At 37.7% G+C, this 72,089-nt stretch overlaps 1 long non-coding RNA gene and 1 pseudogene across 1 annotated transcript; both read left to right on the top strand.

Moving 5' to 3' along the window:
* The first annotated feature begins 14,700 nt into the window (after positions 1–14,700).
* LOC138839104 (uncharacterized) lies at positions 14,701–57,434 on the top strand. Its single transcript, XR_011375844.1, has 3 exons — positions 14,701–14,814; positions 56,451–56,721; positions 57,371–57,434. It is a non-coding gene; the product is annotated as an uncharacterized lncRNA (long non-coding RNA).
* Positions 32,157–32,256, top strand: LOC138839118 (U6 spliceosomal RNA; annotated as a pseudogene).
* Positions 57,435–72,089: the final 14,655 nt, after the last annotated feature.

The raw sequence follows: 72,089 nt of genomic DNA on the forward strand, positions 1-72,089 counted from the left end.
ATCCTTTGTGACATCACATTGCCATTGTGACATCATTAACCTGCTGTGCCATCACAAACCAGTCCTGTCCTTATAAGTTTTGTGACATTGTCATATGTTAGACCCTTTGTGAGCTCATAATCTGTTTTCAATCTCATATTTCTGATATGACATGTGATATCAGAAATCCCCTGTGACATCATACTGGCAGACATCATGACCATTGTGTCACATTGTGACATTACAAACCTGTGAGAATGGCATCATATTTGTGACAACACATGCCTTTGGAGGCATTACAGTCCCTTCTTGAACTTATATATTCATTTCCAATTAATGACCATTGAAATCTGCCATCTGACATCATGAACCCATTGTGACATCACAAATTTATTGTGACCTCATCACGAGAATGGCATCAAGAAATAATTCTAGTATCAAAGCATTATTTTGACATGATATTGTGGTATTGCCGTTGTGATATCACTGTCCCATTGTGTTTTTACAAACCTATATGGCCACATCACATCTTAGAAAATTCGTGGCCTTTGAGACTTCAAGCTCTTTCTGTGAACTCATGTACTTATAACCTCTAAGACAAGGAGACAAACCATGTAGTCACATTTAATATAATAAAACAATTTACAATAGCAAGAGGACTGAGATTACCTTATGCTGGCCTGGATTGCCAGGTCCAAAAGCAGCCTTGAACACCAAACCTGAGACCTCCAATGGGCAGCCCAATCCTTTCTTAATTGGTCTGCAAACCACCGGCCAAAAAATTATGATCTCCGAATCTCCAACCTCAATGGGCAAGGCTTTTTTACTTTTTCATTCCTCCCTCCTTCACTACAGACCTGTCCTTCCTTCCTGGTCATTCCCTTTTTCCCTTCCACCATTTCCTTATTCTCTTCAGGTGTCTCCCGTCTCCACAGGCCTGCTCTACTCTGACCCAGTGACCACTTGCCAAACTTCTGCTCTCTTTCATCTTCCTCTCTTCTCAGGTTTTTTCCTTCCTGTTGTCTCATCACTTTCTACCATCCAGGTAGCTCCCATTTTTATCCCCACTTCCAATGCTCTGAAAATGCAACCTATATATAGGTTGTACCCCTCCTCTAACGGCTCTCCTGCCTAACAATTTTTAATCGTCTCTTCCTAATCTGCCCAATGCTCAATCACTTCTTGACAGCTCACCATGTGAGGCCTGACACCTCCACCTTTGGCGGCATTCCCCACATTCTCCTGTGGGCCAGGCCAAGAATTTACAATGATTATATGCTCCTACAGATAATTCTGGCAACACTGGTTATTACAGTATCCTAATAATGAATTAGAAGAAATTGAAGTTGTATATATCATTGTTATATTAAAACTTGATGAGATATCACTAATGCATTGTGACCTCATCACAGCGGTGACATCACAAACTCATTGTGATATCACATTGCCATTGTGCCACCATGATCATATTGTGACATCCCAATCCTATTATGACCTCAGAAGCTTTGAAAGCATGGCTTTTGTTTCATCACAGGCCCTTTGTGTACCCATATCCTCATTTTGAGCTGAGATCAGACATGCCATTTTAACATCGCAAAACTTTTGTGACATCATCACCAGTGTAACATTACATTGTTATTATGACACCATCAGACCATTGTGACATCATAAAACAACAATGACTTCATAGCATTATGACATCACATACCCATTGTGATGTCACAGATACATTGGAATGCCTATTCTGTGATTTAATTCTATTTCAAATGTGGCAGGTGGGTTGATATCAGAAATAGATTGTGACAACCTAACCATTATGACATCACAATACCTTGATGACACCACATTGCCATTATGATATCACTAACCCACTGTGACATCACAAAACTGTCCTATCCTCATAAATGTTTTGACATGCTGCCAGTGTGATCTCTGGCCTCCCTGAGCTAATAATTGTTTAATTCATAATACATCAGGTATGACATGTGATATCAGAAATCCAGTGTGACATCACAACTACTGTGACAACACATTGCCAGATGTCATGAACATTGAGTCACATTGTGACATCACAAACCTGTTGAGACTCATTATACTTGTGCCAAAATATGCCTTCGGATACATTATCCCTTGTGAACTTATATATTCATTGTCAATTAGAGACCTAGCATGAGATTGTAACATCACTATCCCATTGTGAAATCACAAATCTATATGACCTCATCACCTATATGGCATTACCAACTATTTGTGACTTCAAAATAATACTATCTCATGTAATGGTAACTTTATATTGCCAATGGGATATCTCTGTCGCATCGCTTTTCCACCAATCTCCTATGTACTCATAATATTTTACAAAATTCATGGCCTTTCTGACTTCTAGCTCCTTATGTGAACAACTATCTTCATTGTGATCTAGTAATATCACCATTATGGTGATATAACAAATTCATAGTGACATCACTATCGAAGTGTGACCTTATCCCCACTGTGACATCACAAACCCTTTGTGACATCATAGTTCCACAGTGATATCCCAATCACCTTGTGATATACCAAACCTGTTGTGATCTCTTAGCACCTTTGAAAAAGCACATAGTGTTTGTGACATCACAGTCCCTTTGGGTAATTATATCCTCATTGTGAGCAAAGGACAACTGATATCAGACAGGCCGTTTTACCATTACAAATGCTTTGTGACATCATCTCCAGAGTGAGATCACATTGTTTTTAGGATAACATCAGCCCATTGTGACATCCCAAAATGACAATGACATCATAGCATTATGACATCACATTTTCATTGTGAGGTCATAGAGACAATGTGCTTGCCTATTCTGTGATTTCATTCTATCTCAAATGTGTCATATAGTTTGATTTCAGAAACCCATTGCGACCACATCACCATTGTGACAATACAATCCCTTTGCGACCTCATATGGACATTGTGATATCATTAATGCAATGTAACATCACAAACCTGCCTTGTCCTCATAAATTTTGTAACAAGCGACTACCTTGACTTGGGCTGGATGCCCAGAGCTAAATTCAGCCACAACCATGAACCCTCAGAACTCCAAACAGAAGCCCAGCCATTTGTTAACTAGTCTGCAAACAACCATCCCCCAAAATAATGATCTCCAAAACTCCACACTTCAAAGGACAAGGCTTTTGCCATGCTCTTCATCCTCCTTCTCTCCAGACTTGTCCTACATTTCAGGTCTTTTCATTTTTTCCTTCCACCATTCCCTTCTTCTCTTCAGGCTGCTCTACGATTGACAGTCCTGCCCTGCCATATCCAGGTGGCCAGCTGCCATCCTTCACCTCCTGCTCTCCCTCAATTTCCTCTCCTCCCAGGTCTTTACCTTCCTACATGCTCATCACTTCTTTCCTTCCAGGCCTTTCCTCTTTTTCTCTCCCTTTCTGTTGCTCTGAAACTGCAGCCTATATATAGGCTGGGCCCTTCCACCACTGCGATGTTTTCTGCATAACAGTTTTCAATCATTACTTCCCAAATGTTCATGCCCAATGACTTCTTGGTAGCTCACCATGTGGCGCTTGACATCCTATCTCCTTTAGCAGCATGCCCTGCCCCCTCCAGTGGCATTCAGCCACCCTCTCTGGTGGTCGAGACCAAGAGGCCATGATGAATGTCTGTTCCCGTGGATTATAAGGGAACTGCTGGTTTTTACCGTGTCCTCATGGTGCTCTAGTAGCAATTGAAATTGGACAAATAATTGTGATATTAAAAGTCGTGGCATAACTAATCCATTATGATCTCATCACCAGTGAGACATCACAAACACATTGTGACATCACATTGCTGGTTTGACACCAGGATCACATTGTGTCATCTCAAATCTATTATGACCTCTTATATCCTTTGATAAAATACATAGCTTTGTGAAATCACATTCCCTTTGTGTACTCAAATCCCCACTGAAATATTGACAATTGAGAATCAGACAAGACATTTTAACATCAAAAACAGTTTGTGAGTTCATCACAATTGTGACATCACTTTGTCATTTTGACAACATCTGCTCATTGGGAAATCACAAAACTAAAATGATATGATAGATTTAGATCTTCACATTGTCCTTGTGACATCATAGACACATTATGAATGCCTTTTCTGTGATTTCTTTCTATTTAAAATACGGCCTATAAGTTGATATCATAAAGAAATAGTGAACTCATAACCATTGTTACATTACAATCCCTTTTTACATCAGGTTGCCACTGTAATATCACAATAACCACATATCACAATATCACATAACACCCCGTGACATCACAAACCTATCCAGTCATCATAAATTTTGTGATATGCTGCAATTGTAATTCTAAGGCCTTTTTGTCCTCATAATCTCTTGTTGACCTCATTAAATTTCACATATGACATTTTTAAAAATTAATTTTAATTTTTATTTTTTGTGAACATATTGTACAGAGGGGTAAGATACATGGGCAAGATAATGAGTACATTTTGTATCAAGCATTGCAGCCTCCTCCTTCGTTTACCCTTCACATCCCAGCCTCTCCCCACACCCCACCCAACCCGGCCTCCCCCCCAGCCCCCGCACAAAATTTGTAAAGTTCGTTTATGACATGACAACTTGTAATTCTAATAGTTGCATCAGGCCCACCTAAATACTTAACCGACTTGTTTTTCCCCATCTCCTCCACAAATTATACCGACATCAAAAATAGTGAAAGCAGGGGTTGTACTGTGGTGGAGGGACATACAAAGCTACCAGGAAATAATCTTATGAATGAGTTAGAAACAAATGCATGAAAGGAAAAAAAAAATTTAAATACTTATCTAAGGGTTCATTTTCCTAACATCACATTATCTGACCATTTCTGCTTGCCTGGGCTGGGAAGTTGGCTCAGTGGTAGAGCTCTTGCCTTGAATGCTTGAGGCCCTGAGTTCGATTCCTCAGCACCACATAAGCAAAAAGGAAAAAGCTGGAAATGGCACTGTGGCTCAAGTGGTAGAGCGTTAGCCTTGAGCTGAAGAGCTGAGGGACAGCGCCCAGGCCCAGAGTTCAGGCCCCACAACCGGACCGCCCCCCAAAAATATAAATAAGGGAAATATTGCAAATAAGGGAAACCATGGACCTTTGTTTCTTTAGGCTTAGCTTACTTCATTCAATATAATTTTTTCCAAGCCTTTCCATTTCCTAACAAATGGGGAAATGTCATTCTTTCTGATGGAGGCATAGAATTCCATTGTGTATATATACCACATTTTCTTGATCCATTCATATAATGAGGGGCATCAGGGTTGGTTCCAGATCTTAGCTATGGAAATAATGCTGCAATAAACATATTTGTGCTGGTAGCTTTAGTGTGGTCTTGTTTGAAAACATTTGGGTAAATGCCCAAAAGTGGGATTGCTGGGTCATAGGGGAGCTCTATGTGAAGTTTTTTCAGGAAACTCCATACTGCTTTCCAAAGTGGTTGAACAAGTTTACACTCCCACCAACAATGAAGTAAGGTTCCCTTCTGTCCACATCACCTCCAGCATCTGTTGTTAGAGTTCTTGATTATAGACATTCTAGCTAGGGTGAGGTGGTACCTCAATGTTGTTTTGATTTGTATTTCTTTTATGGCTAGCGAGGCTGAGCAATTCTTCATGTGTCTGTTGGATATCCTTCTTTCTTCTTCACAGAAGTTTCTCTTCAAGACTTTAGCCCACTTATTTATTGGGCAGTTGTTTCTTTGAGGATTTGTTGTTGGGGGATTTAATTGTTTGAGCTCCAAGTATATTTTAGATATGAGACCCTTGTCCATTGTATGGCAGGTGAAGATATTTTCCCAATCTGTGGGCTTTCTCTTGATCTTGCTAGCTATGTCCTTTGCCATGCAGAAGCTCTGCAACTTCATGCAATCCCATGTGTCCAACCTTTCTTTGATTGGCTGTGTTTCTGGGTCTCTATTAAGAAAATTTCATCCTCAGCAAACGAGGCCTATGGTTTCTCCTATTCCATCCTGTAAAGTTTTCAGAGTGTCTGCTTTGACTCCAAGTTCTTTGATCCTTTTGGAGTTAATTCTGGTGCTGGGTGATATATAAGGATCTAGTTTTAGTATTCTACAAATAGTTAAGCAATTTTGCCAGCACCATTTACTGAAAAGGCTGTCTTTCTTCCATTCTATTATTTTCGCTACCTTATCGAAGATTAGTTGGCTATAGGTCTGTAGGTTCATTTCGGAGATTTCAATTCTATTCCATTGGTCCTGAGGTCTGTTCTTGTGCCAGTACCAAGCTGTTTTGATTACTATGGCTTTATAGTAGAGTTTGAAATTCGGTATTGATATTCCTCCAGCAGTGTTCTTTCCGTTGAGGAGCCTTTTTGCTATCCGGGGTCTTTTATTGTTCCATATGATTTTTTGGATTGCCTCTTCTATTTCCTTGAAGAATGAGGGTGGAATTTTGATAGGTTTCACGTTGAATTTGTAGATAGCCTTGGGAAGTATTGCCATTTTCACAATGTTAATCTTTCCAATCCAGGTGCATGGGAGGTTTTGCCATTTTCTAAGTTCTGTTTTGATTTCCTTTTTCAAGATTTTAAAGTTTTCATCATAGAGATTCCTCACTTCTTTGGTTAAGTTAATTCCTAGGTATTTTATTTTTTGAGGGGCTATTACAAATGGAGTTACTTTCCTAATTTCAGCCACACTTTTCTCATTGTTGGCATACAGAAAATCATTGATTTTTGAGGGTTAATTTTATACCCTACTACTTTGACAAAGTTTTGAATCATCTTGAGTATTTTGGCAATGGAATCCATGGGATTTTTAAATACAAGATCATTTCATCCGCAAAGAGAGAGAGCTTTATTTCTTCTTTCCCTATTTGGATCCCCTTTTAGTTTGCATCTTGTCTTATTGCTGTAGCACGGCATTCTAATTCTAGATTGAAGAGAAGTGGAGAGAGTGGACATCCTTGTTTTGTTCCTGAGATTAGAAGATATGGCTTTACTTTTTCCCCATTAAGTATAATGCTGGCTGTAGGTTTGTCATATACAGCCTTTATTGTTTTGAGAAATGTTCCATGGATTCCTAATTTTTCCAAAACCTTCATCATAAAGGTGTGTTGGATCTTGTCGAGTGCTTTTTCTGCGTCTATTGAAATAACCATGTGGTTCTTATTCTTGCTCCCGTTGATGTGATGAATAATATTAATTGATTCGCATATATTGGACCAGCTTTGCATCCCAGAAATGAATCCTGTTTGATTGTGGTGTATGATTTTTTGGATCAATTGTTGAAGTCGATTGGCCAAAATTTTGTTGAGAATTTTTGCATCAGTGTTCATCAAAGAAATAGGTCTATAGTTCTCTTTCTTTCACGAGTCCCTGCCTCGTTTTGGGATGAGGGTTATGATGTCTTCATAGAATGTGTTCGGTAGTGAACTTTCTCTTTCAATTTCATTGAAGAGTTGGAGGAGTATTGCTGTGAGCTCTGCTTTGATGGCCTTGTAAAATTCCGGTGTAAAACCATCTGGTCTTGGACTTTTCTTAGCTGGGAGGCCTCTTATTGCTTTTTCTATTTCAATGCTTGATATGGGCCTGTTAAGATGGTTTAACTTATCTTGGTTTAGTTTTGGCATGTCAATATTTGCTAGGAAAAGGTCCATTTCTGTCAAGTTCTCAAACTTATTAGCATAAAGTTTTGAGAAGTATCCCTTATAATGTTCTGAATCTTGGTTGTTTCCATGGTGATGTTTCCATTCTCATCTCTGAGTTTAGTTATTTGGATGTGTTCTCTTCTTTTTCTGGTAAGATTTGCTAGGGGTCTGTCAATTTTGTTAATTTTTTCGAAGAACCAACTCTTTTTTTTGTTGATTCTTTGTATAGGTTTTTTGGATTCTAATTCATTTAATTCTGATTTAATTTTAATTATTTCTTTCCATCTACTGGATTGAAGTTTATCTTACTGCTCTTTTTCAAGGAGGTTTAGATGTGTCATTAAATTGTTGGTTTCAGATATCTCCAATTTGTTGATGTAGGAGCTCAGAGGTATAAACTTGTCTCTGAATACTGCCTTTACTATGTCCCAGAAGAGCTGGTAATTTGTGTGTTCATTTTTGTTGAATAGTATGAGCATTTGAATTTCCTTTCTAATATCTTCCATGACCCACTCGTGATTCAGCAGTGTGTTGTTCATCCTCCATATGTTACCGGACTTTCTTTGGTGGCTTTTGGTGTTGAGTTCTAATTTTATTCCCTTGTGTTCAGAGAGAATGCAAGGTATAACTTCAATGTTTCTGAATTTAGACAAGTTTTATTTTGTGGCCTAAAATGTGGTCAATTTTTAGAAAATGTTCCATGTGGTGCTGGGAAAAACGTGTATTCTGATGCTGCTGGGTGAAATGTTCGGTAGATGTCTGTTAAATCTAGTTGATCTATGCAGCTGTTTAGATCTGCGGTTTCTCTATTGAGTTTTTGCCAAGTTCATGTATCTAGTGGGGAGAGTGGTGTGTCAAAATCCCCAACAATTAATGTCTTTGGATCTATGTGGACATTGAGAGAAAGTAGTGTTTCTTGGATAAATTTGAGTTCTCCATTGTTTGGTGAATAGATATTTAGAATTGTAATATCGTCCTGAAGGAGAGATCCATTAATTAGTATGTAGCGACCATCCTTATCTCTTCTCACGAATTTTAATTTGAAGTCTATTTTATGTGATATTAGGATTGCAACTCCCTCCTGTTTATGGGGGCTGTTTGCTTGGTAGATTTTGCTCCACCCTTTAACATTGAAAATGTGTTTGTTTTTATGGGCAAGATGTGATTCCTGATAGCAGCAGATTGAAGGAACTTCTTTTTTAAACCAACTAGACAGTCTATGTTCCTTAATTGGAAAGTTATGTCCGTTAACGTTAATAGATAGGACTGAGAGGTATTTGGGAGTTACTGCCATGTTATCCACCTTCTTGGGGGTTGCGAAAACTGTGTTCTTCCTATGGTTCTTGGATTCTCAGTTTGGGTGCAGGTTCTTGGCCTTTATTGTGGTCTTGTTGGCTTTCTTTGTGTAGGACATCTTTAAGAATCTTTTGTAGGGCTGATTTGGTGGAGATGTATTGTTTCAATTTTTCTTTGCTATCGAAGGTTTTTATTTGGCCTTCAGTTATGAAGGAGAGTTTAGCTGGGTACAGTATTCTTTGTTGATAATTGTTTGGTTTTAGGGCATGGCATACATCATTCCAGGCTCTTCTTGCTTTGATTGTCTCTGCTGAGAAATCTGAGGTGATTCTAATTGATTTCCCTTTATTGGTGATTAATCTTTTCTCCTTGACAGCTTTAAGGATCCTTTCCTTGGTCTGAGTTGATCTTGTGTGGATTATAATGTGACCGTGGAATGTCCTATTCTGGTCTGGTCTATTTGGGGTTCTAAAAGCTTCTTGTATCTGAATAGGCCTATCTTTTTGCATGTTTGGGAAGTTCTCTGCTAGGATCCTGTTAAACAAATTTCCTAGACCATTAACTTCTGTTTCTAGGTGCTCCTCTACAACCATTATCCTTAGATTAGGTCTTCTGATGGTTTCTTCAAGTGTTGGATAGATCTATCATATTTCTGGGACTTGTCTTGGATGGTTGTATGTTCTTTCTCTGTAATATCTAGGCTGTCTTCAATCCCTGAGATTCAGTCTTCTGCATGGTCTAACCTGCTGTCAAGACTTTCTACTTTGTTTTTTATCTCTTTTCCTTCTAATTGGTCAGGTTTCATTGCTTCAAATTCTTTGTTAAAGCTTTGTTTTAGATCTTGCATGAACTTCTTTACTTCCTTAATTTGGTGTTCAGTGCTTATTCTCAAATCACTTAGTCGTTTGGTTATGGTTTCCTTGGACTCCAATTCTTTCTGTTGGTTTCCGTTCAGCATTCCCTTTGTGGTCTCCCTGTCTTCCTTCAGCTCTTTGATAATGGATTCCATGAATGCCTTTAGTGATCTTTTTTTATTCTTTTCCTGCTCTCTCAATTCCTGTATTACTCTTTGATTAGCTTCCTCCCGTTCATGGTATTCCTGTAGTTTTCTTTGAGTGTTCTCAGCCTGCTCACGCCATTCCTCCCTTTGTGTTTGAGTATTCTCAAGCTGCTCACGCAAATCCTGTATGTTTTTGAGTAGCTTCCTCACACTTATGATATTCCTGTATAAACTTTTCGATTGCCTCCTCTCTCTCCTTATCATGCTCATACAGAGTCCTTTGTAAGTTTTCAATCTTTTCATTTATCATGTTTGCCAACAGTGTTTGTAGAGCTATTTGGGAACTCTCCTCTGGATTATTCATTATCTGTTCTGTCCCATGATTATCAAGATTGAGAATTGAGATACCCGGACTTGCCATTTTTCTTGCGTTTTTCCAGCTTACTCTGCCCATTTGAGATGAAAATAGCACCAGTTTTTTGCTAGAACAATATCCTAAGGCAAGCATCCACCAAAGTCTGAATTTGCACAGTCAATAGTCTACAGATACAATCTAGTTCAACAGATACATCTATTCAATATCAAACAACTATATGTTAATGGGCTACGAACCGCAAAGAAGAATTTGGAAAACCAGAAATTATTAGGGTTAGGGAGCAATATGTGTAAAAAATAGGAATAGATTGATGTGGGAAGTCACAGGGAGTGTTAACTAAATCCTAATCTCAAAGCAGGAAATAGGTTGGGTAGGATGAAAGTAGAAAGAGAGAGAAAAAATGAAGAAAGGGAAATGGAAAAGAAAAGAGACCAGAAAAAATAGAAAAATAAAAATTAATAATATTAAGCCAGAATTCGACAAGAATCTATTTAGAGAAGAATGTGAATATAATGAGAGAAGGGGAGGGATATAAAGGAGATGTGAAAACTTAAAAATAAAATGCTTAAAATATTATGTAGGTATAATGAAGTGTTACTGCTATTAAGGAATTTAAGTCTCAGAGGCATTGAATTGAGTAATAAATTTGTGGATTAAGTGTGTACACAATGGAAGATATTGTCTAATAGTCATCTACAGGTTTATCTGAGGATGTGCAGGACAAGAATTAAGTCATATAAAGAAGAACAAAAGAGAGGAAAAGGTGAAAAGGATAAGAAATGAAGAAAAAAAGATCAGAAGTTCAGTAGAGCTAAACAAAAACCAAAAAGATAATTAAAAAAGAAAAAAAAAAGAGAAAGAAATCAAAAAAGAAGAAAAAATGCACACACGTCTCCCTAAAATAAAAATTGTAAGAAGGAAAAAAATATTGTGGAAAACATTTTTTTTTCAATCAAGGCAAAAATTAATGATTAAAAAAAGTTTTAGAAATGAAATTTTTTTAAGATAAGGTACCAAAAAAAAAAAGAAAGTAAAAAAAAAAAGTTCTTTGATTTTTGGGGGAGGGGTGGGAAAAATCCTATATCTCCCTTTTGTCCATAACCAGCCTCTTGTTGGAGTCTTTTGTCTGCTTTTGGTCCTTTGGCTTGGTTGGTTACTTAAGTCAGTTTATTCGAACAGGCAGAAAAATGCTCTGGTTTACCCAGGATTTTGTGATCCTCCTCCCAGGCTAGTTCAATGGGAGTCAGATCTGCTTTGAGTATCACAAAAGAGGGAGATGCAATGATGAGGCTAGGTTCTGGGTAGAGTTGAGGCCTTTCAACAAACAGTAGATTTTCCTGGTGGCTAGTTTGTGAAAGATTCACAGAGCCCAGCCTGGAGCCATTCTCAGGGTTTCTGTTTACTGGATTTCAATTGATTGTCGAGGCTGCTAAAGGGAGGGGCAGCCTCTGGCTCTGATTACCCAGTGAAGAATGCCATTACTAGGGCTGGCACCCAAGCTGAGTGACTTTTCCCTGGGTTTAGCTGAGTCTGGCAGGTCACGCCTCCGTTAAGTTCTTGTGACCTGCTAAATGATTCATTTTATTCCAAGGCTTGAGTTGGAGCTCTTTGTCAGTATCCAAGATGGAGGTCTCCAGTACGGGATGGGAGGGGTGGCATTCCTTCCTCTTTTCCCTGAGAAGGAGTGAGGACATCAGGCTTCTACTCATGCCGAGTCTTGGTTCCTGGATCGTCTCTGGTCTGTGAACTGCAGGATGAATATGTCTGCTCCTTGTCGGTTCTTGCTGGTTTTGAGTAGAATCCGTTCACCCGCTGCGTCTGGCTCCTTCGTCCCGGACTCTCTGTTGCTCGGGTATGGCGCCTGTGGTTGCAGCTGCCACCGCTGCCGCCACTGCGGCGGCTGCTGGCAAGAGCTGAGATCTGTCTCCTTGCCTGGATTTTCCTGCTCTGGCCTGACTCTCTGTCCTGTGATGGCACACTTGGTGTGATTCTCTGGCTTAGGACTGTTCACTGGAACTCTAAAACTTCTTTCTATGGGAGAGCTTGTTTAGACTCCAGCTTCTCCGCCATCTTCCCAGGTCTGACTTTCTTATCTTCATGTACAGTGATCTTCTCCTTCATCAATATTGCTGCAGATTTACCCAGATCCTGAATTCAAATTTAAAGCCTGGAAGATTAAACATCACGAATTGCAAGCCAGGGAGCTAATTTTTTTTTTTACTTTTCTCAGTATGTGCTTGAAGTCAGATTGTGGCAACTCTGCCTCAAATTGGATCACCCTATGCTGGGGCACAGCCACTAGACCTACAACTGCTTCTGGGATCCTAGACCCTCAGGTCTTGCAGGGAAAGCAATGCACAGAAAAACTGTGGCATTTTTATGTTTTCTTCCTTTGCACGGTGACCCTCATGGGTCTGAATGACACTGTTGCAAAGGGTACTTCACCTTGCATTGCTGAAAGCTGCCCACGTGGCAACATAGGCCCTGATTTCAAATCCCCCTCCTAACACCAACCAATGGCAGGAGATACTAAGAAAATTGTTCCCAACCATAGGAAGAACAATGGAATTTTATCAATGTCAATGTTCAATGAGTTGATCATGAATGATGCTACTATAAATTTAGGCAGCATAATTTCAAGAGGCTAATTGATTTTTATTTAATATTTTGAAGCATAAAAAGAATATTATTACTTACAGGAATGCAATAATTTCAGGACACTGATTGATTTCATTAATAGTATAAGGATGAAAACAATAATATTAATTACATGGACACATGATTAATACCCAGGAATTGGTAGGAATGTAGTCTATATAACTGAATAATATATAGACATCTTTAACACTCTATATAAATACATATTTATTAGCATACTTCCATCTGCAGGTCAATCTGTACTTATTTTGCTAACACCTGGGGCTTGATCTCAGGCCCTAAGAATAGCCTTTCAGCTCAATTTGCCCCAGGATGGCGTGCTGACACTCACCCATTCATGAATTGGGCCTTGTAGGCTTGTAGGCCATGAGTTCAGTTGCCAGCACTCCCCAAAAAGGAATTGTTGGATTAAGAAGTCCTGAATGTCAGGTATGAAGTGGAACACATATGCAGACCTATATCTTATGTAATCAATGTTTTATGTGCCATAATAGTCAAAATAAATCGTCAATACATGAATAAAACAAATAAAATAACTGCACTGAATGCAATATGGAGTCAACATATGTATGTAAATATGAATCATATATGTAAATTGTACATGAATAGGATGTTTTCTAGTGGTGGGGATCTATTTCAGGCCTAAAGAACCGACTTGAATTTCTTGACTTCAAGGAGGCCAGCTTCCCCTTCCCACACATTGCAACAGAGTTACCAAGATCATAGGTTCCAATCCCGACAGTCCTGACAGAAAAATGCCACCTTTATATTATGTAATAGTATCGTAATTCTTAGGTATTTCATGATTCCTCCATTTTATGAATGTGATTGTTTAAATGCTTCATAAAGCATTAACTAACATCGATCAGTTTCCTATTAAATAATTCTTTATAATTTTATCCTAGAATCATTCAAGAACTGCTCTTTCAATCATGACATACATCATATTCTATTGGTAATCATATGGAGAGGAATAAGTTTCTTAGGATCTCTTTCTATTTTGAGGTGGCTGGACCAGGATTCCAACTGTGGGCTATAGCTCCCACCACTTAAACCCGAGGATAGGGAACTCATCAGTCTGTCCAAGAACACCAGTAAGACAAATGATTAGGCTGGCACCAGTGGCCCTCAGCAGTCTTCCTTGATACTTACAAGGCTGTGATGAGAGGATCATGGTCGAAGTCACCCTAGGCAGGAAAGTCCAACTTCAGTGCCAACAAAGCCAGAATCCCTGTGGTTCCAGTGTGGAAGGCCAGCCTTGAGCAAAAGCAGCTCACAGACTGTGCCCATATCCTCAGTTCATGGTCTGGGACTGGGAACAAACAGCCATACACAATGATCTGTGCAGCCATGCGGCTAAAGCAGGTCACCCTCTTGTCTCCAACTGAATTGGACATTGTTCCCTGGGAAAAGGGCTGGGGGAGCTGCTATCTTCTTGACTCTGCCCATGCTGTTTGCATCACAGGATTCTGGCCACACCCCCATTCTTTCATTGTTCTTTCTGACCAATGAGATACAAGAATGGTGGCCATGCCCACATTGAATGCTGCCTGGTAGCACCAGGATTCCCTCTGTTAGTTTACACCACTACCAGCAGTTGAGGAAGGTATAGATGGCTGAGTGGTGAGAAGAGGCATTAGGCGACTGGAATATAGAAGGAAATTGAGATGCCTGCCTAGTCCCCAGCCCCCTCCCGCCTTCCCAAGGTTCAGAAATTCAAACCAGGCAATGGCACACTGCCAGGCTGTGTAAAGCCCCAAATTGGTCAATGGCCTTGGTTCTCTGAGGCCATGTGTCTGCAATGCCGCTGCCATTCCTGCTTGCCCCACCTGGAGCAGCCTCAAGCAACTTCTCCCAGGAGCACATGTGAGTGGCTGCCCCAAAACCACCCCTACCCTGGGTCAGACACCCCTCTGAGGGCACCAAGACCCGCTACTTGTTTCCTCTCCCTGGCTCTGAGGAGCCACCTTTCTGTTTTGGGCATTTCTGAAACAGAGCCTCTATATGCTCTGGCTGGGCTGGATTGATGTCCTCCTATCTGTGACAGGTATGCTCCACTGGGCCTGGTCATCTGCAGTTGGGGTGGTAGACATGTAGCAACATGCACAGTCATCGATTTAGATGGATTATCTCAAAAATTTAGTCCACAGCAGCCTATTCTTTTTTTTTAATTGTGAAAATACTGTCCAGAGGGGTTAAAATTACATGGGCAAGATATGAGTACATATCTTATCAAGCATTATAGCCTCCTCTTTTGTTTCCCCTTGCCATCCCATCCTCCCCCCCCAATCGACCCTCCCCATCCCCCTACCAGAGTTGTCAAGTTCATTTTCGACATACCACTTCTACGTCTCATTGTTATAATGGGTCCAAATTTAATCCCTATTTCAACGATTTGTTTTTTCCCTTCCCCTCCATAAATTATAACAACATCAAATACAGTCAAAGAAGGGATTATACCGTGGGGGAGAGATATAAAAAGCAACAAATAAATAATCTTATGAATGTACTAGAAACAATCGTATGAAAGAAAAAAATTGAATAGATATCTTAGGGTTCTTTTCACTAACATGAATTTATCTGAACTTTTATGCTTGACTCAGATATATACTAGTTATTGCAGATAAGGGAAAACATGGGACCTATGTTTCGTTGGTTCTGGCTTACTTCACTTAATATAATTTTTTCCAAGTCTTTCCATTTCCTAACAAATAGAGCAATGTCATTCATTCTGATGCAGGCATAGAATTCAATTGAGTATATATAACCCATTTTTTTGATCCATTCATCTACCGAAGGGCATCTGGGTTGCTTCCATATCTTAGCTATGATAAAAAAGGCTGCAATAAACATAGTTGTGCTGGTAGCTTTAGTGTGGTCTTCTTTGTAAACATTTGGGTAAGTGCCCAAAAGTGCGATTGTTGGATCAAAGGGGAACTCTATGTTGAGTGCTTTGAGGAACCTCCATAAAGCTTTCAAAAGTGGTTGAACAAATTTACACTCCCACCAACAATGAAGTAAAGTTCCCTTCTGTCCACATCCCCTCCAGAATCTGTTATCAGACTTCTTCAGTATAGCCATTCTAACTGGGGTGAGGTGGTATCTCAATGTTGATTTGATTTGCATTTCTTTTATGGCTAGAGAGTTTGAGCATTTCTTCATTTGTCTATTGGCCATCCTTCTTTCTTCTTCAGTGAAGTTTCTCTTTAAGGCTTTAGCCTTATTTATTGGGCAGTTTCTTTGAGGATTTGTTGTTGGGGGATTTAATTTTTTGTTTTCCAAGTATATTTTAGATATGAGACCCTTGTCTCTAGTATGGCTAGTGAAGATTTTCTCCCAATCCGTGGGCTTTCTATTGATCTTGCTAGCTATGTCCTTTGCCATGCAGAAGCTCTGCAACTTCGTGGAATCCCATTTGTCCAAACTTTCTTTGATTTCTTGTGTTTCTGGGTCTCTATTAAAAAAAATTCAACCTGTGCCAAGGAGACCAGGGGTTTCTCCTATTCCATCCTGTAATGTTTTCAGAGTGTCTGCTTTGACTCCGAGGTCTTTGATCCATTTGGAGTTGATTCTGGTGCAGGGTGATATATAAGGATCTAGCTTTAGTTTTCTACAAGTAGTTAAGCAATTTTGCCAGCACCATTTACTGAAGAGGCTGTCTTTCTTCCATTCTATTATTTTAGCTCCCTTATCGAAGAGTAGTTGGCTATATGTCTGTAGGTTCATTTCTGGGTTTTCAATTCTATTCCATTGGTCCTGAAGTCTATTCTTATGCCAGTACTAAGCTGTTTTGATTACAATTGCTTTGTAGTAGAGTTTGAAATTTTGGTATGATATTCCTCCAGCACAGTTTTTTTCTGTTGAGGATCGTTTTGCTATTCGGGGTCTTTTATTGTCCTCTATGAATTATTGGTTTGCCTCTTCTATTTCCTTGAAAAATGAGGTTGGAATATTGATAGGTATCACACTGAATTTGTAGAGAGCCTTGTGAAGGATTGCAATTTTCACGATGTTGGTCTTTCCAATCCATGAGCATGGGAGTTTTTGGCACTTTCTAAGATCTCTTTTGATTTCCTTTTTCAGGTTTTTAAAATTTTCATCATAGAGTTCCTTCACTTCTTTGGTTAAGTTATTTCCTAGGTATTTTATTTTTTGTGGGGCTATTACGAATGGAGATGCTTTCCTAATTTCAGCCACACTTTTCTCATTGTTGGTATATAGAAAATCCATTGATTTTGAGGGGTTAATTTTATACCCTACTACTTTGACAAAGTTTTGAATCAGCTTGAGTAATTTGGGAGTGGAGTCTATTGGATTCCTTAAATACAAGATCATGACATCTGCAAAGACGTAGAGTTTTACTTCTTCTTTCCCTATTTGGATCCCCTTTACGTTTGCATCTTGTCTTATTCCTGTAGCTAGGCATTCTAATACTAAATTGAAGAGAAGAGGAGAGAGTGGACCTTCTTGTCTCGTTCCTGAGTTAAGAGGAAATGGCTTTACTTTTTCACCATTAAGTATAATGCTGGCTGTAGGTTTGTCATATATAGTCTTTATTGTATTGAGCAAAGTTCCATGGATTCCTAATTTTTCCAGAACCATCATCATAAAGGGGCGTTGGATCTTGTCAAATGCTTTTTCTGCATCTATTGAGATAACCAGGTGTTTCTTATCTTTGCTCCTGTTGATGTGATGAATTATATTAATTGATTTGCGTATATTGACCCAGCTTTGCATCCCTGAAATGAATCCTGTTTGATCATGGTCTAGAATTTTTTGGATGAATTGTTGAATTTGATTGGCCAACATTTTGTTGAGAAGTTTTGCATCAATGTTCATCAAATAAATGGGTCTATAGTTATTTTTCTGTGATGTGTCCCTGCCTGGTTTGGGCATGAGGGTTATTATGGCTTCATAGAATGAGTTCAGTAGTGAACTTTCTCTTTCAATTTCATTGAAGATTTGGAGGAGTATTGGTGTGAGCTGTGTTTTTAAGGGCTTATAGAATTATGCTGTAAAACCATCTGGTCCTGGGCTTTTCTTAGATGGGAGGTGTGTTATTGATGTTTCTATTTCAATGCTTGATATGGGCCTGTTAAGATGGTATAACTCATCTTGGTTTAGTTTTGGCATGTCAATATTTGCTAGGAAAAGGTCCATTTTTGCCAAGTTCTCAAACTTATTAGCATAAAGTTTTGCGAAGTATTCCCTTATAATGTTCTAAATCTTGGTTGTTTCTGTGGTGATGTTTCCATTCTCATCTCTGAGTTTATTTATTTGGGTGTGTTCTTTTCTTTTTCTTATAAGATTTGCTAAGAGTCTTTCAATTTTGTTAATATTTTGGAAGTAACAAATCTTTGTTTTGTTGATTCTTTCTATGATTTTTTTTGGATTCTAATTCATTTAATTATGATTTAATTTTAATTATTTCTTACCATCTACTGGATTGGGGATCATCTTGCTGCTCTTTTTCAAGGAGACTCAGATGTCTCATTAAATGGTTGGTTTCAGATTTCTCCAATTTGTTGATGTATGAACTCAGAGCTGTAAACTTTCCTGTGAGTACTGCCTGTGCTGTGTCCCAAAGGAGCTGGTAATTTGTGTGTTTATCAGCATTTGAATTTCTTTTCTAATCTTTTCCATGACCCACTCGTGATTCAGCAGTGTGTTGTTCCAGTGTGTTACAGGATTTTCTCTGGTGGCTTTTCCTGTTGAGTTTTAATTTTTTACCCTTGTGGCCTGAGAGAATGCAAGGTATTACTTCAATGTTTCTGAAAAGAGATAAATAAGTACCCACACATATACCCCTAAAATAAAAATTATGAGAGGAAGAAAAAAATTAAAGTAAAAAATTAAAAATTAAAAAACAACTTTTAGAAAAAAATTATAAAAGGTACAAAAAAAGAGTTCTTTGATTTTTTTGTGGGGGATGCGAAGATCCTGTATCTTCCTTGTGTTCTTAACCTGTCTCTTGTTGGAGACTCTAGTCTACTTGTGTTTGATTTTCCTGTGGCTTGAATGGTTTCTTAAGTCAGTTTGAGCAGGCAGAAAAATCACAGGAGACGATTCTTGACCACAGGTGAAGCTCTGGGTAGGTTCGTAACAATCAGACCTCATTCTCCTCACAGGACAATTGTGAGGAAACAAGGGATTTATACAGAGGGATCTCTGGAGCATGGCTAGGAACAGAGGGAGTAGTCTTCAGATAAGGTTCTCGGCAATTCTGTGAGGAAATGACAGGAAGATAGCAGGAAAGGGCTCAGGCGGGGCCTGTTATTAATTGTGCAACAGATGTGGGATTATGAAACAAACATGGCTCTCTCTCATCATTACCCTATCCCCATGAGGAAGCGGATCATTCACTGTGTTGAGTTTTGCAGCTGGAGATTCCAAGGCAGAGAGAAGCCAGGTGACCTACTTATGACTTCAACTTCAAAGGAAGCTCTGCCTGACTTTGCTACCATGCTCCGTAGGACAATGGGTGCTATTCAGTCTGCTTCTTGTGGTAGGAAGTCCACTTCTTGTCAGTCGTGGAGCTAGAACTTTAGGCATGGGCGATGTTCCCAAAAGCCTCAGCCAAAGGCTAGTGTTCTACCACTTGAACCCACAACACTACTTTTGATTTTCTGGTGGTTCTTTGGAGATAAGATTCTCACAGACGTTCCTGCCTGGGCTGGTTATGAACCATGATCCTCATATCTCAGGTTCCTGTGTAGTTAGGATTAGAATTCTGAGCCACTGGCACCAGACTTAATTGTAATTCTGACTTTTCTCTCTCTCTCTTTCACAAGAACTGGTCACATGGGTGCTGGAGGAGGGGGCCCAGCATCCCCATGTGGCTGGAACCCAAGGTTGGTCCTCTCATTCTGGAGGTTGGCTGTGGGTCAGGAGCTCTCGCCTCAGCTTGTTGAAACAGCTCCATGAGATATGCCCTTCTGTTATCTGGCTAGACCGTAACAGTTATTCATTGTCCATCCAGCCTTACTAGACTTATTGTATTGTATTGCTTTCTACATCATTTTCTAGCACCTGGCCAAAATTATGATACGTAGTTACAGAATGAAAATGTAATGCAATCTTAAGAAAGTTATTTAGGGCTCTGTTAATGTGGCTTCATGGTACGGTGATTTCCTAGCATCCATGAAACCCTGGGTTCAATTCCTTAGTTACACACACACACACACAAAACCACTGGAAGTGGTGTTGTGCCTCAAATGATAGAGAGCTAGCATTGAGCAAGAAAAAAAAAAGCTCAGGAATATTCCCTACCCCTGAGTTTATGCCCCTCGACTGGCAAAAAGAACAAAAACAAATCAAATCAAAACAAAACAAAAACATTCAGTTAGTAAATGCAAAATAAATAAACCACACTTGGAATATATAATTGCTCCTTCCATACTGACACCTGACAACAGTTCCTAATTCATGTACTTTACTTATATTAGGATACTGTGTTGAAAAAAGTCTTGTTCATTAAGTCACAGCAATTAATGCCAGGGATGTGCTTAGATGTCAGGTAACGTTTAATTCTGGAAATTCAACCATTCCTGGATTTGTGTCGTCACTGCTAATCACAAAGAGAATGGTAGGCTATGTGTGATTTTGAAATCTTTTTGGTCAATTATGGCACCAAAAATGCAGAGGCTAATTAATAGTTGTGAAAGAAAATAAGGAATATATAACTCCAGATAGAAGGAATAAATGATAGTAATTAAGGTATACCAGAAACTGTTCTTGAGAACCATTTTTGGTTATTGTAGAACTAGTTGTCAGCTAGGCTGTTCCTCATTGCCTTTAGCATTCTAAATCTCTTAGGCTAGCTCTTAATCTCTGTGTGATAAATGTATCTCCTTCTATGCTATTCTTTCATACCTTATCTCCTTTGCTTTCTAAAAATCTTATTCTTTCTATATTTCTCTATGAACATTTCCTGATACTAAATACACCTATACAGATGGCAGAGGATGCTAATGAAAGGGTCCCAAAAATCATCAGTCATTAACGTAACAAAATGGAAAAGAGGACATATTTATTGCTACTTCAATTTTTCTGAAATGCTGCAATATCATTTGGTTAAAATTTCCATTCTTTGTCTACACAGTGTCATTCAGTACACATAAATGCAAATATGAGCAGGAGTTGGTTTACTCCTGTAATCCTAGCTACTCAGGAGGTTGAGACCAGAAGATTGTGGTTCAAAGCCAGCCTGGTCAGGAAAGTCCACGAGACTCTAACCTTCAATTAACCACCAGAAACCCGGAGGTGGTGCTCTAGCTTAGCACCCAGGATCCGAGTTCAAGCCCCACAACCAACAAAAAAGGTGAAATATAACTTTAAGTTTCCCCAAAAGGAATGACAAGTTCAATAATCTTCCCAAACAAAAAAATTCCAAAATGATTCAGTGCACCTACTTTTGCTGAGTTATGTTTTGGATTCTTTTCTGGACATATGCTCTAAAAACAAATCATTTAACTAGAGATACAGGTGGACCCATTTCAACAATGAGATGTACAAGTCGTTATGTTGAAAAACGAACTTTACAACGTTGGTGGGCGGGAGGATCGGGTATGGGGAGGGGGGAATATGGGAAGGGATGGGAAGGGGAAACAAAGAGGAGGCAACAATGATTGATAAGAAATGTACTCGTTATCTTGCCCATGTAATTGTAACTCCTCTGTACGGTATGCTCACAATAATAAAGAAAAAAATTGTAAAATATTAGCTTTACAATAAACATCTAATATTTCTCATTTGAAAAGAGAAGTCTATACAGTTGATGTCACTTGGCTTTCTTACTACCTTAGTTTAAAGCCAAACCAGGTAGGAGATTCTGTCAAACTCTTATTTGTAATTACACAGCAAAAAAGCCAGAAGTGGAATTTTGGTTCAAGCAGTAGAGTACTAGCTTTGGGGGTAGGTGAGCAGGAAAGAAAACTGTTCAGGGACAGGGTTCAGCCTCTAGGTTCAAGCCCCAGAACCAACACAAGCTAAACACAAAAGCAAACAAAAAAACAGATATTTCATTGGGACCCTCCTTAAAGGAGTATTGGTCTGAGAAGTGGCTCCTTTTGCTGATCATATACACTGGATGCTTTTTTTGGAATCCTTACTGCTCTGGAGAACTCAGGACTAAACTAAAGTAATTCATAACTGACTTCTGCAACAAAAGAATCATCTCAGGGGTGAAATATCCATGCAAAAAACACTATAGCAGTAGAATTTTTTGGGGGTCCAGTCTTGGGCCTGAACTCTGGGCCTGGGCGCTTTACCTCAGCTCTTCAACTCAAGGCTAGCGCTCTACCACTTGAGCCACAGCACCACTTCTGGCTTATTTTTGCTTATGTGGTGCTGAGGAACCTAACCCAGGGCCTCAGGCATGCAAGGCAAGTGCTCTACCACAGAGCCAACTTCCCAGCCCCAGCAGAAGAACATATTTAAAACAACGTTATTTCTTTTTGTTCTATGCTGGCCATCAAATGGCACATTTTATCTTTTTGTAATACTCTCAACTACAAGTTTACAGAAAAATTATATATAAGTAAAAACACACTAGAAAAAGTCAGGGACAGAGTTTCCTTCAAGCCTCGGATTCTCTTCTTTTACAGTAAAAAGGAAAGCACAAGTTAACTTGAACTTTGTCAATCCTCTATGTTCCATTCCTCTACTGGGATCAGTTTCCATATCCAGTAACAGTTACTTCCAGGAACAATCTATGGTGCTGCTTGAGGTATAATGAATGATTTCTGGCTTCACCGAAATAACACAAGAACACATTTGGACCTGATGTAACACGTGTTTCAGAGACAACTTAGTAAAGAGAAAATATAAAATTTATATTTTTTATAAATACATTATGCATGAGTATATTGAATTCAAACTTTGTAAATTCTCTGTAAATTGAGGCGAATTTTAAAGAGGAAGAAGGTTCCTAGATCATTTTTTGTGAGTATATGTGCTGCACATTATTTCCCAAGTGTACATGAATTTGTTAACTCGTGTTAACTATAGCAATAATAAGAGAAAGAGAAATTCTGTGTTTAAGTATAAAGGTTCAATACACTATAGAAGACTCTACAAATAAGACCACAATGAAACAATAAAGCCAAGTCCAGTATGTAGATTTATGAGAGTGATATAGAGAAAGCATTACTCCTACGTGGAACCCGAAGTATGAGGCCACTCCCTTCCTAATCACGCTTGCTAATGACACAACTTTGTAGAAATTAGAATGGAAGAATAATTCTGTTTCCAATGCAAGTCAGATATAAGAGCATGGATTTAATAAGGAAAAAATTCCATCTTGAGAGAGTAGGGATTATACTAGCCATCAACTGGTGGATAAGATCACATTTTTTTCTTTCCTTTACTTATATATTTTTTGTTGGTGGTGGTCTTGGCACTTGAATTCTGGGCCTGGGCACTGTCCCTCTGCTATTCCGCTCAAGGCTAATGCTCTACCACTATAGCCACAGTGAGGCTTCCAGTTTTCTTGCAGTAAATTGGAGAAAAGAGTCTCCTGGACTTTCCTACCTGGGCTGGATTTGAACCCCAATACTCAGATCTCACCACCACCCAGCTTAGGATCACATTTCTAACAGTGTACATTCAGCATATGTATTGTGTATATTCATCTATCTTTATATGAATTCTTGAGTTAAAAATCTGGGCTACAGCTTAGACTTTACACTCACAAAAATGTTTGTAGTTTAAAAGTTGTTTCTACTGGATAAATGAAACCTAAGTATGTAAAGGAGTCTGGGAAGTTCAAATTGCATCCAGCCTGGGCAGAACAGTGTTTGAGACACTATCTATAATTAACCAGCCAAAAGCTAGATTGGAAGAATGGCTCAGGTGATGGAATAACAGTCATGAGCAAGAATGATGAATAAGAGCTTGAGGCTTTTGCATACATACATATAAACATACACATACACACAGAGGCACTTATATGTGCACACACACATACACAAATGAAGCAACTCTCAGAATACGTAGAAAAGTTAGAAAACAATAGAAAGTATGTCCTGAGTGAGACTAGAATCAAGTGATAATTTTTAAAATTAGAAAATCCTAAAGTGAACTTTCTTCAAAAAAGTTTGAGAATATTACATAAGTAGGGACCAGAGATAGTAAGAGAGTCAAGTAATCAATATTAAAGGGATAGGATCCATGGAGGAATGAATCAGAGACCCGGCAGGTGCATTTGAAAATGTTCATACCCTGTGTCAAATGTTAGAACATCTTTGAAAATAGTGCATGAACAGTCTGAAAAGTCTAGTGGATAATATCACTGGTGAAGTTCAGAATTGATAGTCTGTATCTAGATTAAATAAACCAAGAAGGGGCTGGGAAGGTGGCTCAGTGGTAGAGTGCTTGCCTCGCATGCATGAAGCCCTGGGTTTGATTCCTCAGCACCACATAAGCAAAAAGAAAAAAGCCAGAAGTGGCTCTGTGGCTCAAGTGGTAGAGCACTAGCCTTGAGCTGAAGAGCTGAGGGACAGCATCAAGGCCCAAATTTCAGGCCCCATTACCGGACCCAAAAATAAATAAACAAACAAACAGATAAATAAATAAACCAAGAAACTATGGTGGGGCAATGTGATACAAGCCTTGAATTCTAGCACTCAAACTGACAGGAGATTAGAGACTGGAATTACTACTGATACCTTCCCTGGACCAGGTAGTATAATTTTGTCTTAATAAAACAAACCAAACAAGAATGGAATACACAGTTGGAAATTTGGACTAATTTTTTCATTATGTTTTGAAAAGCCAAGTTTTCTATTGAAATACAACTGGTATAGAATCCCCAATTGTGTTTTATTTTTTTTAACTCTTTAAAAAAAATTTTTTTTTGGTTCCGGTTGTGGGGCCTGAACTCTGGGCCTGGGCACTGTGCCTCATCTCTTCAGCTCAAGGCTAGCGCTCTACCACTTGAGCAACAGCGCCACTTCCAGCATTTTTTCTTTTTGCTTATGTTGTGCTGAGGAATTGAACCCAGGGCCTCATGCATTCGAGGCAAGTGCTCTACCACTAAGCCACCTTCCCAGCCCCTCCTCAGTTGTGTTTTAAATGCGCTCTTCATTACAGAACATTCCTAGATGCAAATTGGTTCATGATTCCCATCCAAAATTTGCAAAAGTAAGTAATCATCATTCTGTTAGATTCCAAGGAAAGGATGAAGGATTACAAAAGCTTAAGCCTGGAGCAATAGCAAAGATCACCTAATGTAGGTCTTTATAGATCTTGCTAAATTGGAGTTTAGACTTCAAAAAATATTTTGGTTTCGTTTGTAATTTCATATTCTATAGGATACTACAAAATTCTTTTTAGGTAGAGGGTTTAATTGACAAATTTACAGATGTTTCTTTCATTCTATTTACCTAGCATATTGTTTCAAGTGAGTTATAAGGAGAAGTCAGTTAATAAATAATTCTAACTGTTCATGTAGAAAATGATAATGTGAATAATTTAGACCGAGTTGCCAAGAAATTGATGATATTAATTTATAAATTTAGAAAAAGCAATTTTTGAGGCTTTAATATAACATAGTATGAAGAGAATAATTGTGTGACATCTTCTTTCTTCTACCTGTATGTAACACAGGAAGCAATTTCCTTAATTACGTGCCTCTGTATACAGTGAGAAAAATGCTAGGATTTGGGTTTGTTTTTATTTTTTTTTGTTTTATTGCTTTGTCATAGGGCTTGAACTCTGGACCTGGACACTGTCTCTGAGCCTGTTAAGCTCAAGGCTTGTGCCTTACCACTTCAACCTCAGTACCACTTGTGTCTGGCTTTTGCTGAGAAGTTTATTGGAGATAAGAATCTAGGGATCCTTCCTGCCTGGTTGGGCTTTGAACTGTAATCTTCCAATCTTAGCATCCTGAATATCTATGATAGTAAAAAAGTATAAATATAAATAATATTTGCAAGAATACCAGTGGAGGAAAAATGATGCAACCCAGTATGTTGTGGTGTTCTTTCCAGAACACGGAGGGCATCACATTAGCAAGGTGTAATATTTTCCCCAATAAAGATAAGCGATTTGTGATGTGAATTAAGGGAATTTTGAGGTTCACCCTACAAGTTGGAAACTGTTGGTCTAGGATGACTTTATGGCATAAATTTGGGATTGATGGTCATAGAAATAATAGCTTAATCTGATAAATTGCTTACTCTTGAAGAATTAATTATAACCGATGCTTTATAGTTTTATCCTATACCAGAATGTGGCTATTTTTCTGTTCACTTCTCAATCTGTAACACCCCATTGGAAAATGCATCTATTGCAGAATTACATAACATGCAAACAGGTACTATTTTGAATCTCTCAGGTATGGAATGTTGAGAATTTGAAAGTGAGTAGTTATTAGTCATAGGAATTTTGAAGAACACACATATTTTGTCCTCTTAACAACTAATTTACTTTTAAAAGTTATGGGTTTCTATAGAATTAAATGGTTTTCGGTTTTAGTATGAGAAAGTACTAATTTATTCTTTTTTGAAAATATTGGCAAGTATATTGTGAAAAGATTATCTAGTTGGTTAACATTCAAGTTGATGGCCCTCTGATAAAGAAGGGGTAATTAATTCAAATTATATGCCAAATAGTACTGAATTTTTAAAAAGTTACTACATAAAGAATAATATTTACTATACCAATACAATGAAATTTTATTTCATACAGCTTATTTTTTAAATTTAATTTTAATGTGAAAGTGATGTGCAGTGGGTTAGCAATTGTAAGGCAGTGAATGCATAACTTTTCAAACTTGTTATGCCCTCTCTCATTTTTTCTCACATTTTTCCTTCACACCCAAACCCCTCACAAGTTGTAATGTACATTTCCAACATATTGTCTTCTGAGTATTTCTAATGCATTTGTTTGCTTTTTGTCCTTTATCTTGCCATTTTGTTGTTTCTCTTCCCTTCCCTAATTAAGGTAAATGTATACACAAAATGTACCAAAATCAAACACAGTAGGAGTTATACCATAGGGGAAAAACCCAAGGAAAATAGAAATCACATAGTACATTAAAAACAACAACTGCAAATAAATATCTCTTTCCATATCTTGGAGTTCATTTTGCTCAGCATCAGCTTATATGTTCATATATATGCATAACAAAGCCACTGGAAAATAATGGTTTTATGGATACTATATCTTGAAAACAACATGTTAACTGTTTTTGATGGTAAACGTGGAATTAGGATTGGTAAATTTGCGATTCTGATAAAAGAATTTCAAAAGTGTTTTAAAATTAAGACAGGTAAATTTTAATTTTTCTAACTTTTAACTTAGCCTATTAAGAAATTTTAAAATTGCCTGGGAAAATAGGCTTTCATGCAAAGAAATCCATGGAGACTTAGCTGAGAGGGAGCAATGTGGGTAAGGTGGCTCATTTTCACAGTAAACAAACAAACCTCACAAACCTTGCTGTAAATCCTGTAGGTTCCCATGAGAATTGTCCTTACCCAGGAAATATACACTTACTGTGTGAAACAAGGTTGTAGTGGAATTTAAATTCAAAGTTTTTTTTTAAAATATAAGACATCAAAATTTGTGAATTGACCTTTAATTACTAAACAGTAATTCTCTTAAAAAGATTATTTGGGTCAAAATATTTAGGGAGAAAGTGTCCTCCACAATGAAAGAACGTATTGAGTTTACACTTCTCTGTTTTAATACTTTCCACAATGTCTGCATGTGAAGCACTGAAACACAGAAAAAAATCTGATTGGATACTTCAAACCAGTGATTTCACATTTCTAAGTAGCTCAAAAATATAATATCCTTATTAACATGAGATAGTGAATACTTCTTTTATTACATAAGCCAAAAAGTTTGGGGATCAGAAAAGAATTGAGCAAATAGAAAAGGTAAGAAAACACGTTATTAGAAGCCCTAGCTAAGCGTTTTGGTTTCAGCAGTGGAGGGGGCCAAAACTTTTTTATATAGTGATATAGATTGTGTTAATGTTTTTGCTACCTAACGTGATTTTACTGAGCTTATTTGGCTGAGTATAATGCAGAACAAATTGAATGAAGACATGAAAATAAATTCCACCTCCAAATAAAAGAGTTTTCAAAGAGAAACCATGAAGATGTAGCATTGGGGACGCATTATAGTGCTTCAGCTTCACTAGAATTGAAGCCAGGAACGTGTGATTAATTAGAAATCAGGCAAGAGCTAAGAAGAGGACATAGAAGTAGGACATAGAAGTATTGTCCTTTGTAACAGACAATATCATCCAAGGAATTGGTGATTTAACTCTCTTCTTCTCCATACATCTTGTTGAGCAAATACAAGACCAAGAGGAAAATAACCTATTGAAATAATTTTGCAAAGAATAACTTCATTGTTCCTGATATTGTATCTAAGGAGATTCTTAAGAGAGAAGATAAAAGTTTTATGAGAGAAGATAAAAGTGGAGTATTCTTAGGTTTCCAAGCATCTTGTTAGCAAAATATCTTTGAGGTTACAAGTGATTGAACCAAAATGTGTTGGAATATTTATTTTTGTCGGCACTTTAGACACAAGAAGATTTCAAGGTAAAAGGAAAAAGAAAAAATTATAGCTAAATATTTGTGATTATAGGTTCTTTGAATGGATTTTTGGAGACAAAGTTTTGCATTAGCGTTGGTCCTCATTAACATAGTTGTTGGATTTTCGTGGTAACCAAATGAAAAGGGGAAGTTTAATGGACTCGCTTGAATAAGTAAACAGCATGATAGAAAATAATGGCAAATAATATTTAATGAATTATTTTGAACAATTACTTTGTGAGAACAAAGAAGGAAAGATATAATTCAAAATCACTTGACGTTATTAAAAGTATGAAAATGGAGTAGTGAGGAGATTGAGAGAAAACAGAGAGGACTGTTTTCTCTCCAGTGGAGGAATAGGTTTTTGATCTTGTTTCTTCCATTCTGTCTTCACAAGCTATCAAGTGTGACTCAGGACTGGAGTATCCAGTTCAGACAAAGAGCACTCGCAGAAGAAAATATTTGCAGAAGATATAGGTGATTTATAACCTTAGACAATCTTTTTAAATCTAGTCAAAATCCTTCCCTACCCCAAACTGCCCTCTTTGAACAGTTTGTTTGCTTTTCCAAAGACTGCCCTTCATTAACTGCTTAAAATTTTGAGAGGTCATATTCATACTCTCTAGAGATTGCTGTTTGGTTGTCATTTTTGTGTGTTTTTGTTTGTTGTTTTTTTTAACTGAATTTCAAAAGGTTGTGCAAGTGTTTTACAATTAAATATGTCCATCAAATTGTCTAATGCTCCTGGATCAGAATCACTCCTTCTATCAATGTCAACCAACTCTTTCTCCAAGATTGAGTTCAGGTTTAGCACTTCCTTCATTACATATGTACATTGAGTATACTAGCTGTACTTGCCCCTTGTTCCATTTTTCATTCATTCTATTTTTTTACTATTGTTCCTCTCTGGTTTCAATTTCCTGATAGTCATTCTGTTAAAGTGCCTGTTAATACTTTGAAAAGTTTATATACATTCCATGGAGTTTCACTCCCACATATACTTGAACTGATGTCAGCTTATATTTCCATAATTCATTCATCTGCAATAGCAATTTGCAGACTGGAGATGTGAAGCACTTAGACATGATTTTATTCGCGTTCATTTGGAAGATTAATCTTTAGTCAACAAGAAAATTTAAAAATGGCTTAGAATTTATTTCTACCAGTTATTATAAATGGCTTTGTACAATGGTGTATGATTATTTTATTTTACATAGGATAATTTCTTCTACTACCTATAAGTTTTGGAAAAAGAAGAAAACTAAAATTTACTACTTAGAGGAATATGACAGAAATAAAAGACAGATTTTATTTTTGTCACATCTCTCATCAGTACCCATATTCAAAACTTAAAGTCATATTTCTTACTATGTTAGACAGATAGGGAAAATATAAAACAACACATGATAAGGCAACTATTAGTCACTTTTTAAAATGTACTTTCTTATGTGATAAAAATTTACTTTATTAGCTAATATTTGGGTTTGAAATATGGGAGGCTGATCTATTTAACACATTTCTGGAAGGCACCTACTGAACAACACAAATGGTGGGGAGTACTATTTCTACATTTTGATGAATGGTTGAACTTGTTTGCTATTGGTGCTGGGTACGTAAATCAACTCTATTGTAACTAGCTCCCTACACTTGAAAACCTTGTAATGTCACTATCATCTACTTGTAAAGTGTTATTTTGGCAAATGTGATTTTAAATAGTTTATTTGAAAATGAATATACTTTCAGGAGATTAAATATAGGTTATCTTTGGTTTGAGAATGACAACATTTTTTTATACTACAGAACCTAGTTTTACTGAAGTACCAGTGTTTTGAAGCACTAAGGATATTATCAATTAATGTTTTTCTAAATTATATTTGACCTCTAAATCAAGTATTCCTAGTTTGGTAGGCCACTTATGGATCTAACATTACAGAAACTATTTTTTGGCTGCACTGAAATCTTTCATTAATCATTAGGAGAGGGGTATTAAAAATAATCTTGTTCATTTGTAATTTTGTTCACTCATATGGGCTGGTCATCTGTAAATTGAAAGTTTGAATTACAGTACTTTCTCTCTGATTTTGTGGTCTCATCTTTCATTTTAACTTGCCTTCCATTTCACAATTAAATTCTGCTACTTCTTGTAAGGAATTGGGGTCCTGAAATATTATAGGAAATGAGAAATTGAGATGTCTTCAATTATTTTCTGTTGGCATGTTGCATGGGCCTATGTGAGAAGTCTTGCCCTTGTTTTCTGATGATACAGATAACTGGGAACTGGTATCCTCGGATCCGTGGGTCCTTCAAAAGAATAATAGCTTTTAGACATCATATCAGCAAAATTTGGGTATAATCAGTAAGAACGTTTCAGAAATATGGAGAAAAACACTTTGGGACCAGCGAGTTAAAACAATAAACAGATCATCAGAGTAAAATCCGTTATAGATTAGCAGAAAACAATACTGTTATTTTACCATGTGAATTCAGAAGATCACGAACACTTAGAACGTATCACAAGTTTATACCGAAGATATTGCATTAATACTTTTTATATTCTAATATATATCCTAAATCTAATTATTTATATTCCATTCTATTTATTGGAATAAATGTCAATATATTTGTCAAATTATCAATTCTAGTAAGATTCACTGTGTGAAATTTAAAATCAGCACATATTTTATATTTATAAATATAAAATATATAAGTATATATAATATAAAAATTGTTTTGCATTGTTGTGTTGTGGTTAGGGAATCAAAGGCAACTCTGTTTTAAAGTATTATTCCATTATCTCTACCTCAGTGTTTGGTAGAGTTAGACTTCAAGCTTTACCATTTGTAGATTTACAGCCTAGAGGCAAGAGGAAACACTGTGATTAAAACATTACCAATTTAAGGCCTAATATCGAGGAGAAACATATGGACTTTTCCAGGAGCTATGGAAATATTTGGTGATAGAGAGTCAGTAGTGTAAGTTCCTGCTTGGTTGGATGATAGACAGGCCAGGACAGTAGGTAATCATGCGTATGAAAATTTTTTCACCTTCTTGGCTTTAGCTACTTTTGAAATGATAGGTATAATAAACAATTATATTTTGATAAAATACCTTCCATTCTGAACAATTTGGTCTGAACTGTTAATCTCTCTATGATCCCTTGTAACTAAGATTAGTTTTGTTCCAGTAAGACAATCTATGCTGTCAGGGTAAGATATTCTGGTTGGTCTGTTCCTACAAGGAAGAAGGGTAAAGGTTCAGGTAGACATTTGTCCCAGCAAGACCTCATTTGGGAAAGTTTAAGCTGCGGAAGTTTAGAAGTAGCTCTCAAGCAAGGCTTAGTTTGAACCCATTAGCTCTACAAAGCTAACTCAGTTGATAAATAAGTACTTGAAAAGCCATCACCTTTGGTCTTAGCTTTAAAGGCTTCAAAGTATGATCAAATTTAAAATGAAAACGACAAAATAGTCATTGACAAAAAAATTGTAAATATGAGCAATCGACCAAATGATATAAGCTTTTCCACTATACACAGAATTTTAGAGAAACAAGATCAATCGCATTTTAAGGAACAATAAGGGTTCCTTGTTACAAATAGGCAACCATGGATATATGCCTGTATAAAGATTGCATCATTAAGTACTTAAATTTAGAGGGTACTACATGCTTCAGCAGCAGGTCTACCCAAATTACAATACCACAGAGATTAACATGGCACTTGCACAAGGATGATATGAAAATTTGTGAAGTATTCCATATTTTTCATTCTTCTGATGCAAGAAATATAAAAACAGTTATTAAAAAGTTGATTACAAAAATACAAGTGTAACAATACATGCAATTCATAGAATTAAAGGTTAGTTTGACATCAGTGTATTAAATCTTCACCTTAGAAAGGCCTTTACATAGCATAATCTTTACAAAACTTGAAATTAGATAACATTGTCATGTTATCCCAAAGAAATAAAATAATATAAGGACCTAGGAAAAAAGGAATCTTAAACTTCTTCTATATGGAATGCAATCTGAAAGGACACATTTATTAATGAAACTATACATTATATAAAAATGTAGAATTCAAAGTATTATATATAGGGGCGAATGAAATAGATTATGGATATTGTACAAACATAGATATACTTTTTTCCTAAGAGCACCAGGAACATCTTTAGTTCCTATACTATTCATTTCAACAGATAAGTTAAAATTATTTCTGATTAAAAAATCACAAACTCTGCAGAAATCATTATAGATGTATACAAAAAATTCTTGAATATATTTTGACATCAGAGTCAGGCAATTCACTTGGAAGAATACCATGGAATCCATGAATTTTTAAAGTAAGATATTGCTGTTGCTTTGTATTGTGAAAAAAATGGTAGGGCCACAAAGGATGGACTGGCATTTTTGAAATTTAATAAACTTAACCAAAACATTAGGACTTATGAAAACAATTTGTACAGCCTTCCACAACTTCAAAGAGGTAGTGATACATACTTATCCTTTTGGCAATATTAAATGCAGTTTCTTCCAAGCTGTTCTTCAAACTTGGTTTGATATAATGGTTCAACAGAGTACCTATTCGATTTCTATTCCCAGCAGCAACATGCAAGGCGGACAAGAGGCCTTTAGTTTGGGGATTGGTATCTGCCACTCTGGTATTATTCCACATATAAGCGCTGTGCAGGGGTGTCAGCCATTTAGAGTTATTGCATGAATATCTGCCTTGAGCTACCAACTCATGGACAATGTCTAAATGTCCACTCTAGGCTTCCATATGAAGAGGGGTATACTCATACTCATCCCTAGTATTCATTTGGGTGGCCTTTTTGGAAAGTAGTCTTCACACCATAGTAAGCGGATTAATTTTGGCATCCCAAAGAAGAAATTTGCTTGGATCCTACTCCATTTTTTTCTTGAAATTGATACAATTCCTCACTCTTTCATATTGTTCCTTGTCTGAACATGAGGACCTTTGGTGTCTTCATGTGCAGCTTATTCTAGGAATGAGAAAATAGGAAACAATGCCTTCTTTGTAAATGATTTGAGAAATATCATGTTATAGTGTAAGAGAACTCACTATTCAACATATGGGCTTTAAGAGTTTTCTAGTAGCTTTCTAATGTTGGTATCCAACATTAGAAAAAATGTATAATGCAGTAGTAAAATAGAAGTCCTTGGTATGACTACCTAAATTCTTGTTTTTTTAAAGACACTTGTTTTCATCTAAAAATAGGCCTGTCTATTTCCTTCAAGTGATTTTGATGATTGAAGATGCTTAATGAGAAGTCAAAATGTATTAGTAGTCCTTTACTATCAATGAAATTTCACTTTTTCTTCTTGGAAAATATAATGATCAAAGCAATAGTTCAGAATCAGCAAGCAATAGTTCAGAATCATGCTTCAAGTGCAAGTGAATCACCAGTAAGTAATCCTTGATTCCATTTTCCACAAAGTTTTGTCACAGATACAATCTCCCTGCCTTCTGTAGCTGCTTTCCTAGCCTGGACCTATTCCTTCATTGTACAGGAAAATTTTGGATACTGGTGGAGATGCCACTATTATTTCCCAAAAATATTGGCCACCAAGTTGGCCCCTTACCTCGTCCCTAACTGACCTTAAAGGCATAGGGCAGTCAAAAAACCCTTTGGTAAGCTCCAGGGTTCTTAATTGGACTGACAAAGAGGGCAATAAGGGAACTGTTACTCCTTTTGTTGTTCCTGACCTCCCTGTTAACCTATGGGGCCGGGATATCTTGACCCAGATGAAAGTTATCCTTGCTAGTCCCAATTCTGTGGTTACACATCAAATGCTCCGTATGGAATTTGTCCCTGGTACGGGTCTTGGAAAATCAGGAGAAGGAATCGTTGAGCCCATCCAAGCTACCCAAAAAACAGATAAACATGGGCTTGGGTATTCGGATTTTTAGTATCGGCCCCTGACCCTCCTGTGCCCCATGCAGATAAAATCATTTGGGTGGATCAGTGGCCCTTTACCCAAGAAAAATTGGAGGCAGCCTCCATGTTAGTACAGGAACAGTTGGTGGCAGGCCATATAGAGCCATCTACTTCACCATGGAATACTCCTATTTTTGTTATAAAGAAAAAATCAGGCAAATGGCGCCTTTTACAAGATCTACGCGCCGTTAATAAAGCTATGCGTCCAATGGGAGCACTACAGCCAGGCATTCCCACACCGGTGGCTATTTCTAGGGACTATTACAAAATGGTTATTGATTTAAAAGATTGTTTTTTTTTAACCATTCCCCTACATCCTGAGGACATACCCTATTTTGCCTTTAGCCTTCCTCGCATTAACTTTCAAGGCCCCATGCAAAGATTTCAATGGAAGGTACTTCCCCAATAGCCCTAGCCTTTGTCAAAAATATGTTGCCCAGGCAGTGGACCCTGTGAGAAAACGATGGCAGCGCGTCTATATATTACATTATATGGATGACATGTTGCTTGCTGCACCTGACACCCACGAACTTAGAAACTGCTATTTAGACCTTTATAAAGCCCTTACTGCCCTGGGACTACAGGTTGCCCCCGATAAAGTTCAAACACAGGATCCCTATACTTATTTGGGTCTAGAACTGCAAAATAATCAAATTCGGGTTCCTCAAATTCAACTTCGTTTAGACCATCTTCACACCCTTAATGATCTTCAAAAGTTGCTTGGAGATATTCAATGGCTTAGGCCATACCTAAGGTTGCCCACCAGCGTGCTTTTGCCTCTTAATGAGATTTTAAAAGGGGATTCTGACCCCTCCTCTCCTCTCAAGCTTACTCCCAATGCACGAAATGCCTTAAGCCAAGTTACTGAGGCCATCGCCCAGCATTTTGTTACACAGATTTCCTATAATCTTCCTCTGGTCTTAATTATTTTACATACCCCTCATACACCCACAGGATTGTTTTGGCAACAGATTCCCCACTCCAATAATAAGGCCAGCCCCCTGCTTTTGGTCCATTTACCCACCACATCCCCCAAGGTTATTGCTGTTTACCCTGCCCAGGTAGCCTCTATCATTATCAAAGTTCACTTGCTCTCTCGACAATATGTCGGCAAGGACCCTGATACAATTTTAATTCCATACACCAAAGACCAGAGTCAATTTTTACTTCAGACTGGGGATGAATGGGGCATCGCCCTGTCAGGATTTTTAGGACTAATTGACAATCATCTCCCCAATGATCCCCTTTTACACTTCGCCCAGCTATATCCATTTGTTTTTCCCAATGTTACTCAAAAGACTCCCATTCCTCAAGCCCTCACTGTCTTTACAGATGGCTCAAGCAATGGCCGTGCAGCCTTCATTGTTAACAACCATACCACCACCTTTGATGCCCCTTACCAATCAGCCTAGCTTGTGGAGTTATTCGCTATAACACAGGTTTTTATGACGTTTTTTGATAAGCCTATTAATATTTATACAGATAGTGCTTACATTGCTCATTCTGTTCTCTTGCTAGAAATTTTACCCGCTATTAAAGTTTCCTCCAATGCAGCATTTTTATTTACTCAGCTTCAACAGCTAATTCAGGCCAGGAGACATCCATTTTTTCTGGGACACATTAGGGCACATTCTGATCTCCCTGGCCCTCTTACACAGGGTAACGCTCAAGCTGATGCGGCCACTCATTCCATTTTTCCCATTTTTGTTGAGCCTGTACAAAAGGCTACAGAATTACATAATCTTCACCATCTAAATTCCCAGAGTCTTCGATTGCTTTGTAAAATTACTAGAGAGCAAGCACGGGAGATAGTAAAGGCATGCCCTGCCTGTGTTGTCTCCCTTCCTGTACAACATCTGGGTGTTAACCCCCGTGGACTGCTACCTAATCAAATCTGGCAAATGGATGTTACCCATTTTCCTGAATTTGGAAAAACAAGATATATACATGTCTCCATAGACACATTTAGCGGGTTTGTTTTTGCTTCACCACACTCAGGAGAAACTGCCAAAAATGTTCTCTCTCACCTTGTTTTAGCCTTTTCTGTAATGGGAAAACCAGCCCACATAAAGACAGACAATGGCCCTGCCTATACCAGTGCCAAGTTTAAACAGTTTTGTGCTATTTTTCAGATTTATCATACTACTGGGATTCACTATAACCCCCAAGGTCGGGGCATCATAGAACGAGCCCACCACACCCTAACAACCTGGCTTACTCACCTCAAAGCCTCTGCCTTTTCATTTTCCACTCCTAGGGATCGCCTTAGTCACACATTGTTCTCCCTTAATTTTCTAACTCTGGACAATGAAGGCCACTCGGCAGCTGACAGGCATTGGCACCCATCTTCCAGTTCTGCCTGCCCATCTGTCATGTGGCGAGACCCCCTTACAGGCAAATGGAAGGGCCCAGATCCTGTTCTTATCTGGGGGTGAGGTTCACCCTGTATTTTAGATCAAGAACAAGCAGCCCCAAGGTGGCTGCCAGAACGCTTGATAAAACAGGTTAATGGCTTACCACAACCCAGGGGAAACCTTCCCCCTGAGGATGATGCCTTTTCTCTTGCAGATGCAGCTAGAACTCCAGACATGGACCATCCTGTTTAAATTTATTAAATAATAGATTAATCTCTTGGTTTCTAAGCCCATACAGGTTCATCACCATCGCCTTGATATGGCAGACGCAGCATTGAGATCTAGAAATTAGTGTTTTTGCCATGAGCTTGTTCCAGTGGGAAACAGCCCCCCTTCTTTTTCTTATTTAGAAAACTCTTCTTATTCATAACTCCTGACCATTCAACAGGCAAGGCCTATTGCCATAAATAGGTTCGCCCCTCCTCCTATAGGCCCCTCCACTTGGGGGAGGATGCACCTATGGGAGGAAGAAAAAATGCTCTAATCAAGGGTGCAGGTAAGACTGCAGGGGGATGGATCCGCAAGATCCCAAAACCAAGACCCCTGAGTGGCAAGCTCTGGTGCATGATGGTTGGCATGCATACCCACAAGCCATCTCCTCAAAAAACATGCCAAGGCCTGTAAAATTCCCCTCCCCGAGTGAGGACGCTTGCTCAGAGCAGAGAAAAACCCTGCCCCTTAGAGGAACAGAGCCTCTGTCACCCCCTCAAAAAGAGCACCAACAATTGATGGTCAATTTTCTAAATAAGAAAGGGGGAGATGTTGTGAGCCCTGCAGGGAGTCTATTTGCATGATAGGCTTGACTATCTCACTGGAACATCAGGAGGCTGTTCACAGAATCTGGTCTTTTCATCCTGCCCCATACAAATACCAGTAGCTGCTTACAACCACCTTTTCACCCCCCTGTAGCTGCTAACGACCACCTTTTCACTGCCCTAAGCAAGCATCCTGCAGCTGCTATGCCCAATGAAAAAGCTTCCTTATTCTAAGCATATAAATACCCCTATGTAAAAAATAAAATTTGGCAGCTTGATCAGAATCCTTGTCTTGCTGTCCTTCGTGTCTCTTGTCCCTTCATTCCTTCTCCCTTAGGTTCACCGCCCTCGTTGAAGTCCTGCGGGTCGGGACAATTCATCTTCCATTCAACAAGTAGTAATGTGTAACAATTCCCTTTGTTTTGCTCCTTATTAAATTTGTTTCCATTTTATTTCATAAGGAAGGATGATTTCATAAATCTATTGTAGATGCAAAAATATGTCAATTTATTTCTAACTGTATGCAATGATTTATACATACACATATATTACACAGGTTACAATGATAATTTATAAGTTCTGTTACTATACAATTTACTGAATTATTAAAAACGTCGAAGGCTCATGCCTGGAATCCTGGTTACTCAGGAGGATAAGATCTGACGATCATGTTTTGAAGCCATCCTGCGCAGGAAAGTCCATGCGCCTCTTATCTCCAAACAACCAACAGAAAATCAGAATTGGAACTGTGGCTCAAAGTATTAGAGTGGTAACCTTGAGAGAAAAAGCTCAAGGACATCACCCAGGCTTTTAGTTCAAAAACTACAATCTACCCAAAAAAATCTAATTTACACCTCTGTAAGTAGAGTATTTCCATCACCCAAATGTACATCCATGCTCATTTGCAAGGTAACTCTGTTTTATCTCAAGTACCACTAAATATTATCACTAAAGTAGCATTACAACGTGGGTTCATTCTATCTCTCTAATGGATTTTTCTCCACTCAAATACTCAAGTATTACAATTGTTCTAATTATTTAAATCATAGCTTTTTTTTTACCCCTAATACTAGAGTTTGATTGAGTGTTTTGTGCATCTTAAATGGATGTTCTTACCACTTTGTCATGCCGCCAGCCCTAAGTTATCCTGATTATTTTTCAGCTAGAAACTGGCTTCCTAGTTGTGTATTAACTTGGTCTCAGTGCACTTGATGTTATTCTTCCTGGAATTTAGAATAACAGGTGCATGGCATTGTGTACAGAACTTTCTGTTCAGTCTGGGCTTTAGCCACTATCCTCCCAACAGTGCACTCCCATGTAGTCACAAATTTCATAAGCTTGTCATAGCTGATTTTTTTAAATCTTTCATTTCCTGCAGGTTCTTGAGTACTGAATTAATTTTTGTTTTCTTGGGTTGTTTTGTTTCATTTGAATCTATGTGTTGAGTTGTTCCTCACTTTTCCTTTTGTTTCTTTCCCTCAAGTTCTTACCTAAAGTGCTAAGAAACCAATTCTTCTTTTTCAAGATAGTCAGTGTGAACATTATTTATTCCAAAGCAATTTCAGTATCTATGAATGGTATACACATGCTAAGCGCAGACTTTGGCATACACAGATAGATCATGAAATATATGAAGAAAATAAAACTACAGATGAATACCAGGAGGAGAATAAGCTATTATTAATTGTTTGACAGAGGTTTCTCTTCTAGTGAAAGAAATATATTGCTTGATGCAGGATTTCAAAAAATCATTTTGCTAGGAGGAACCTAAACAATCATCTAATACTATAGACTTGAGAGTGATGAATTGACTTCCTGAATAATTTACTTTTGGGACAAATAAAAGCAGGCTTCCAAAAAGAGAGTAGATTTTAGAGAAACATGATGAATTTTATGTAAATAGGTCCTTAGCTGATTTTGTTAATTTGTGAACTAATAGAGGGAAATAAAGTACAGCAAGGTAAAAAAAAATAAATAACTTCACATTGAAATATTCATTTGTGTTTGTATATGTGTGCATGCATGTACGAGTACGCACACGAACATGTGCATATGCTCATGCATGCATTCATCATTCTTGAGGCTTGATAGTCCCTGGGAACTATTCCTCAACTTCTGTGCCCAAGGATAGTGGTCTACTACTTCAGCCACTGCTACAATTCTGTTGTGTTTTTTTTTTTAATAGATAATCGCTTGTATTTTCATGATTGAACCGTGGTCTTCAGATCTCAGACTCCCGAGTAGCTAGCTAAGCTTATTCAGCCTCTGAGTAGCTAGTTAAAATTCTACCTATCCTCTGTGCTTCACTGCTCCTGAGGCATTCACAAGCCTAAGTCATATATATGTCTACTTGCTTTAAAAATATTCTTAGTGTTTGGCACCAGGGTATCACATGTGTACTCTTAACTACTTAGGAGACTTGAGGACAGAACCCAGGCCAAAATTTAGTGGACTTATTTCTCAATCTATAGCTGGGTGAATTGGATCATTTCCACCATCCTGCACTATCTAGAAACTAAGATTGGAAGGACTGAGGATCCAGGCCAGGCAAGGTAGCAAGCTAGAAAAGTTGGTGTGCAACTCTGATGCCATTGATGATGGGAAGGCTAAAAGGACAGATCAGGTGCATGTTCTTGTGGAAAGGGAACCACTATCCTAAAATTAACCACATATATGATGCCAGCCTGCAAGAACAATATACCCAAAGTTGAAATCCCCACATTTTCCACAACCAAAATAAGTATATACATTAACATCCAAAAACTTAATAAATCTGTTCTTTGTTCTAATTTCAGCTTTGTCTGATTATCATATGATGTGACAGAATAATTTCTTCATTAAACTTATGACAATTTAAAAAGACCTTGAAAATTCTTTCTCACTTATTAAGTGCAAATGAATGGAAATTGCCTCATTTCTTACATATTTGATTACCACTATAAATTTGTCATATGATTATTATTAATAGTAATATATTCTGATTTATTACTTTACTTTGTAACAGTTTTTAAACTTTTTGCTTCTCTGCTGAAGTTGAAGCATTTAAATAGTATCATCAAAATATATTCCTTGGATATTTAGGGGAGTTTTTTACAATGTTTTTAACCAATGGCTTCTAAGAATTCTTAATTGATATATTATTTGGTTTATTTTTAATTTCAAATTAATTTTATTGTAATGATAATGTACACAGGGGTTACAGTTACATAAATGAGGTAATGAGTACATTTCTTCGGGAAGGAACATTGTTATATATTCCAACGATATTTTTGTACACTCAAAACAAGAACTATTGATGCTTTTGCTGTTGCTATTGATCAATGGGTACTTTTGCTTTTTTTGTTCAAGCATTTTTTATTATAAAATTGATATACAGAGCGTTTACACTTAATTAAGTCAACTGAAGAGTATACTTCATTTTCTTTTCTTTTTTTTTGGGGGGGGGGGTCCGGTTGTGGGGCCTGAAGTCTGGGCCTGAGCCCTGTCCCTCAGCTCTTCAGCTCAAGGCTAGCGCTTGAGCCACTTGAGCCAAAGCACCACTTCCGGCTTTTTTTCTTTTTGCTTTTGTGGTGCTGAGGAATCGAACCCAGGGCGTCATGCTTGCAAGGCAAGTGCTCTACAACTGAGCTACCTTCCCAGCCCCTACTTCATTTTATTTTCTAAATTTCAAATTTTGAGCTTAAATGTTTCCTTTTGTGTCTTTTTTTTTTTTTTTTTTTTTTTTGTCGGTCATGGGGCTTGAACTCTGGGCCTGGGCGCTGTCCCTCAGCTCTTCAGCTCAAGGCGAGCGCTCTACCACTTGAGCTACAGCGCCACTTCCGGTTTTCTGGTGGTTTATTGGAGATAGGAGTCTCACGGTCTCTCCTGCCCGGGCTGGATTTGAACCGCGATCCTTAGATCTCAGCCTCCTGAGTAGCTAGGATTACAGGCGTGAGCCACCAGTGCCCGGCTCCTTTTGTTTCTTTAGAGTAATTCTTTTTTCAAAGTTTAAGATCAGTTAATTTAATTTTGCATGATTTTTACACATGTAAATTATTCAGACACATATATTTTGCTTTTATAGTATTTAACATGTGGCTATTTAAAAATTAATTTCTTAATTTTATATGGTTAGTGAATCTAAATACATTTATTTTTTTATAGTATAAAAATATTTGTCCAGGTAACAAATACTTACAGTATTTTTAAGAAGCACATACTTTACTAAGAAATGCTTCATTACTTGGTCACTTTTTGGAAGTACTTTTACTTGAACTAAAAAAAGAACTTTGAGCTCGGCATGGTGATTTGTGACATCCATTTTCTAGCTATGGTGGGAAGTGTAAATAGAGTTTGTAATTCGGGAGAGACTGGGAAACTATGAGACCTTAGTGTAAAACTATTCAGAGTGAAATGATTATGGATATAGCCATCCCTAGCGTTATATACAGTACCTCGCTATCATATTCTAAATCTTGAGTTCAAACACCAGTAATATCAATCATTTATTAAAATAAAAGGACACATGTTTCAAAATGTTTATTATTTAAAACTTACTTGCGAAAGTTCTCATGTCTTCTATTAATTTTCAATTTACTTAATCTATTAAAATCCAAGTATATTGTGACTATTTTCTTTCTACTAAACTTTTAAATACTACGAGCAATATTATTATTTCATATATTAACATACTTTTACTGTTTGTGATAATTTCATCTGTTTAATATGATAATATCAATATTGCAAATGTGTGTATGTGGTGTGTGTGTGTGTGTGTGTGTGTGTGTGTTTATGTGGTTTTTGTGTGTGTGTGTGTGTGTGTGTGCTTTGTGTGTACTTTGTAATGCTTGGGAGTTCACACCATTGCTTCACATATGCAAAGCCAATGGTTTACCACTGAGCTATACTGTGTAGTTATAATCCAAATAGTGTTTTAAACCATGACTTTCATTCCTATTATGCTTTTTCAAAATTATATATGATAACATGTGATCCATATTCTATCCACGCTAGCAATTTTTATTGTAATTTAGAATATTTCCACTTCCAAACTCTTGTGTTTGTTATTGATAAAGGTTTTACTTTGCTTCTTTTCTCTCTTCATTCCTTTTCCCTTTAGAGTTTAACTATTCTCTCTCTTATTTCTTTGAAAATTATCATATTCCTATTACAACATGTATATACAACGCTTTAATTTCTATTTTAATTTTTCCCATTTCCACTGATTTTAGTACCAGCTATTAGATGGATTAAAAAGAAACTTCTCTCAGGACACTTTATTTTTCTCCTTCTCTTCTCTGAAGTCTTTCTGGTTTTTGAAACATAATAGCAATCACATATAGCTCCTATGTGGTCCATCATTCTTACTCCTCTCACTTTCCTCTGTTGTTTTTGTACAACTCAAGTTGTTATCATTCAGCTTTGTTATGCTTCAGTGTTATCTAAATCTTAACTAATTCCTGGGGTAATTTTAGTTGTTTCAAGTATTCTCTGAAGACATTTTTCTATATATAATATCTGGGGTCTTGTGTTTTTTGAAGGTACAAAATATGAGTGACTATCAAACATCTAGATATCTCTGTAGAATATTGGTCCACCTGCTCATTAAACTCCTATGTAAATTCAAGGAATACAGGTCAGTCAGAACAATCTTGTAAAATGGTGTAGCTTTATCCTTCATACTAGCTTTGAATCTTTCTATCATGTTTAGTAGTGAAGACAACATAGTTCTACTACAAGAGCAGACACATAGAAGAATGTAACAGATTTGTTAAAAATAAATTCTCAGTTGTATGGTCAATAGATTTTGAAAACTATCCTATGACTTCATGAAATAAAAATAGAATCTTAAATGGGTGTATTGGCACTATTTTCTTTTGGGATTTACAGAATGATCTTAGACTACTACCTCAATCCATTTTTTTGTTTCTTTTTTTTTTTTTTTTGTCACTCATGGGGCTGGAACTCTGGGCTCAGGCTCTGGACTTTCCTGCCCAGGCTGGCTTTAAACCGTGGTCCTTAGATCTCAGACTCCTGCCTAGCTAGGATTACAGGAGGGACCTACAGGCGCCTGGCCTACCTCAATCCTTATACAAAAATTTATAATAAAAAAGATTATCAAACTAAATGTGAAATGTAAAAACCTATAAGAGATAAACGTAAAAATTCATGACATTGTATGAGTAAAGATTTCTAATGGAAATCATTAGTGGCTAAAGAAAGGCAAGAATATACTGGATTATATCAAGTGATAGCATTTCATAATTCAAGGGACACTATACTCATAATTCAAAGAACACTATAACCGAAGTGAAACTTATCCAACAGATAGAGGGAACATATTTGTTAATGCTACAATGTGAATGCTACAATGATTCTGAATCTTAAATATTTTTATATCTTCTAATTCCATATAATTTTTCCTGAATGGGATATTTCTTTAAAGACCATGTGTAAATTAATAGTCAATAGGAGGAGCATATGAAATAAGTTACTCTTTAGTATCTAAGAAAAAAGACAAAGAAAACTCACTAGTATGACCCTAACATAAAAAGGTGACACAAAATAAAGTAATGCATTTGTGGAGAAATTGATAAACTCCTCATAATGATCGATTTTTATAATACTTTTAGCAAGCAAGTTTTCAAGTCGTAAAGGTCAAAAAGAATTGTATATTCATTACACTTCTATGCATTAAAGAGAAGTAAAAAACGTGTTTCGAAAGGGAATTGTAGTTCATTGACAGTGCACTTGAAAATATGTGTGAGACTCTGGAAAAAATCCCCAAAAATCAAATTTTAAAGGACACACTATAGAGGATGTACGCTGGACAAATTCCTATAAGTGAATTTTATATCTATTTTAATGTCTGTTCTAAAATTTATAGCATTTCTATTTGAAGAAATGCAAGTTCGTGAAAATTAGGCTTTGAAAACCTATGAAGGTACAATTCACTTCCAAAGCACTAAAATGTATACAATAAAAGGAGATAATATATTGCAAGTTAATTACATGTGATCCTAAGCAGGATGCCAGTGGCTCACACCTGTAATCCTAGCTAATCAGGAGGCTGAGATCTGAGGATTGCAGTTCAAATCCAGCATGAGTAGGAAAGTTTCTGAGGCACTTATCTCGAATTAACCACCAGAAAACTAGAAGTGGTACTGTGGCTCAAGAGGTACAGCACAAGCTTTGAGCTGAAGACTAGATGGACAGTGCCCAGGCATGGAGTTCAAGCCCCACTACCATCAAAAGAAAAAGAAAAGAAAAAGAAAAAGAAAAAGAAAAAGAAATATGATCTTAGCCAACAGTTCATTGCTAGAATAATTTCTGCTCTCTCAACATGGCCTTTTTTTCCCCCAGTTTAGTCCATGGTCTTATATATGACTTGCTTGGAACCAGAATTATTCTTCCATTCTAGTTTTTACAAATTTGCATGATTAGCTACCATGATTTAGAGCTAGTAGAAGAAAGACAGTGGCCTCATCCTTCATGTTCCATTTAGGAGTAATGCTTTCTCTATGTCACTCACATAGGTCTAAATACTGGCCTTGGCTTTATTGTTTCAAAGTTGTCTTATTTGCAGAGTCTTCTATAGTTTATTGAACCATTATACTTAAACACAGAACTTCTCTTTCTCCTATTCCTATTGTTTCTCCTACTGTTAATTTATGTACACTTGGGTAATAATGCACAACACAAACACTGACCAAAAATGTTTCTGAGAACCTACTTCCCACTTAAAATTGGTCTTAATTTACAGAACATTTAGGAAATTTGAACTTAATGTACTCCAGGATAATTTTTTCATGTTTTTTTTTAATTGTGAAAATGGTAGACAGAGGGATTAGAGTTACATAAGTAAGTTAGTGAGTACATTATCTAACGAACATTGTTACCTCCTCTTTTGTTTTTCCCTGCCATCCCTTTTCTCACCACCGCCCCAATTCTCACCTTTCATTCCCAACTAGTAAAGTTCATTTTCAACATAGTGTCTTGTTCATCTCATTGTAACAATGGGTCATACTGTGTACTTCTTTCAGCATTTTATTTCCCTTCCCCTCCCCATATTAGAAATTTGTATATGCAAGTTGGAGCTCACAGACCTCAAATACAGTGGAAATGGGTTATACCGTGGAGGAAGAAAATAGAAGAGAAACAAAAAAATCACATAATATATGGTAGATTGGTAGTTGGAGTGGCTTTGCTAGGACATGTTAGCTTGGTGAGGAGAGGAAGAAGTCTCGAGTCCCACCCAAACAGAAAATGAAAAATGAGATAACCAATGGCTGAAGAATTTCAAGAACAAAGGCAGGGACTGATAGTTAACCTCTAGGGGCAGTGAGGGCAGCAAGGCTGGGCCTGTGGTTGTCATGCCTCTCTCGATGCCCTTGGAAGTGAGGGCCAGCTCTGCTGTGGGCTAGGCCTGGCTCTTGCCTTAAGCAGGCACCAGGCAGGAATTGTCAGCACAGCTTCAGGCTGCCCCAAGGAGGTGGCCTGTTGTGGGTGCTGTAGCCTGGGCAGGTGCTAGGAGGATATACTCAGCAGGGCAGAGGAAACAAGGCTGGTAGGCTCCGCTCCAGCCCAGCCAAGCTCAGGGCCACTTGGGAAGTTCCAGCTCTGGATCAGGACCAGGAACTGCTCCCCAGACAAGTAGGACCTCTGGGGACCTGTGCAGTGGCTGCCACGTGTGGGTTGTGAACCTCCTTAGAATGGCTGAGGAGTCTCAATGGAGACGTGCATTTGCTTCTGTGCCTCTCCCATCTTCAGGATTCCTGCTCTCCTCCTGCCTCCTGCCATGTGCAACTACAAGAGTCAATTTCTCCAATCCACTGAGAGGCCATCCCGGAGATGTTCACAGGACTTTCCAGGCTGCTTCACCATGCATGCAGGGCTCACAGGGTGCCATCCTCCAGGCAAAGTTTACCACCATTTCAGCTTGGCCACCCCTGCCTAGAGGACCACAAACTGCATTGTTACACATAAATCCTGGGGTACACAAGGCCATCCTGCAGTCTATGGCATCCTTTCCTTCCACCTGCACAGATGTGGAGCAGCTGTGGAGCCAACTGCAACATCATGATTGATTATCTGAAAAGAAGAGGAAAAAAGCTTCATTGTTCCAGATACAGCTGCCCCTGTGGTTCTCTGTGTACACTAGCCTTGTGCTTAGATAAGGATCCCCAAAGACCACCATGGAGCCAGTTCTTATGTGACCACATTAGAGTCATTTATTGCAAGGTCGAGCCTGGACTCACGACTGTCACCATTGCAGTGGGTCAGAGTTGAGATCCCCGACCCTTCTGTTAACTGGGTAATCTTATAACAATCTTATTGGCTAGCGAGTGCAGGCTAAGCAATAATCAATACTTTGTGGAGGAGAAGGGGAAAAAAAACAAATCGTTTAAATAGGGGTACAGGTGGACCCATTGCAACAATGAGATGTACAAGTTCTTATGGAGAAAAATGAACTTTACAACTTTGGTGAGGGGAAGGGGGGAGGAAGATTCGATGGGGGGTCGGGGGGACAATGGGAAGGGATGGGAGGGGGAAACAAAGGAGGAGGCAAAAATTGCTTGATAAGAAATGTACTCATTATCTTGCCCATGTAACTGTAGCTCCTCTGTACAGTATTTCCACAATAAAAAAGTAAAAAAAATTAAAAAATTAAAAATAATCTGTAACTTTAGGTACTTCTTGTCATCCACTGATGGCTATTGCTAGGGGAGTTATGGGCAGAACTTTATTGTGACATTTCACGGTTTTTCCAGGAACCTGAGTTTTAACTTTCAGTAAATGACTAATTTCAATGGGTACTTTCAGTAAAGGCCTTCACAATGGATAGTTCCTGAGTATTCAGTGTCTAAGTCCAGAATGCCTGTGCTTTGGCAAAGATCTCTCACTAGCGGTGTGTGTGTGTGTGTGTGTGTGTGTGTGTGTGTGTGTGTGTGTGTGTGTGTGTGTGTGTGTGTGTGTGTGTGTGTGTCTGTGTGTCTGTGTGTCTGTGTGTGTGTCTGTGTGTGTGTCTGTGTGTGTGTCTTTGTGTGTTGTGTGAGAGAGTCAGACACAGCTGAGGTTTGGGGTAAAATTCTCCTTCCCTTCAGCATTGAGTTTTGGTATCTATTGTTTGTCCCACCTCCCCAATTTTGAGTTCTAAAGTTGTCCTTCTAAATACTTTTATCCTTTGATCTTCTTGATATTCAGATTCCTAAGGTCTGCTTGTGAACTTCAACATTTGCTTCATTAAGGTGATGCCTTTCTTCCATCTTTTATGAAGCCCGTTGCTCTCTTTAAATGCAGTGTATACTGTGTTAGTGGTTTTACTTAGCCCAGACTGTGGTGGCCCAGGCTCTGACTGTTAATTCTGAGATTAGTTTAGGCCAATATGAGATACTATATTTCAGTATATCAATGAAAGAAGTTCAGCATCTTTATTGAAACAATTTCCTGGCTGTAAATACAAACAAAAACATCCAGTGATATAAATGTACAATCTGTTGTTTTTAGTTAATTGTGCACCACTGTAATGAAAAAAAAAAAACTTTTTACTAACTGAAATGTGTATTTGTAATGGGAAAAAATCAAATGTTATAAATCTTAAAAATTGATCAAATACCAAAGAAAAAGAAAGACACTAATCAGGAATGAAGTACAAATGTAAGTGTTTAATAAATAAATGAAATTTTTGAGATTCATATCTACATAACAAATACGAAGGAAAATAAAGAGGAAAGTCACTGAGATCCTATCTTACACACCAGAATAGCTACCACCACTCAAATAAATAAACTGCTGGAGAGGTAAATAAATCAGGAAGTATATTTGGTTTTGTGCCATTGTAAACTAGTGCAACCCATAGGGATATCTTAATGGAAGTTTACACAATACCAAAAAGACAGATATGTTGATGACCTTTACTGCAATTGGATACATATTGAAGGAATATGAATCAACATGAACATACATGTTCATGGCATTAATATTCTATATCAACCAAGCTGTGTAATCAACCTAGATGCACCAGAAAGAGGGAATGAAGAAAATGTGCTATTCATAGCTATAAACATGTTCTGGTATATGAGAAGTGAATGTTTCTACTGTATCATTGCTAAATATTTTGAATATATACCTAATCCTAATTTCACTAATTTTTGTGGCATTGTGTTTTTGCTTTAATGAGGAACATCCATATTGATTTTCAGACCAATTACAATAGGTTGAAGATTTCCTATAATATGTAGATATTAGATCAAAGTTTAAATATATCAATGAACACATAGAGGACCATCATATATAGTTTATAATTTGAAGCAATTTTAAGAAGGCAACAGTTGGGGGAAAAGATGATGTTAGAAACTTAAAATATACACAGACATGGGAAAATACCAAAAAATGTGCAACTAATTACTGCTAATAGTAGAATATTTTTCTCAAGTATTAACAATGAAACTATTAAAATAATACTTAATAACATCAAATAAATATGCCATAGAAGAAAATGTACCATAGATATATGTTTCCCCATAATTTGTTTTACTTTATAACAAATGGATTAGAAGATGCTAACACATTCAAGTGTCATTGATTGAATGCAGCAAAGGAAAGTAAGAGAGAAGTAGAGAGTAAGAACAACCTGGGGTATGGATAAAGATACTCAGTAGAACTTTGTAAGGAAAGAATGTGCTCTGTTTTCCTGATCAAAATAGAGCTAGGACAGCTAACTTTTGACAGAACACTTATAATGTAGAGTAGTGGAGTTAGTAATTTAGGTAGTAATTTATTACATTTATTCCCTACTCTTATGATGTGATTCCCTAATGATGTGAGTGATACTAGATTTTCTTTTTTTGGGGGAGCGGTGTCCGGTCCTGGGGCCTGAACTCTGGCCTGGGCACTGTCCCTCAGCTCTTCAGCTCAAAGCTAGCGCTCTACCACTTGAGCCACAGCACCACTTCCAGCTTTATTCTTTTTGCTTATGTGGTGCAGAGGAATCGAACCCAGGGCCTCAGGCATGCAAGGCAAGCGCTCTACCACTGAGCAACCTTCCCAGCCCCCTGATTCTATATTTTCTGAGCCTTTTTTTTCACCAAAAATCTCTAAATTCCTCACCCTGCCAATGGTTCTTCTGCTTCTCTCATTTCTCCTTGTTTCTGAACTAAACTCCTGTAACCTTTTGGTTCATGAGAAAGAGCTGGAGAAATAGGAGGATGGCTTGGAGTCAGAGCTTGGAGGATCTGGTAAAGGACTTTCACCTGGGTCTCAGAATCAGATATTAATTGACCTCTTTGGAAATGGAGATACTCACTCACTCAGGCAGAATCTGTCATTCCTTGACTTTCTCTGAAGAAAGGGCACAATACTATGGCACAATTCAGAGAATGAGCTTTCCCATTGTCAGAAGGAACAGGTTGAAAACTAAAAGTGGCTTCAGGTCCCGAAGGGCCAGTCAGAAGCCAAGAGATCACACTTTCCTCCTCATTAGGGACCTTCTGGTAGGAATAGAGTCTGAGCAAAGTCTGACATAAACTGAGACTGGGCCTAAGGTGGAAACAAAAGAATGACCCTCTCTTTGATTACAAGGGAGTTATATAGTGAGACATGACAACTTCCTTCATATAAGAAAATTAAAGTTATCTCACTGCCACTTTGCAGGAGATCAGTTTCCCCAAAGTAGAAGTTGTTAAATGTTGTGACTGCCAGTTTGCTCTGTAGGCTGTTGTCACTCTCACCCCTTCTCATGTCAGGAATGCATTGCTTCTTTCAGGCACTCTACTACCTGTACTGACTCCTAGGCAGGAATACTGTAGGCTGTTCTTTGGCTAACCTCTTGCATTTAAAGTAGATTAGGCACAGGCTCTGCTCATGCCAAGAGGTAGATGCAAGAGGTGAATAAAAGCTCAGATTTGTACAGAACCATGATCATATTGAAAAAAATTAAATTAAATTAATAGTTGAATAATTTAGGGTTTATAGCCACAAAATTTGGGTAATTATTAGTAATACATCTAGAATCATGGATTAGGAAGAGAACTGTGAAGTAGGTTCAGGATACAATGGAAAAGACACACCATAGCCATAACAGGAGATGAGAGTATGAAGGAACTATTGGCATAGGTCCATTCATTATCTTAGGAGTGACCTTGGATAAGAGGCTTTTAGAATAATATCTAAGAGGGACTTGCTGGGCACTGGTGGCTCACACCTGTAATCCTAGCTACCTGGGAGGCTGAGATCTGAGTATTATGATTCAAAGCATTCCCAGGCAGAAAAAGCCAGAAGTGGTGCTGTGGTTCAAGTGGTAGAGCACGAGCCTTGAGCTCAGGGACAATGCCTAGGGTTCGATTCTTCAGTGCCACATAAGCAAAAAAAAAGCCAGAAGTGCTTTTATGGGTGAGTGGTAGGGAACTAGCCTTGAATTGAAGAGGTGAGGGACAGTGCTCAGGCCCAGAGTTCAGGCTCCTTGTCCACCTAAATAAAAACAAAAAAATAAAATAAAAAAACTTCCAAACTTATTTTTTCTCATAATTGAAGAGAGGCTCCTCTTACAGAAATTCTCCTTATCTAGCTCAAGGTCATCAAAACTTCAGTAGACTTTTCCTGTTGAGATGTAATGCACCTAACTCTAATGAACCTAATCATGGCTGGGAAAGTATGGTCATAGATACGTTTGTTGTATTTTTCCTTATGAATATATAATACTCAGTTATTATATATAATATATATTATAATATAGAATACATTATACATTGTATAAATAGATTAAATAGATCATAACATGTATTATGTATTAACAGACTTCCTCATTTTAGATGTAGGAACAGGCAACATATTGAAAGAAAAATGTTTGAATCTCTGAGTTATTTCTCTACCACAGGACAATACCAGGTTTCATTCTTATTACCCAAAGAGCAACATAGGAAAACGATGCCCATGGATGTGGTTCTCTGGATTTTGGATATATATATAATGAATAATATTGAATATGTAAAACTATAACAACAGATAAATAAGTGAATACCTATGTGCACACACTCCCAGTCACATTCATGTATAAGACTTTCTTTTCTATGCTCTTATTCACCTACACAGAGAGTACATGAGTTGCCCTTGAATTGTCCTGGAAGTTCTTTATTGGGATACTGTAACTTCACATCCTTTGTTCCCTAAGTAGTCAGATGCTATGTATTCAATAACAAAACTGTTACAAGCAAAAGTATCCACGCTGACACACAGAGGAACTTGGATTTCAGAAATGCCACAAATAAGTGGGAGGTACAGCAGTACTTTTCAAAATTGAATAGACTACATATTTATTAGAAAGCTTATGAGAAAAAATCATCAGCGTAGGATGATACACTTGAAGAAAACTACAGTTTAAATTACATATAGCCGGGGGCTGCAATAGACAATAAATAAGAATTTTTAAAAAAATAAATTACATATGACATCAAATTACAAAGTTCCAGGGCATTTCCCTACTCTTGAAAACTAGAGTAAAACATATTAAAAGTAAATAAATGAAAAGACAAATGTTTTATACCAAATTTCAAAACATACTATATGTTATACAAAGGAAATGCGATAAACATGCATTTTACAGTCTATTAAAATAATGTGGCATGAAGAATCTGATTAACTGATTCATAAAAGTCAATACAATGCAGTTAAAACATCCAATATCTCAAGTGTTAACTTAGCAGAATACTTTCCATCTATGGTGTCTATTTTGCATATCATCCAGCCCTATCCATCCCACAATGGCAGAAGGCTTTTCCTGAGAAAGTCCAGAGACCTGTCTACTGTGAGTGCTCAATGTAAACCTGTTCCAATTCTCTTTTATTTGGGCATGTGATAGACTGACTATCTGTTAACTTGCCAAAGGCACAATTTGGACAGGCTTCCAGTAGTGATATTTTAGCTCTCAGAAAAAAAGGGAAATTGAAGACAGAGGGAAAGTCTACCAGATCCCTGAAAGATTTCTATCATTGTGCTAAACCTGTAGCTTTCTACTGACAGTTGAACAAACTGCAGTAATTGCCACTCCAACCACAGGTCCAAAAAGTGGCTTTCCAAATATTGGCCTATTTTCACTTTGGTAAATCAAGACACACTATTGTGGCCCCGTTTTACTTAAACTATCAGCTATGGTTGGCCCAAAGGATAGTTGAACTTAAGAATTTCTTAAATTTTAGGTCATCACACAATCACTTCATAGCCCTTAAACATTAAAAATACCTACCCATATAAGTCTGCATTACATACTTATTATTGTTTTTCTTCATTTGTCATGATTTACATATTTGTGTATCCCGGGGCTTAGCTCTGTAATATTCCTTCTCATGTTTTTTACCACTGAGTACAGTAATTATTTCTGTATTTTTCTCCATCTCTGTTTACATTAATTCAAGTCCTTAATAGCATCCTGTCTACTGACAACTCGTAACTACTGATTTTAACAAACACAAAATGTCCCAAGTGAGCTTTGATCTCTATCTACAAACCAATACCTCATTACTATTTGATTAAGTGATAACTCTTCCAGCTGTCTTCTCAAAATACCTTGGAGTCATTTCAGACTTACAAACTTTTTCACACCTCATATTTATTCTATGACCAGGTTTCGACAAATTAACTCACTGTATATTTTAGGAAGAATATATATATATGTGTATACACACACACACACACACACACACACACACACACACATATGGTATATGAGTGCTAGTACAATGACTAAAATTTGCAGCCTAGGTTCTTTTATTTTTATTTTTTGGGGGGGTTCCGGTTGTGGGGCCTGCACTCTGGGCATGGGTGCTGTCCCTCAGCTCTTCAGCTCAAGGATAGTGCTCTACCACTTGAGCCACAGCACACTTTCAACTTTTTTCTTTTTGCTTATGTGGTGCTGAGGAATTGATCCCAGGACTTCATGCATTCAAAGCAAGCGCTCTATCACTGAGCCACCTTCCCAGGTCCTTACTTTTCTTTTTGGTTCAGTCTTTATTTGGTATAAAGATCACCTACAATATCATTACCCACACCCTTTTAATTTAAAAATATGTATATTCTGTAACAATGTTATTGCCATTATAACCATAATTAGGAAGATAAAGTAGGTTCATCTGCTCCATACATCTTGAAAGGTAATGAGGGTGAAACTTACAGAATATCCTCAGATATGCCTGGTGGAAACCTGGATTTGAATTATGGTTCTACAGCTGATCCGTATTGGGTACTTGGGAAATTTGTTTGGTCTTGTTGCCTACTTCTGTTTTTAATAAAATACTTAATTCATTTCCTAACTGGAAGAACTATCTTGAGCACTAAAATTACCCTAATGCAGGTGCAGTGCTTGGAATGGTGTCTGCACATTGTGTAGTAGGTCCCAAAGAAGTCAGTTTCTATCAACATTGTCAGAGCATCCTTCCTGAAGCCTTAATATATACCCAACTGAGGTTAATATCTGTGAAAACTTATCTTTACTAAAAAGGTCTTGTCTTCATATGAAACAATTAAAGTAATGTTGGGGCTGTCCTGTGGCTTTTATTCTGAAGGAGTTTTGCCTAAATTTTATTCTTACTCTATTAGTAGTAGCAGTAGCATTCTTTAGTGCTACCCTTCATTTTTCTAGTTCTGTGTTCCATTTGGAATACTATTGTAACTTAGTTTATAATCTTTGTTATTAGAATAAATAAACTACAACTGCTGAAGTTTTAAATAAAGAGACAATTGTAGGTGTGCATTACATTTTATGTGCTTAATACTTTCCTGAAATTATTCCTTTTAGGTTATATATCCCTAACAAACTATTTTTAAGATTTCTTATATGATTTATGGATTTATTTTATGATTCTTATATGATTTCTTAGAGATCCATAAATAAAACATCTCAGAACAGGACAAAAGAAGGTAAGAAGTTATAAAAATACTATTATGGGGGCTGGGAAGGTGGCTCAGTGGTAGAGTGCTTGCCTTGCATGCATGAGGCCCTGGGTTCGATTCTTCAGCACCACATAAGCAAAAAGAAAAAAGCCGGAAGGGGTGCTGTGGCTCAATGGTAGAGCGCTAGCCTTGAGCTGAAGAGCTGAGGGACAGTGCCCAGGCCCAGAGTTCAGGCCCCACAACCGGACCCAAAAAAATATACTATTATGGTGTCTTAATGCTAAGTGTAAAGAACATGTAATAAAACAGTTGGAAGATTCATTTGCTCTTTTTTCTATTCTCTCACCCTTCATTGTAGAAACTTTCTCACTATGAAGTGCCAAGTCGTCTGGACATTTCAAGCATTGTCTCAGTGACAGAAGTGATGGGATTAGGACATGTGCTCCTATGACTTGCTTTTAGGAAGTTCACAATAAAGCAATACCAGTACATTTTAAGAAACTTTTCTGAGAGATGTGCATTGACTTCCTCAATTGCCAAAATTAAATTCATATATCAAAACATCAAATTACTTACATTGTAATATATGCAGTTCAACTGGCATTACTAACACTTCCATAAATCAAATGCAAACTAAAAGCTCTATATCAAAAACCAACATCTAAGGCAGTGTTGAAAATACAAGAAGAAATACAATAAATCTAATAGAGTGAGATCTTTAACACTGGCAAGAGCAATGATAGCTGAATTTTTAACCAAGCTTGGAAAGTTCAGGTGTCCACTAATTATTTTATTAGTGTTGCGGAGTTGACCTTGGTATTAAGATTAGAGGTAAAATTCAAAGACAGCTAAGGTTGCTGCAGTATTGTAGGTCTATACAGTGTGACCCTCCCTGATAATGGTAAAGCACAGAGTAGAAGCTAAGTCAATAAAATGTATAGGAAAGATTTTCCACTGAGAATAATTGCAGGTGGTGATCATCACTCTTGCATTGAAAATGTACAGCCCATCATTCTACTTTAAACTCTAGAATATTTCTGATCTGAAGACAATTATAACACACCAATGTGCTGTGAGTGCTGAGCAGTTTAGGTGTGTATTACTGTAATATATCTAAAATCTTTAGAGGTATGGAGTGACCTGACCTTCAAACTTCATTCTGTGTTGTTAAGTTTCATGGAAAAATGTTCACAATTATGCAATTCACACTCATCTAAGTCTGAATCAGGCAACTGAGATAAGACATTTGAGTCAAGCGGAAAACGTCAGATAATGTGATGTTAGGAAAATGAACCCTTAAATATGTATTTTAATGTTTTCGTTTCTTTCATGCATGTGTTTCTAACGCATTTATAAGATTATTTCTTTGTTGCTTTGTATGTCCCTCCCCCACAGTGTAACCCCCGCTTTCACTATATTTGATGTCAGTATAATATGTGGAGTAGATGGGGACAAACAAGTTGTTTAAGGATTCAGGTGGACCTGTTGCAACAATGAGAAGTACAAAATGTCATGTCAAAACCAACTTTACAATGTCGGTGTGGGGGGGGGAGGGGGGTATAATTGGGTGGGGGGAGGGGGGAGGCTGGGAAGGGAGGTGAAGGGTAAACAAAGGAGGAGGCTGCAATGCTTGGTAAGAAATGTATGCAATATCCTGCCCATGTAATTGTAGCCCCTCTGTACAGTATGTTCTCAAATAAAATAAAATTAAATTAAATTAAAAAAAAATAACAAACAAAAAAAAAAGACATTTGGGTCATCACTCCAGTGACGTGGTTTGTGACCTATGAAATAAATAACATTATTTCACAATGTATATGTGTTTCTGAAAATTTATGCAATACCAAATACCAAATGTACAAAAGGGACAATTGTCCATCTCTTATATATATCCGAAGTAAAGATACACTTGAACTATACTTTCTTGTTAGAGGATCACAGAATGACTGCTGATATTTGGTTTCTTTCCAGGTGCTCCTATACATTTGTGAATCTTCTCTGAGGAAGTGTTTTCCATAGTTTGTTTTGAGGTGTTCCGAATATCAGTACTGTCACTAACCACAACCATGAAACAGCAAAGATGATGGGATACCTGGCCAAAGAACTGAGAAATCACAGGAAGTTATAGGAAAGAAGACACCAGAGGACCCAAAGCCTCATTGCCAGCTTCTGGATCGCCAAATCCTGTTTAAAATGCTTTATATTCATTCTACTACAGGGGTGGGGTAATGAGAGGCTACAGGTATGTCCACAAACTGAGGCATCAATCTAGTTTGTGGTTACAACCATTAACTGAGGTATTGTTTGTATACATAGTGATAATTGAATCCCTTATTTTTAAGGAGCAGAAGGGAGCAATAATCATTACAACCATAGCACAGACATCCATCTTGTTTCCAAAGTCTTAAACTTTTACTTTCCAACAGCTCTAACTTAAATACTTTTGAGGTAATAACCCATACCCCTGTCTTCCCTTAACTGTTTGACCTTTCCAGAGCACAAGCTCACAGCCTTTTGATTGCTGTTTGAGATGGCTTCCCAATATATCCCTTTCCAGGTATAACAGTTTGACTCTAGAATCCCTCACAAGTACTATTACAGATGGGTTATTTTGAAAGGGATATTTTTTTCTAGGATAGGTTCACTTTTTAAAATTTTATTTTATTTAAAGGTACTATACAGAGTGGTTATAGTTACATGAGTAAGGTACATTCCTTGATGAATATTGTTACCCACTCCATTGTTGTTCTCTTATCCTTTCCCACCCTCAACCATACCCCCCACCCCAAAGTTGTAAAGTCCATTGCTGGTATATTGTCTTGTGAATATCATTGTTGTAATGGGTCACTTCTTTCATCATTATGTTATTTCCCTTTCCTTCTCCAAATCAGATAATGTATATACAAGATGGAAGGTACCAGAATCAAGACAGAGATGTCCAGAGATAAATCAAAGACAAATGAAATAAAATAAGATCTAGTTACACTTCTTTACCGACATCAAGGTTGATATCTGAAAAAAAAGTAATTGTTGTTTCCATGTCTTGGAGTCCATTTCAATTAGCATCATTTTGTATGGTCAAATGTACATAGCTCTAGAGCCAGCAATCCCATTCATGGGCATTTGTGGAAATTATCTCTAGATAGCTAATGGATGAAAAATGGATTGAAAATAGCAAAGGAAAACAAATCAACATTCAGCTATTATGATTTTATAATTCTAATATGAAAGAACTGAAGCTTTTGTTTAATGAAGAAGAAAGTTTAGCCTGTAATTTCAATGCAAGGTATCAGTTGTAATGAGTCTAAAGTCTTTCCCTCAAAGATATCCAAGAGTAATATACTCATCCTCTGAAGAGTAAATAAGTAATTATTTATTTAGCTTTGCTTAATATTAATTTACATGTAGAAAATAAGTTAAAATATCTTCTCAGGCTGGGAAGATGGCTCAGTGGTAGTGTTTGCATGCAAGAGTCCCTGGGTTCAATTCTTCAGTACCACATAAGCAAAAGAAAAAACCCAGAAGTGACACTGTGGCTCAAGTGGTAGAGCGCTAAACTTGAGCTGAAGAGCTGAAGGACAACCACCATGTCCATAGTTCAAGCCCCACGACCGGACTCCAAAAAATAAAACACTAAAACTACCAGCACAAGTATGTTTTTGGCAGCATTATTACCATATCTAAGATATGGAACCAGTCCAGATGCCCCTCAGTAGATGAATGGATCAGGAAAATGTGGTATATATACACAATGGAGTTTCATGCTTCTATGAGAAAGAATTACATAGCCCCTTTCTTAAGAAAATGGAAAGACTTGGAAAAAAATCATTATGTGAAGAAAGCTAGACTCAAAAAACATAGGCTCTATGGTTTACCTCATTTTTATTAATTAATATATGCTTAGGATAGTCCTAGCAGATAGTTTCATTTTTTACACTCTTAATATTTGCTGTTTGTGTGTGTGTGTGTGTGTGTGTGTGTGTGTGTGTGTGCGTGCGCGCGTGTGTGCAGTAATGAAACTGACTCAGAGCCTCAAAATCTTGCTTGTTTTTTTCACTCATGACTGACTGAATCTGTACTATTTTAACCAAGGTTTCACTATGTGTTTGATTGAACAATTGAACATAAATATCTCGTGGATTGCTACACCAGCCATCTGTGAACCATGGTCTTACAATCTCAGCCTCATGAGATGAGATACTGGCATCTAGCTCTATTGCCAAGTGTCATTTTTCATTTTGTTTTCTTTTGTTTTTGTTGTTTTTGTGCATCCAAAATCTGTATGGGAAACAAATCATTTATAATCAGGACTATTCACATAAAATTGTGTGTTGTTTAAAGATTACCTTAATAATGTAATCCTTTTGCATCCACATTATGTGATTTGATTTTTTGAACTCTATTGTTGCAGTCAAGTCAATTATATATAATTTGAATCTTCTTGTCTTGGTTTTAGAGGGTGTTAGGTGTTTAAAAACAGAATTTATCAAGGTTTAACTCTACACTACTGAAGCAGGACCTTTATTATTACTCAATGTCCTGTAAATCATAAGTTTATTGTAGGGAGCCGAGGCGAGACTCCGCCCACTCCCTTGCAGTTTTGAGGATTACCACTCCAGACAGTGCTTGGCGGGACGCCTGGGCTGTGCGCGTGCGCGAGCCCGGTAGTGTCCCCAGCCAATCCCATGACACCTGGTGACGGTAAAAGGCAGGCGACCAACAATAGAAAAGACCCGTGTTCGAATTCCCTATATAAGCGGCTGTATTTCGGGTGCACGCTCTCTCGCGCGCAAGCTCTCCTACAACTAAAAGGCTCTCCAATAAAGCGTGATCTGAGAAGACTCCTGGAGTGGTGGTCGTTTTTCCTCGCTGGTCGAGTAGGCGGTCGCTACAGTTTATCACTACTTGAGGCACCATATGAGCACACATAGTTTCCTATAATACCTACAAATATTTTAGACCTCAATGCCATGCAATGCACACTTCTGTCAAATATGCAAGGGCATTCTTTGTGATTCTCCATGGATTTTCACTGTTCTTTTCTCTATTCTCCAGTGCTAAGTCATGTGATGGTCATGTTGATTTTCTCCCCTCTTATATTCATCATTGTATCTTGGGAACTACTGGTATGCATTACTGTACTTCTGTCCATTCTCCTTGTGCTTCGGCTTGTACCCCTCTGACCTCGAAGGGCTAAGAATTGGGGATATTTGCTTTACTCTTTATCTCAGACATCTATCTCTACTTTCTAGAAATACATTCATTGAATTCCTTCTGTAAAGTCTAATGTCTTGAAAATTATTACTGCATTTTCATGGCTTTGTTATTTGGCATTAGGGAAGAACATAGATCAGTACTGTAACTTAGGTAAAAGATTATTGCAATCATGCTTCAATAGATATTCTTCATTGGATAATGTGTATTTCAAGGTCTGCCTGCCTGCTTCTTTTTTTTGTTTATTTTTCAATGTAGTCTTTTCTTCTGGAAAATATTTATGTGCCTAGTGAAGATCAATTCTTACTGTAACTATTCATTAATTTTCTTCCAACCTCATTTCACAGATCCCTCTGAGTTTCTTCAGGGTCTGTATAGTGCTTCACATTTTTAAATATGTTTTAACATCGATGCATCCAATGATGAAGACACATTCCTTAAGTCACCATTTTGATGACTGAAAAGAAACCATGCTGCAATCTCACTATATGGCAATTTTCTGGTTTTAAATTCTTTTAGATTAAAATTGATGCTGGACAACAAATATTCTGTGTACAATTTTATATTTTCCTAATTATTTTAATATACTTCCAATATTATATAAAGTTAAAACATTATCACTTACTTAGTTTTAGGATTTCTAAAACGGTCAGAGTAAAAGTTCTATTCATTCACAATTTTAAGATAATAGAGTGTCCATTATGACCAAGTGAGATATTTAAAAAATTTTTTTGGAGTCCTTAAAGGTTGTGCTGGGGAATCCAGTCCAGTGCTTCATATTTCTTAGTCTACTGTAGGCCTCTGAGCCTGATGTGACCTGTGGTTTTATTTTCACTCAACAGGAATTTTTAAAAATTCAATAGAAATTATTACTTGCTTACTTTCTCCAATATCTCTCGCATACATAAAAGTAATATAATTCTACACTGACTGAAAATGGTGTTCCTATTAGAGTAATTGTTTATTTTTTGTAGCCCCACGCTTTACTAAATCTTGTCCCTTTCCTATCTCCCCTTCCCATAAAACTTGACTGGATCCACTGGAAACGCTCTTCCAGTCAGCCTGGTCCTTAAAAAGCCCAACCTTAACTAACCTACCCCCTGGTAGTCCTGCTATAAACTTTCAAAGGCCTGACTGCAACCAGAATCCTTCCTGAAAGTCCTCCCCTGCTACAGGGAAATCCTTCTTCCACTCCACCCCTTCCTGGAATCCCTGCTCTTCACCACCAGAAACCAAGCCACATCCATATCTCCTCCTAATATCCACCTTGCTGCACCAAGAACCCCGCCTACATTGGGCTCCTCCCTCTAATCCTAACTTCATCCACCAGATACCCTGTAGCTAACTACTCTATTCCCTCAGAGTCCCATTGTTCCCATATTCTATTACTTCCAAGCTCCTCCCGTCCCTTTCATACCCCACTCCCAACCAAACTTCTCCCTCGACCCCTCCTGGTTTCATCAGAAACTGGATCCATAACTAGTCTAAGTAGCCGAAATTTTCAAGCCCAGCCCTAAACCTACCTCTTCCCACAATTCCCTTCATGCTATACCAAAAACCCTCCACCTCTCTATAACTGCCCTTGTAGCCCCGTCTTAATTGACCAGAAGCTTCTCACACAGCCCATCTCCTGCTTGGAAAGCCAGCCCTGCTTCACTATAGGCCTCTCTACCTCCCATATCTACACTCTCAATGGCTTCATTGTTCCCGTGATGAATCTTCCCCTTATTGGCTCCTCCCACAGAGCCACACCCTACTCAACCCTGCCCATAATTACTCTACACCTTTGTAGACCTTCCACTCCTTCTCAAAGTCCTTCTTCCAATTAACCCCATGGCTCCAAGCCCTGACCTGTTCTAGAAAACCCCCACCACACTATCCCATCTCTCTATACCCTCATTGCTCCACTGCAAACTACTGCATCTGTTGGCCTCCCTCTGGAAGCCTCACCAGGCTCAACTGTAAATCCCTGTCCCTTTATAATCCCTTTTTGAAAGTTGCCTTGCCCCACTGGAAACCCTGTCCAAGTCTAATGTCCTGCCTTGCAACACTGAAATCCCCACCCAAACTTACTGCTCTTTTCGAAGTGGTAACTGGCTACACCAGAAACCCTGTCCTAACTAGTGTAGTCCACTGGATCCTATCTCTGCTCTCACAAAGCTCTGGTCCTAAAAAATTCCTCTATACATTGTTACTACATCCTGCTCTGCCAGAAACCCCACCTCCACCATAACACACTTCCCAAAGGCCCGCCCCTTACTAGCCCACTTCTTTCTAGCACCACTCTGCCCTCTCACAGACCTTGAAAAGCCTCTCCCTCATAGCTCTGCATTCCTGCACCAGAATCCCCACCTTTTGTCAGCCTCTTGCCTTCATTATCTTCCCTGCCTTATGGGAAACCTCAACCTACATATCACACCAGGGCTCACAGTGCTACACCAAAACCCCTCCTCTAAGTAACCTCCTCCTCTGTAGCCTTGTTCTTCCTTTTCAAAGCTCTGCCCCAAACAGCCTCTTCCCCAGTGACCTTGCCTTCTTCCACTCAAAACCCATCCACCTAACAGTCTCCATCCTAAAGTCCCACCTACTCCACAAGAGATCCTGCTCCTAACAAGTCTACTCTTTCCTGTCCCCTCCCTGCTGTCTCAAAGCCTTACACAGACTGGCTTTCACCCTCAAAACCCTGCCCTGCTTTACCACAGAGGCTGTGCCAATACCAACTCCTCCCTTGAACCAGACAGGGCTCCACCAGAAACCCCACACCACCTCATCCTTGAAGTTCCCACCTAGGAACATTTATTACAAAAGTGATTTTATAATGGTCACAGAATTCATACTAGTCCATATGATAAGAAAGAAGTATTGACAGAATACAACAAAAATTAGATAGCTATTAGATGCCTTAGTCTAGTTTGGGGTTCTGTTAACAGGCAGATTCACATTGTGTGAAAATGTGTGAAGATGATTCCTCTAACTGGAAAGCATTCTTTGAAGCATCAGTAAGGTTTCATGAGTGATCATTTTATTTCTAGAATTTTCGTCCACATTTGTGTCCATTAACTTATAAATATAAGTTATTTTAAATCCTCTGGTTTATTTGAGGAAAGAGTATTAAGATGTAAAAAGATGACTTTCAAATCATCTCTCTAATGAATAATTTTGGACTTACTTACTTTACTATGTACTAGAATTTTTAGTAACAGAAATTCTCTACCAGAAACCCCTTTGAATTTCCTACTTCCACTAAAGTGCCCTTTGGAAAAGATTGAAGTGAGATTATACAGGTAGAATGTCAGAAATAAAAACGTATTTGAGATCATAACAAAATCATGATAAAGACCCTACCCAATGTGGTTTAAATTTTCTAATGAAAGGAACGTAAGCATATTTAACTGCAGACTTTCTGAAGACTAGAAGACAAAAATATAGGAAATTTCCTCCTATACCACGGTTCTGAAAACAAAACAAAACCAAGGAAAGACAACATAATGAAACAGAAGGGAATGAGAAACTTGTACATGTGATATAGAATGTAAAGATACACTGAATCAGGTAAAAATAATTTTGGACACAATACCTGGTTGTTCAATATATTTCATTGTATATATTGTTCCTTTTTAACCTGTGACATAATATAGGTCTCAGCAGGGATCTGTCAAGGTAATTGTGTAGTTAGTCAATTTCATCATTGCAAGATCATCAGGATGATAAACTCCCACACACCTTAACATACCTGCAATAGCTCTAGACATACATTCCTATTGGTCCAACAGTGTAGGGCAGACCTGTATTTAACCCAAGTTTTGTATGCGGTATGCTATATTTTTTTTCAGGCTTGATACAAAATGTCTCTGCCCAGAATTAAATGAAGGCATTTATAGCTAAAATGATTAGGGTCATTGTTAACATCTAAAGCATGCTGAGGTTTTTCTTTATACCTCTCCTTTTCCCTTTCTTTCTTCCTCCCTTTCTTTCTTCCTCCCTTTCTTTCTTACTCTCTATCTTTCTTTTCTTTTCTTTTCTTTCTTCCTCTCTTTCTTTTCTTTTCTTTCCTTTCTTTCTTTCTTTCTTTCTTTCTTTCTTTCTTTCTTTCTTTCTTTCTTTCTTTCTTTCTTTCTTTCTTTCTTTCTTTCTTTCTTCCCTTTTCTTTCCTCTTTTAGGAAATGAGTATGAATTTAAATATTTTGTTTGCTGAACAAGTATTCTACCATTAGAATAATCCTTTTTCGATTTATTTACTTTGTTCATAGGTTATCCATTTTGCTGAGGGCTGAACACAGGCTAAGTTCCTCACCTCTGTCTGCTAAGTAGCGGGGATCGCAAATGCATTCCAACATGCGAACCTTTAGGATGATATGAGACTCTTATTACTTTCCTTGCACACTGGTTCTGATCTGTGATCCTCTCAAATTCTACCTCTTCAATTAGTGATGTGAGTTCCAGTAGCCTGCCCTCAGTTTAGATCGTCTAAATGAATTATTGAAGGCAATTTCACTTTAATCTCTTTTTGGCCAGTCCAGGGGCTGTTATAGTTTTATTTCTAGACAAATTTTGAGTATATACGCACATTAGCGTTAAAATATTACTTTGTTCCCTTCTTTTCCTTTTTAATTTTCTTGGTCAAGGGGCTTGAATTCTGGGTCTGGGCGCTGTCCCTGGCTGGTCAGATCAAGGCTAGCATGTTACCACTTGAGCCACAGTGCTACTTCTGGTTTTCTGGTGGTTAATTTGAAGTAAGAGTGTCATGGATTTCCTGCCAGGACTAGCTTTGAATTACTATCCTCAGATCTCAGCTCCTGAGTAGCTAGGATTCCAGGCATGAGCCACTGGCACCCAGCTAAAAATGTTACTTATTTTAAGTTCTGTGTTTTAGTTGAGGGAGTAACCTAAGTGTGTAGAAATTTAACTTTCAAGTTACCTCTCTAAGTAATTTCAGAGTTTCATTTTCATATTCATTGCAGTTATTAATAACAAAAACTCCCAAAGTAACAGAATAATCCTTCATTTTCTCCTTCCCATAGGTACTATTGGAAGAGAGTAAGTGAGATCTTAGACAATATGTACTTGAAATTATAAAAAAAGTTATATTGATGATACATAAAGAGCCAGATAACACAACGTGCTTTGCATTTTCTAAAGAAAGGAATGTCATGAAAGTATACTTATTGGCAGGCTTTTCACCTGTAAAACAAAGAAAAAACAATTTCATAAAAAAGCTGTAGGGGATCAGCAGCCATGTAAGTGTGATATAGCATTGGAGACTACGAAATGAACTGGTTCAGGTAAAGTAATACTTTGGAAAAGTTATCTGTTCACTAAATTTATTCATTATATTTTTTTATTTTTATTTACCTGTCACTTACTATATAAATGCATACATGTGTGTGCAATATATATATCAGCACTATCTGTCCAGTGAAGTGTATGGTTATGTATGTTTAGGTAATTTCATCATGTCAAGTCCATCAAAAAGATGGACTTCCATAAACCTTAACAACCCTGCAACACCACTGCACATGCAAACTTAAGTGTTCACCATTGTAAGCTAGACCTGTGTTTTACCAAAGCTTTATATATATGGTGTTAATTTTTCATTTAGTCTTGACATAAAATGTGTGTGCTCCTAGAAATAAATGATGGCATTTATAACTACAATAATTTAGTGTAAATCTTTACAATGAACACATGCTCAGTTTGAGTCGTTCTTTCTTTCCTTGTCTTATTTTATCTTTAGGAAGTTGATTTGAGTTTTGATGTTGTTTGCTATATAAGTATTCCACCACTGGAGTCACTCCACCACTCCTTTCTAGTTTAAGTTACTTTACGCATAGAGTAGCAATTTTTGCACCCAGTCCAAAAAGCAGGGATCAGGATTGCATTCCAATATCCCTACCTAGTAGGTTGATATGGCTGATACTTTCCTTCCTCGACCTATTCAGAACTGTGATCCACTCAAATTCTACCACTTTAGTTAATTTTGTGAGCTCCTGTTCTCCCTCCTTCTAGAAGATAGGACAGACATAAATAATTACAGGTAATTTGAGTGAATCATTGGCTAATATAAGTGATTTGATATTAAAGTGTAGGGTAAGTTTGAAAGTATAATCTCAGTAGTCAGATATTTTGCTAAGTAATTTTGTTTCACATTAACAACACATCTTGACCAGAATTAAGGACTTACTTTTGCTGTCTGTCTAGTTGTATGTCATTTGGTAAAAAAAACTTCATGTCTTCCATGTGGGATAAAGAACTTTGAATGGTCTCATGTGCTGGTTCACATCTATAATCATGGTCAGCAATCAGAAATAAATAGATCACAATTTGAACATAGCCTAACCAAAAATTTAAGAAGTCCCAATCTCAATAAACTAGTGGATCATGTTGAATCATGCTGCCATTAATCTCAGCACCACAAGAAGCTAAGTCTCTGCCTTGTAACTGTTTCACTTGAGTAACTGGGACTCTTGGAGGCAGTCACCTCTACGGATGCAGAATCTGGGCTGAGATTTAGCAAGAGGAGGGAGGAGTCTGCCCCACCTTCCCAGTGTGAACCTCACAGAATGAAGTGAGCATGCTTGCTTTCCTCCTCAAAACGGCTTGAGATGCCATGCTGCTGAGTGTTCATTATTTGATTCCAGTGACCTGTGGTAGAAGTAGAAGGAAACATTAAATAAATTTCACATATGCCAATTGAGCTGCTCTCCCAGCCTGTGAGTTCAACTCAGCAAGTGTTCATTATTTGAGAGTTGAGAATGCTGAGGCAGGGGAGAGAGGGAGGGTGAGTGAAAGAGAGGAGAGATAGAGAAAGAGCTGGGTGCTGGTGGATCACACCTGTAATCCTAGCTACTCAGTACGCTGAGATCTGAAGATTGCAGTTCAAAGCCAGCCTGGGCAGGAAAGTCCGTGAAACCAATATCTCCAATAAACCACTCAAAAACCAGAAGTGGTGCTGTGGCTCAAGCAGTAGAGTGCTTGACTTGAGCTCAAGATCTGAGGGACAGTGCCCAAGCCCAGAGTTCAAACCCTACGACCAACCAATAAAACAAAAAAGAGAGAGGGGAGGGAGAAAAGAAAGAAAGGAAGGAAGGAAGGAAGGAAGGAAGGAAGGAAGGAAGGAAGGAAGGAAGGAAGAAAGGAAGAAAGAAAGAAATTAAGAACATGATTGAGAATGAATTGTTTGGAGTCAGGAGTCATATGTCAGAAGTACTACCTGTATTTGTTGTTAGGTCTGCCCCAGGTCATGCAGACCCTATGCAGCCACTTCTTGGCTAAGTTTCAACCCTTTATGTGTTGCCTAGTATCTGGCACACCTGGAGGCAGCCACCTCCCCATCCTGTTAAGTCACAACCTGGTCAGCCTCTGTCCCACTTTCTATCTGACCAGAAGTGAGTCCCAGAACTTGAAGTCACATCCAGATCCAGTGTGGCCAGAGTTTCCCCCAAACGGCCACACCTCATCTGGTTCTTCACATAGATACATCCTTGCCAGAGGTTGGATCGCCCCATTTTTTTTACATGCATTTCCACCATGTATGGCATAGGCAGCAGTTCAGTAAATAAACTTCTTTACCTGACTGAAAACCCTGTGGTGTTCTCTTCATTGGCTACCTAATGAAACTCACCTAATTAATATACTTTACACTTCAGAGTTTCTAGTTATGAATCCATAGATATTTTTGTGACACATGTGAGATCAGTATCTACAAAACATATTTACTAACATCATTTAACAGTATAATTGTGCCTAGAATCTTTAATAGCAGCTTAATTAATGATAATGTCTATTTTGTTTGCTTTGCTTTGCTTTGTTTTTGCTTAAAGTAATAGAAGAGTTGGTGAGACAATCTGTGTGAAGACTCAGGGTCTGTGTTGGAGGGGCAGAATGATGCTGGCTCCGGCCTCAGGATTATCTGAGGACTGTGTTTGTGTATGTGGAAAGCACTTGGCATGCCGGCCTAGAGAGGGAACATGTTCTCTCTCACTATCTCAAAGCTATCATGTCTCAAAGCTGAGGAAGTAGCTCTTCTGCTTACTTAAGCATAGACAAACAGCTAGTCAAGCATTTTCCAGAGTACAGGGAAATGGTTTGAGCTTGCTTTTAAATAGTTTAGATAAAAATATACAAAGACTTATCTCATAGTTTAAGCAAAATTGTATCTGTTGAAATTCTTTGTGTGAATGTCTCCTGAATAAATCTTGGCAAAGATAATACTTGCTTGTCTTTAAATACCCACTAACAATAAAGCACAGCATGCAGTGGCAATTGCTGTTTGCACTCTGCAACCCCTGTATCCGCGTGATTTTGCGACCCTTACCCAGGAACCCCAATGCCTGAGACGTTGACAACTGGCACACAAACAGGGACCCTGCAGTGTTGAATACAGGAAGGGATATTCAGGTAAGTACTTTTAATTACAGGGTGATGGAACAAGTTAAGTCTACTCCGTACTTACATATGCTAAAATATTTACTTGCTGCTTATGGTGTAACTATTTTTTCTTTTGACATAGAAATGTGTATTAATGTAGTTAGGGAATGGAATCCTTGGTTCCCCGTTGATGGGGCATTAGATGTTGATAAATGGAAAAGAGTAAAGTATTGTAGAAAGAGATGTTCGAGAAGGGGAAAGGATTCCTGTTAGATTTTGGTCCATTTGGGCTATTTTACATACCCTTTTTAAAGCTTTAAATGAGAAAAGATTAATAGCGGACTTAAAGAAAGAGGCAGCGCCTTCTATTGTAGGTTTACTATTGGACTCGGAGGTTAAGGACGCAGTAGATAAGGCTGCATCACAATTACGAGAAAAAACAAGAGGTAAAGAAAGCTGAAAATGAACAAACTGAAAGCGTAAATAGAATGTCTGAGCAAATGGAATTGATTTTATCAAGATTACTACATATGGAGTTAGAAATTAGCAGAGTGAAAGGATAATCTGAGAAGGTGAAAGTAAAACAGCCTTCCTCTCCTCAGCTTGCGGAAGCAATTTTTACCGCATCACTCCTTTACAAAACAGAAGGCTCAGTGAGTTTGATGAAGAAATGCCTATTTTTCCTTATCCTGTAATTTGACCACCTCCTATGAATGGTATAGCTCAACCAACCAGATATGAGGGTGTTGCTGTCGATGATATTGGTAAACTTAACAATCAGTGACTTATGGTCCTCAGTCTCATTATGTTAAGGAATTACTTAATGGGCTTGCCCGATAATTTTGCTCCCGAGGATTGGAAAATGCTTTGTAGAGCCTTGCTTAAGGAACCTGAATACCTACAATGGCAAATGTAGTTTACTGAGTTATATACAGAAAGAACTAGACAAAATGCACAGAGCAATAATCCACGCCTGCAGATCATAACCTGTCCTATGTTGAGGGGAACAAATCCATATGCAGATGCTCATATGCAAGTGAACTCTCCTGAAGAGATCCATGAGCAGTTATGAGACATAGGTATTGAGGCATGGGGGAGGATTCGGCTGGTAGGAGAGCATTACGGCTCCTGGACTAAAGTAATTCAAAAACTTAATAAACCCTATGTTGAATTTTTATCACGATTGACACTGACCTTGGAACATACTGTTGTGGGAGAGGCTGCACTGCAACAACTACTAGGCATGTTGGCTTATTAGAATGCTAATGAGGACTGTAAACGAGCCCTATTGCCTATTAAAGAATCTGGGGATGTAAATACATATTTAAGGGCGTGTAGAGACATTACATCCGAATCCCGGCATTTGCAGTTGTTTGCTGAAACTATGCCCACTACTGGCATGCTTTACAAACCATCTAATCTAAAATGTTTTGGATGTGGTCAAATGGGACATATAAAGAAGAACTGTAAAAAGGCTACTGATGTTAACAAGAGAGGACCAGAAATTTGCCCTAAATATAAAAAGTAAAGCACTGGGCAAGAGTGTGTAGATAAAAAAATAGACAATAAAGGAATTCCTATAAAAATGCTTACCCTATTCAGGGAAACTCTCCATCTGGCCAGCCCCGGGACCCAGGATTAATAACTGAGGGTAGCCAACCATTTTTCTTCCTCGTCCCTGCCACAGCCCACAGCACCGCAATGGACATGCCAATTCATTCATCTACTGAGAGGCATATTGGTTTAAAACATGCTTGCATGTAAGTATCAATTATGGTCATTCAAAAATGACAGATGTCACCTCCCCAGACATACTAAAATCATGATTTCTAAGTAGGATAGGATTTTATGGTGGTACAAGTGTTGAGATATATGGATGAGTCTAATGTGTATCTTGCACTGAATTAGGCAGGAAGATATCCAATATCATATGGGATAAAAAAAAATGGTAGTAAGAAGATATTCCCTTGAGAAAGATATAGGAGGCTGACAGAAGTATGGAGAAATTCAGATAATTTTGAAGGATTTAGAAATGCAAGCTCAAGTATGTCTCTTTAAGTGGAAGGGCAAAAGAAGGTTAAGAGAAGAAAATAACTGAAAGCAGATCATTGTCCCAACGTAGAGTATAAAAAAAACATAACCGATAACTTCCAAGTTAAAGAGAGACCAATATAATTCGTCCCACTTAATTTAGATACATGCAAAATATTTACTTTGCTTTTTCCCACTTTAATGCTCCAAAATAAATGAAAACTTATAAGAAACGTTATGTGATTGTCGTTACTTCAACCTGAACACTAATTGTGATGAGCCCTCTTTTTCTCAGTATGCTCTTGGAAAATACTCCCTAAATTGATGATGTTGTGACTGATTAGAGAGTCAGTGTATCAGGTTTCAACTTGTATGATAATCCCAGAATAGTTTAATGCAGTTTTTTCTCAAGGTATACAAGTATATTGTCTGACGCTGTATTTTGAACACACCTTCACACCTGAGCACATTATTTGAAATTGTACATCAGCATTTCCTTGGCACATTCTATTTTGTGCCTTTGTTTTTTTGCATGTTCCTTTTGATTGCTCTATTTCCATTTCATCTGTACAAACTGCTAAGAACATTGTCCAGCTACCACTTCTTGTTTGCAAACACCGAGTCTATTTATGGAGGTACTTTGTCCATGTTAACCAATAGGGTAGTACTCACTCTCTGAGGATAAAAGTTCCACAGTGTAACTCTATGCCAACATTAGAAGATGTAGAATTTAAGGCATTTTGAGACAAACGGTGATATTTGAATTGAAAGGCTTCTTAGAGACATTTTCTTGGAGCTCATTAGTTCTTCTAAGGTCAGAATAAAAACATTTGTTCCCAACATTTAAAATAAAAAGGATCTGTTGAATTAATGGATCTAGAATTTTATGGCTTCACATTCATATCTCAAAATTTCATCAATATGAATTACATCTCTACCAGTTCACCAAAACACTGTTCGTATTGAACTTATCTATGTCCTTTTAGTTTTCAAATCCAAATAACATATTTCCTTCAATGTCTCTGTAAGAGTTTTGACCTTTTCTTCCTGCAAATTCTTTCTTTTCTTTTCTTCTGTAAATCTATTTCTATTACTTTTTTGTTTCCTTATGTCGTTCTTCCAATCTTGTCCACACTGGTGCTCACATTGCTACACTTATGTCATAACTTTTTCTTCTTCTTCCCTTTAATAATGCCCCCAATTTTTATCATTCTTTTTCATATTCATGGTCATGGATATTTTGATGATATCTAAACAGATCAATCTTTACATCTGTTTAATATAAACGTTAGAACTATCAGAGTTTTTTCCCCTAAATTGATCATTTTCACCTGTAATCCTTATCACCAAGAACATGACTAACACATTTGCCTGGCCATAGATGTAGAACCCTTTAGATTTCTTGTTACCCTTCTTCTCCCACCCATTATATAAGAGGAATGATCAAGGTTTTCTCATTTCTGTTGCTAATTTGATTTCTTTTTTTTGTTTTTGTTTTTGTTGGTCATGGTGCTGGAACTCTGGGCCTGTGTGCTGTCCCTGTGCTCTTCAGCTCAAGGCAAGCACTCTAACTCTTGAGCTACAGCACCACTTTTGGGTTTTCTAGTGGTTTTCTTTTTACTTTCCTAGCGAGTCCATTAAACTTCCCTCTTGAATTTGGTTGTCATGAATACCCAACTTCTATGTTAATGAGGACAAACTCTAATGTAAAACTTTGTCTCCAAAAACCAGTCCAAGAAGATGTGATCACAAATATTTGACTATACTTTTTTCTTTTTTTTAACCTTGAAAGTCTTCTTGTGTCTCAATTGCCAACAAAAATAAGTATTCCACCACTTTTGGGTTCAATCGTTTCTCACATCAAAGACATATTTTGGTAACAAGATGCTTAGAGGAAACCAAAGTATACTCCACTTTTTGTCTTTTCTATTAAGTCTCTTCTTAGATATAATATCAGGAAAAGTGAAGTTATTCTTTGCAAAATTATTTCAATAGATT

This window comes from Dipodomys merriami, unplaced genomic scaffold (genome assembly GCF_024711535.1).
Source record: "Dipodomys merriami isolate MVZ:Mamm:240054 unplaced genomic scaffold, mDipMer1.0.p SCAF_293, whole genome shotgun sequence".
Taxonomy (NCBI): domain Eukaryota; kingdom Metazoa; phylum Chordata; class Mammalia; order Rodentia; family Heteromyidae; genus Dipodomys; species Dipodomys merriami.